The 71456-nt window shown below is 47.6% G+C and overlaps 2 long non-coding RNA genes across 9 annotated transcripts; one reads left to right on the top strand and one right to left on the bottom strand.

Annotated features, from left to right (window-relative positions):
• Window positions 1-38656: 38656 nt before the first annotated feature.
• Window positions 38657-59789, bottom strand: LOC102156604. Of its 7 annotated transcripts, XR_005377941.1 has the most exons (8): window positions 59597-59789; window positions 57880-57915; window positions 56651-56760; window positions 43909-44339; window positions 43422-43460; window positions 42591-42743; window positions 39443-39605; window positions 38660-38809 (listed from the first exon to the last, which is right to left on the bottom strand). It is a non-coding gene; the product is annotated as an uncharacterized LOC102156604 (long non-coding RNA). The 7 variants fall into 7 exon arrangements; XR_005377940.1 differs by having other exon boundaries at window positions 38657-38809; window positions 39443-42743; XR_005377944.1 differs by having other exon boundaries at window positions 38657-38809; window positions 39443-42743; window positions 44212-44339.
• A 4368-nt stretch (window positions 59790-64157) lies between these two features.
• On the top strand, window positions 64158-68495 carry LOC119865558. 2 transcript variants are annotated; one of them, XR_005377399.1, is made up of 3 exons: window positions 64158-64226; window positions 66703-66951; window positions 67944-68495. It is a non-coding gene; the product is annotated as an uncharacterized LOC119865558 (long non-coding RNA). The 2 variants fall into 2 exon arrangements; XR_005377398.1 differs by having other exon boundaries at window positions 67701-68495.
• Window positions 68496-71456: the final 2961 nt, after the last annotated feature.

Here is a 71456-nt window from a genome sequence, read left to right as displayed (position 1 = left end):
TGCCCAGTAAACAGCACAGGTATCTTGCTTCCCAGCTTTGGGAGGCGTGGGTGTCATTGTAAAGGTTAGTGATGATTTATTAAGCTTCGGTTCAAATTTCCATTTCTGCCATCCTGAATGAAAGCCTTCCAAGCTCGCCCTGACTCTCCCCATGAAACCATTACCAGCTCGTGCAGAATCTGAGCTGCACAAAGGCTCAAAATTGCTGTATTCTAGGATAGACTCAGCCCAGAAACAATTTGAATGTTCATGGCTTTAAAGTGACTTGACAATCTGTCTGCAACATGTCCTGTGGCCTGAAAGGGGGTGAAGCTGTGCCTGCATGTGTTAGTGGTGATTAATTGATTTGCTGATGGAGCTAGGTAACCTTTGTGACAAATTTGAGAGAATGGCTCAGACCTGAGCAATCAAACCAGCCATTAAGAATCCTGCTGAGTTCCCAGGCCAGCTGTACCTCGGGGTTCCTGGGGAGAAAAATGAAAAGGAAAGAGGTTTAGCTGTAAATGCAGGAGCCATACAGACATGCTGGACAAAAGTTGGCGAGGTTGAGGACTGGGCATTGCACTGGTGATCTGTGACTTTCCCTAGCCTCCTCCTGGGTTAAATGACAGGGGAGCAAATTGCAAAGTGACATCGGGGCTCAGAGACTAGGAGACCAGTGCAAGGTGCCTGTCCCACCACTGCCCCTCCCTCCCCCGCCACAGATCTCAGTGCAAAGAGGTGCACGTGTGTGGTCGGGGCAGATATGGAGGAAGGACCCTCTGAGTTCATCTCTTCTCAGTAAGAGGTCCCATGTCTGTGAGTTCCTTCAGGCCAGGTCTGAGAAGTCCCCGTTCCCACGCTGACCACTAACTGTGACTGTCTAATTCAACAGCAATGTCACGGGGAGAGTGGATGGCAATTACTGGAGCTTTATATTAAACCAGGAGTGATGGATTAATAAGTGGTATTGTGTATTTAACCTCAGGCATTTCGGATGTTTTAGATGAATTTTATTTAGCAGAAAGTTCATTTCTACTCTTAAAAAATGAAAGCACAATTTTGTGGCATATGTCCTTTGTTTAAAAATCTGAATTTGAGAAACACCCACGTATATCAAAGAGATACAAAGATGTTCACTGAAGCGCTGTTTGTTTTACAAAAAATGTCAGGACACATACCAGTTTCTTATCACTGTATGTGTAACAGATTACCATGAACCTGGTGTCTTAAAAGAGGAATTTATTCTCCCACAGTTGTGGAGGTCAGAAGTCTAGAATGGGTTGGCAGGGCTGCTCTAGGGGAGAATCCATGTCCCTCCCTTTTCTGGCTTCCAGAAGCCACCTGCGTTCCTTGGCTTGTGGCCCATCACCCATATTCACGCCCAGTGAAGCAGCATCTTCCCATCTCTCTCCACTTCTGAGGTCACATCACTACTTCCTGACTCTGACTCCCGTGCCCTCTTATGAGGTTCCACTGGGCCCCCCTGAATAATCCAGGTTACTCTTCCTATTTCAGGACACGTGTAATCACGTGTACAAAGTCCCTTCTGCCATGTAAGGTGGTGTATTCATAGGTTCTGGGGATTAGGGTGTGGACAGCTGAGGGGGCCTGTTACTCAGCTGACCACAGAAGAATCTACATCAACCAAGACAGACAAATGCTGACCCAACAAACATCACCCAAACCACAGGGGCTTAAATAGGCAGAAAGGTTTCCATTGATGTTGTTCCACTTCTTCAGCCTGGGGAGAGGGCAGATGGGGCCCCTGCCAAGGGCCACACAGCTGGGGTGTAGGCAGCTGGACTTCAGCCCGAGGCCTGGACCCAGTTCCACAGCCGTGACTTTCCCCCAACACGCATCCCTCCTGCTCCCCTGCCCCCATGCTATTCCGTCACTCTAAAAAAATAAATAACAGAGTCAGGCTGAGCTAGCTGGACGCCCTCCGCTCTATTTATTTTCCAGCATCTGCTTCATAAACTGTTGGACGTCCGTGTTAATTTTCCTTATTGCTGTTAACCTCGCCTTCCAATTATGCAAAATGTTCAGGCACAGCAGCCCCTTATTACAGGGGCCCTGTCTCTGGCTGACATTTGCTGCTGTGTATCTTGGCCTTGACTGACAAAGACAGTGACTTCTCACGTCGGCCTCATTTTCTTCAAAGTGCAAACGACTCCATGACCAGATGGGTGTCTGGGCGACCCCGGAGCTTCATTGGCTGTGGAGCAGGCAAAGAAACATTATTTTTAAAAAATGTCAAGGCTGATGAAACCGTGTTTATTTGGCTTCTTCAAAAAACATGAAGATTTGGAGGTACTAAAAAAAAAAAGTTGGAACTCTGTGGTTTGGCTTTTTTTTTTTTTTCCCTATGGACAATTTAAAGTTCATGTGGCCCATTTCATTTGGCATTTGAGGTTCCCGTGATGGCTCTGTTATGCCTGGTTTCCCAATGAACCTCTGAATCATTCATTCATTCAAGATCTAGTTATGATTGTTATGTTTCGGGCACTATTCTAGGATTGATGTATATAACAGAGGATTGATGAAAGTCTTACACTATGGAGCTCACCTTCTGGTCAAGGACAATCAATAAAAAGATGACATGGTTCTAGAATGAATCAGAAGGTGGCTGGTGCTGGAAGGATAGTGTGGCAGGGAATGGTGGGCTTGGGGTGCAAGGAAGGCTCCTCAGAGGAAGCTGACATGGAACAGGGACCTGAGAACCAAGACGGAGGGAGACAGGCTAATATCCGGGAAGGGAGTGTATTCCAGGCAGTGGAAAAAGCAAGTGTAAAGGCCCTGGAGCAAGAGCATGTCTGGCATGTTTGAGCAGCAACATGACCAATGTAGCCACAGCAGAGTGAAGGAAGGAGATAGGTGTACAGAAACAGTCAGAGAGGTGGGAAGACTAGACCACACTGGGCCTTGTAGGTAGGTCATTGTGAGGATCTGGATTTTATCTGAGTGAGGAGGGGAGAAATTTGAGGTTTGGAGTAAAGGAGTGATGTGATCTGACTTAAAAGTTCCACTCTGATCATTTTGTTAAGAACAGATTGCAGGAAGAGGCACATGCAGACCCCACGAGACCAGTGCAGAGAGGGTCTTTATAGCAGCTTGAACCAAGGTGGCAGCAATGAAGGTGAGAGAAGTGGAAAATGGATTGGATGTGCTATGTGCAAAAAACAAAACGTAAATCTCAGGATGGCACCAAAGTCGTTGGTCTGACCAACTTGACTTTCGAGCTGGTATGAGTTTAATCTAGAAACATGGATTTCAAAAAAAAAAAAAAAAAAAAAAAAAAAAGAAACATGGATTTCCAAAGAATCAGTTTTGTGTTGAGGAAGTTAAGGTCGACTCCTTCTCCTGCTTTGGGTTTTCTTTTTTTAAAAAATGTGGTACATGACTTACGACAGATGGACACTTGTCTCCTGGGGATTCCAAATTGTCATCTTTCATTTAAAACAACATGAAAAGGGACTATAAGATCTCCTTTAACATCATCTGAATGTTGGATCTGAAACAAAACAAAACAAAACTGTAGTGCAAGAGAATCAGCAACAATAATTTGTGAAAAAGCACACAAATAGGCCAGGAATTGGCTTTCCTAATAGACTTCGACTTGAATTAGATGTGAGACAGATGACTGGAATCAGGCTGTTACCCAGCAGAAAGAATTGCAGTGTCAGATAGAGCAATAAAGGTGCAGAAATTGAGCAGAAACACATGTTCTGCAGATACGAGCTGTTAGGTATGCACTTTCTCTTGTTGATGTTCTCGGTATGAAATCCAATATTATCCCAGGGAAAGGCAACAAGGCCACTAGCTGTCGAATGGCGAGGTATATTACACTTCATCAAGTCCCCTCAGTAACTTGACACACAGCTTCTACCACTCAGGAAGCTGAGAGACATTTTACCTCTATTGCCCTTTACATGGCGAGTTTTGGGAGAGATGCCAAAGCGTTGGGATGCTGGCCATAGGGTGTGTGGCCATTCAATGCAGGCAGGTCCTTAGCATGATGTTTGGTGTCAACAAAATAAAACAAAAAAAACAGAAACAGAAACAAAACCTCAACGACTAGCAAAACCAACAAGGCATGTAGGATCGGGTCACACATGTAGCCCTCCTACCTTGCTGCGTTGGGAATGTTGTGCGGCACCCCCAGCAGGACCAGCACCATTCTGTGCTCCCCAAGTGCAACCAGCAACACCACGTGGGGCTCCTTGGTGTATGACCTCCTAGATGTCTTTTTAGTATAGATGGTTTTGATCATAATAAATTAGACTGCTATGCCACTTCTCATGGACCTGATGGGCAAAAATTTGAGAAGTTGACAATATTCTATGCTAACGATGCTGTGTGGAAGCAGGCATACCCACACATGGTGAGTGGGGGTGAAATCGTGCTCCCTCCTTTGGGGGATGTTTTGGCAATACCTAAAAAAAATTGAGAAATGCATTTGCTTTTTGAGCCAGCAAATCCCACTCCCGGGAATTCATGTACAAATACTTAGAAGCAAGATCACACTATGCATCACAGTATTGTTTGTGAGAACCAAAAATATGCAATGATTCCACTGTGTCTCTATAGGATACTGGTTAGACACAAAAACGCAAAGAAACAAAGACTATGAAATCTCTGCATACAGAAACATTAGGGAATTGTTAAAATAAAGATATGGGATTACGGTCTAACTATTGTTGAGTACGTGGGAGATCTTGTAAGTGGTAAAAAGCAAGATGCACAGCAGTATAGATGGAATGGTGCTTTTATGGAGGAGAGGAGCCAATGTGAGGTTATGTAGGTTTATATTTCTGTGTTTGGGGGCACCTGGGTGGCTCAGTGGTTGAGCATCTGCCTTGATCTGTCATGATCCTGGGGTCCTGGGATCGAGTCCCACATCAGGCTCCCTGCAGGGAGCCTGCTTCCCCCTCTGCCTGTGTCTCTACTTCTCTCTGTGTGTCTCTCATGAATAAATAAAATCTTTAATAAAAAAAATATTTCTGTGTTTGCATGAAGCTTTGAAAGATATTAAAAATCAAGAATGTGGGTGTCTATGTGGGGAGTAGAGTTCTTGGAATGGAAGTGAACCCATTAAATGCATATCCCTTTCCGTTACTTTGATGTTTAAGTCATCTGCATGTACAGCCTAAAGACAATTTAGGAAGATGGTTTATAAATGGGCCCTTTCTGTTTTGCAGTCAACAGTAGTGTTAGTAGCAGGGGTCAGTAGAGGGCAGGACAGAGTGAGCCCTTGCGTGTCTGTCAGTCAGGAAGCAAAGGATGACCTGACTGCCTGGACCCTCACAGTAGAACCTACTGCTGACCTGCAGCCCTGCATCTCCATCCCGACAGCCCTGGGAGTGACTTGCAGTAGGCACCAGGTTTGACTCTGCTCAGGTCGTAGTTCCCATCATGCTCCATTGAAGGCTCTGAGGAGGCAAGACAGGCCGCAGTTTGAATTTCAGAAGGGAAGTTGCCCAGCACAGGCAGGTGGGTCACCCTGCATCAAGACCAGATTCAGATCTGATCTGGGGTGGATGTGATGGTTGGGGGAGGATGAGGCTGAGCTTCTCTTTGTTCCATCCCCACCATCTCCTTGACCCTGAAGATGAAGGGTTTCCATCTCTAAAGCTCCTGGGCTGAAATTCTGATTATAGAGGGGCAGAAAGTAGCTCAAATATTAGACCACAGCTGGCCTGCCATCTTTCCTTGAAGTGCTGCAAGTTTTCTGTAAATGCTGGAGGAAGGGAAGAGGTCAAGCAGCCGGCTCAGCCAATCATCACCTCTAGGTGTTGCTGAACAGAGGTGAAACCTGAATGTGAGCACAATTCAAAGGGGCCGCTGAGCCGGTGGGCTTCAGTGTCTTGTGCTGCAGTTGTGGTTTGAGCTACTTATGTCTCTTACTAAGACAGGGAGTGCCTGGAGGAAGGGACCCGTGCCTCAGTGCCTTATTCATCCAGGAATCTTCCATGTCCAGCATGATGCTGGGCACCTTGGACACTCAGTACTTGGGGCAAGTGGGTGTCCTGGTCTGAACGAGGGGGTCCCAGTGTGCATCTGCTTGCCTACTTTGTCATGAAGAGCAGAGTCTTTCACTTTCCAAAGTGACTCAGTTTAAGCAACAACTTATCTTGTCACAGAACTGCCCCCTGGATAACTCAGGAAGAAGAAATTATTGCTGGGATGTGGAGCGGCTTTATCAAAAAGGGGATTTCTTGTCCCATGCAAATGGGAAGTCAGTCAAGAGTTGTGCCCAGAACAGCCCTGATTTATGCCTGCTAGTTAACAATTATAACAATTATTAACAGTGCCCCCATTTAGTTCTGCAATTGCCTTGGGTTGACAGTAAGTTATATGTCGTCCTACATAGGTGTCAAGTAGCTAGATTCAGCTAAATAAATAAAGTAATTGGGGTATCTTGGTGTTGGTCTGCCCTCAGGGATCTGTTGGGGACAAGAGGGCCTCGGTGTCTGCATCCTTCATCCATTGAGATTCTCAAGCAAAGGGATAGGGGGCCCTTCAGTAACTTCCACAAAAGATGTGGGATTAATTCTGGTTGGGTCATCTTCAGTTATACTCATGGATGATCCCATCCAAACAATTAGAAGTAATGCAATTTCAGAGATGCTTGTATCAGAAAGATTTAGGGAGAGGGGCCAGAAGCTCAAGCCCCAGGGTATATCCTGAAATACCTATAGATTTTTCTAAGACTGAGCAAGGCTCCAGTGTGCCTTGACACTTGGCAACTTCTATAAACCCTTGCCCTACGACATAAGCAAATCTCAACTATTAATTTTTAAAATTATTCTTACAGTTCCTTCCCGATCTTGATTTCATGATTCTGTGATGCCCCTTAACAAATGCAAGCAGTTGAAAGTTATCTGAGGGATGACTTGGATCAGTCCTAGAAAAATAACAGTGAAATCTCCAGGGCTTAGCGCAGATGCCAATAGGCATCTCAACAGGGGTAGCAAATTAAAATATATATCTATTCAAAAATATGATGATTGGGAAGCTACTTCTTAAATGAGCTCTCTAGTTACTGACTTCATGAGAGGATTTGTTAGCATGGTGAATGAAAATGATACATTATAATTTGACATTTTCCATGCAAATGGAAAAATAAAAGCAATATCTGTCATTTTAATTCAAAAAAGAGCCCACCTGGAAAGAAGAGAACTATACACACTGCCACAGTGGGAGGTAGTTCATTATGGGTGGTTGAAAAATGGGGATAAAATTTCTTGAGGCTTGCTTTGGATACCAGTTACAGAGACCTCCCCCTCTTCCCCATCAAGCACAATAACTTTGGGGTTTATTTTTCTTCGTGCTAAGCAAATCTATAGACTTGTGCAGTCCTTGGATGATATGCTGGCTCCATGATAACTTCAGAAACCCAGGCTCTTTCTGGCTTTCTACTCCTCTATCTCCATTGTCAGCTCTGTCATTATGGTCTCAAGGTGGCTGCCAGAGCTCCAGCCCACAGACCAAATTTCAAAAGACAGACAATGGCAAAGAGCACTTGTCTTCTGAGGCAGCTCCTTTTAAAGACTTTTCCTGAAAGTACCACTGAGTAGCTTAGGTTTAGTAAACCATTGGCTAGATCTATGTACCATCTCAGGATGAAAGGGAGACTGTTGGGACGCCTGGGTGGCTAGGTGGTTGGTTGAGCGTCTGTCTTTGGCTCAGGGCATGATCCTGGGGTCCTAGGATAGAGTCCCACATCCGGCTCCCTGCAGGGGGCCTGCTTCTCCCTCTGCCTATGTCTCTCTCTGTGTCTCTCATGAATAAACAAAATCTTTAAAAAAGAAAACTCTGTATTATACATAAAATATTTTCCTTCCCCCCAATTTTTGAAATGTGACTACTTTTCATATATATTTAACTATATAAATAAGTATTTTTAATCACTTGAATTGAACTAAACACCCAAATGAACTGTGCTAGTTGACTGGAATGCCAATCACAGAATCAAAACTAATGTTAAACTTTATTTCCTTTATATATATATAAAAAAAACCCTTGGCATCCAGCTTACAAAAGAATTACACACACACACACACACACACACACACACACACACGTTTTCTTTAAAGAGTCGATTCAAGGGGCTCCTGGGTGGCTCAGTTGGTTAAGCATCTGCCTTCAGCTCAGGTCATGGTCCCAGGGTCCTGGGACCAAGCCCCATGTCGAGCTTCCTTCTCAGCAGGGAGTTTGCTTCTCCCCCTCCCTCTGCCTCTCCCCTCTGCTTGTGCTCTCTCTCACTCTCTTTCTCTCTATCAAATAAATAAATACAATCTTTTAAAAGGTGTCAACTTGAGCAAAACAAGATCCTTCAAATATTCTTGAAAGTGCTTTTGGGGAAAAAAAAAAAGGGAAAGAAAGTGCTTTTGGTCCAGGTATATTTCTGAGTCCAGTAGCCCAATTTTAAACCAAATAAATCTTAAAATTTTAAGCCTCTATTAATTCATGGTATTTCAAAAATAGAGACACATTTGCTGACATGTCTGAGGCTGAGCTGTAAGTGTCATGACCTCCAGCCATCCAGCCTGCACTTGCCACATCTTGCAACGTCTCAGTTTGGAAACCTGAGCCAAGTAAACCTGACAATGGACCAATGCCACCATCAGTCTCTGGGCAGCAGCAGGATGTGTCAAAACTCCAAGATGGTGGCCAATTGGGAATCTAGAGAGGAAGTTTGCATTTGGAGACTGGGGCATGAATCTTAGGATCTGGGGTAACAGATTAGCATAATGGACTAAGGAACAGGGTCAGGATAAAGTAGTTTTCAGTGGAAAAAATATGATAAAGGTTTTTATGAAGAACCATGGTTCATCCATGAATAATGGAGATTCTTCTAGTGATAGAGACATTGTATCCTAGAACCATTAGGTATTGTGTAGAGATGGGTGGGTGATGGAATGAAGGATGAAGAATAGATGGATGGATGGATGGTTGGATGGATGGACAGACAGACAGGTGCATGCACCATCTCAGTCTTCTTCTATGTTTGGTACATGGTGTTGGGGCAGTGACTCAGTAACTACTATTGAACAAAAGTACACATGGATGAAGGAGGATGTTTCTTGTCTTTCCTCCCCTACAAGAGCAGAATAGTGAGAAGGAGGAGACTCAGGCTCTTGGAATCAAACGGCCTGTGCTTAAATCCTGGATTTGTCATGAAATGCTGTGTGGCCCTAATCATTTAGGTCACTGGATATCTCTGAGCCTCCTCATTCTCATCTGTGTAATGGAAAATGCATCATCATCGCCATCGTCATCATCATTATCATCATCTTTAAGATGCCAGAATGAATATGGCAATGCGTACAAGTGCTTAGCAGAGTGCCAGGCACACACAAGTCATTCAATAAAAGTTACTATTAATTTGAACTGTATGAAATTGCCATCATACTTATGATAATACCATGATTATGTCCAAGTTAAGGGGAAGGAAATTACTACTACCACCACCATCATGCTGCTACTACTGATTTTAATAGTAAGAGCACCTAGTGAGTGTTCAATATGTGATAGAAACTCTTCTAGGCACTCTGCTTATTAATTGACTTAATCCTCAAGACAGTACTGTGATGTGGGTGTTATCATTCCCATTTTACAAATGGGGATACTGAAGAATAGAAAGAAGTCACTTGCACAGGTTACATGGCTGGGAAGAAGAAGAGCTTCTATTCTAATCTCAAAACTCTGGCTCAGTGACAGTTGCTAAGTCCTTCATACTTGTGGGCATAGCTCAATTGTCTGATCTGAACAAGTGTCAACAGGAGGACGAGGGGACTGTGTGTCTCAGCGGCCATGGGTGTCTGGAAGGAAGAGAAGTTTCTTTCATTTTGTAAGTCTGTGATTCAGTCACTCCCTCAATTCAGGATGGCCTCAGCCCGAGGCTGAATTTTCTGATGTTCGAGCTCATAGCTGGAAACCAGTGTCCAAAGACCACCTCGAAAATGAGCAAAGGTTACATTCTAAAATTTCATCCTCACCTTTATTGTCATCTGTCACTGATCTTTCACCAACTTTCTGCTCCCTTTAGGGAGTCTCTGAGGTTCTTCGGAAGGAGAAATTAACAAGCATGAGTGTGGTCAGGAACTAAGAGGCCTACCGGTTAGCACCCTCTGTGTTGCAAATAGCATGAAAACCCAACTCAATAAAGAGAATTTATTGTTCTTGTCACTGAACCATTCAGAGCCATGTGGGTGCAACAGATTGGATTATTTATCCCCAACCCTTCCCTCTGTCATGTGGCCTCTGGAGGCTTCCCTGGAGAGTGAGCAGAGCCATATTCTTACCCCACAGACTCTGCTCTTGGCCCTGCGATTTGCTTGCCTAATGGGAGATGCATGGATGTGATATGAGAAGAGCCTTTAAATATGCTCCTGTGGGATGCTTAGACAGTTGTCCTTTTGGTATGGACACGAGAAGGGCAAGCTCCTAGCATCTCAGGAGCCTAGGATAGAGACATGTGGACCTGAACCTGACCTGAAATCTGATGCAAAGATGTGCCACTTAACCTGCAGACCCACAAGTGAGGAAAATACAGATTAGCTTTTTATAACCTGCCAGGATTCCAAGACTATTTGTTATGCAGCTCTTTTGGGTTATATGTCCTTCCCTGAACCAATTACCAAGGCTGGACAGAATGAAACAGCTTTCTGGACTCCTTCCTGGACCTGAGGATAGAATCTATGCTTTCTAATGTGGGCTGGGAATTAGTCCCCAGGAAAATAAAAGAAAGAAGGCACTATCTTTTTAAAAGTCACGTGAATGAACGCTGGTGAGCAAAAGCAACACTTGCCCACTGCACCGAGCTTATACTCATAATTTTAATGCTTTTTACTTGCAATTGTATAACCTTCTCATATCTTTTCATGGCTCTTACTTGTTATGGAAACAAAAGCAATCTGTGCTCCTTTGATTTTTAAGGTTGTGGTTAATGAGCAATTGTCCTGCCTCTTTCATGGGACTTTTTTCTCTTACCTCTCCTTTGTATTTTTTTAAAAGATCAAAATAAAAAATATACATCACAGTGCATATGACAGCAATTATCTAGCGCAAATAATTCCCAAATAGCACCTTGCACCTAAATCCTACAGGTTTGCTCTTTATGTCACTTCATTTGAAATATAGATTTTGAAAGGCAAGCACTTGGCTGTTTTCAACTTTAGGTCTCCATTGACAGAGCCATTAAAGTGTCTGTTCCCAATGACAGAGCTTTTAAATGCTCCTTTCCTTTTCATTATGTGTGAGTTTGGAGGCAGCATTTCTGTTCACTGAAGTCAGCCTCCGTCTTGTCTATAACAAGCCTGTGGTTTTGTTTGGAGGAACTTGAGAACCAGTCTTAATTTGAGGGGAACTTTAGGGGAAGTTATAAGCTCTTCATGTCCCTACAAACAATATATTAGGGCTCAAGATGCTGGTTTACTAGTCAGGACAGGCAAAGTTATGTGGCAATAACAAATTACACCAAAATCTCTTTGGCTAAACACAACAAAACTCACTCTCTACATCTAACAGAGTGATTAGAGGGCTGTGTTCATCATAATCTCTCAGGGATCTGGGCTGACAGAGGCTCCACCATGTGAGGATGCCATGGTATGAATATATGTTCCCAACGATCACCAAGGCATGACAAGAACCCATAGGGAATCGCATTCCAGCTCTTTAATGAGTCTACCTGCAAACAACACGTGTCACTTCCTCTCAAATTTCATTGACCACACAAGATCATATGTCTGCACATAACTCTAAGGACTGAAAAGTATGACCCTCCTGTGGGACTGAGAGAGGAGGGGAACCTTGAATGCTGCCAAGCACTGGGGGTGTCTACTCTGCAGTATTAGCTACAGAAAGGAAAGGACTGACTTAAAAACAACTTCACTAATGTGATGGTTTTCTCTTTGACACTTTGCATCTCAGCAAATTATTGGGTTTCTGAGTGGAAGGATTAAAGGCAAATATCATTTGAGGTTGTTTTTTTTTTTTCACTCAATCTCTTATAATCTTATTTTTGTCTGCATGATGGCATTAGCATACATATTCTGGGCTCAGAGCCAAGATGAGTCATTTTGTCTGTTTCCTCGTCTCCATGGTGCCCTGGTCCCTGCCAGAACCAAGCAGCCGTCCCAGTCAGGAACTGCGCCAGGGATCCTGAATCCCCTCAAGCCTGGTGCCTGGTCACCCCTCCTACTCACTTGATGGAGCCCACCCTCAACAGACGCCACTGGCAGGGCCAGGCGCCAGGGACAATGCCATTTGGAATCTGATAAGTGACACATGGGTGTCCTGCCCAGACCAACTTTTTATCACCTTAGAAAAGGGATGGGTTTGGGACCTTTCAATCTCCACTGAAACCCCCAGGCATGCCTTGGTTATTACTGGGTGGGATTACTGTAACACTCTGCTGGGCGGACCCCACCCCCACCTCAGGCTATGTGAAGATCAGAGAGGCTGAAAAAGCAAAATGAAAATGTCAGATTTCTATTGGGGAGTAGGAGGCACTCAACTCTAGCCAAATATTTTCTCCGTAAAGAAAGGAAAAAAAGAAAACCCAATCCAAACTCCCTTCCTCTTCAACATTCCATTAAAAACAAGTGTTGGGGGTGGGAAAGACACAATTCAGTTAACAAGTGAGAAACACTTTGCCTGAAATGTCACATTTAGAAAAGTGAGTTTGAGGCCAATAAAGCACAAGGATTTCTGTTCGCAACCCTGGTGCGAACAAGGGCTACTTCTGGGAGAGAGATGCATCCTAACATTTGGAAATAGACAAAAAGGCAGTCTGTCAATTATTCACAGTTTAATCTAACTATCCCAGACTTAGTCAGACATTGGTGTGGTGGGCAGCTTCTAATATTGGCTCCTGATATCCCCAACTTCTGGTGTTGTCTTTATTTAATTTCCTCCTGGAGCATGGGCTGGACCAATTACTTGCTTCTAACAAGTAGAATACAGCAAAAGTGATGGATGTCACTTCTGAAACTGGGGTAGAACAAAAGGCTGTCACTTCCACCTTGCTCACCCTCTCTTCTCCCTGGCTTACTTCTTCTCTCCTGCTTACTCTAAGGAAGCTAGCTGCAAAGTGGTGAGCTCCCTTTCAGGAGGCCCATGGACCAAGGAACCATGGGAGACCTCTGGCCAACAGCCCAAAGAGAACCAGGGCCCTCAGATCAATAGCAGCCGGTGAGGGAAGAAATCCCTTGAGTCAGCTTGGAAGCAGATTGTCCAGTCCCAGGCGAGCCTTCAGACCATAGCCCCAGTTGACATGCTGATTGAAGGATGACAGAAGCCCAGAATCAGAGGACCCAGATTCCTGACTCACAAAACTATGGAGAATAGATGTGTGTTACTTCACACTGCTAAGATATGCTGTATCTTGTTATATAACAACAGACAACTAACATACAGGGCTCAATGGAATGGGCATGTGACACTGACCAGAACAATAGTTCCTGCTGAATGTGGCAGTTTTGAAATTCAGTAATCCTAGCTTCCACGGAAACAGCCATTCTCAAAATTTTTAGCCATTTGTAAAGACTTTCTCCAAATGAAGCCTTAGAGAAAAAATGTAGTTTGTTAAACAGACAGAAAGGAGAGCTGCTCTGGTTAACTGGGGATAGGGGCTCTATTTGACACCCCTGCCCCACCTTATGTCCTCCGAAGGCCCTCCTGTCAACTTTAAAGCCTCCATAGGAACTGTGGGTCGGCCGGTTGAAAGCCCCTCCCCAGAACACTCAATGATAGTAGGGAACACTAGCTATGGAGTGAGATAGAGCAATTTTGCCCTTGCACCCCTCCCTGCCCAGCGTAGACTTATGTAAGTCCCCAGGAAAAGCAGGGGCGGGGAATGGAAAGCTCACGCAGCATCTGGAATGTATAGCTCCTCCACTCTGCGCGCCGTCATCCCCCCCAGAGACAGATCCGTGTGGCTGTCCACAAGCCCCTGCTACAGTGCAGGTGGGTATGGCTCAACCGTCCCACCTGGGAGAAAACCCAAAGGGAAGGAATCTCTGATGATGGACCCATCAGCCTCCGGGAGGTGAGGAGGCCTCTGGGTTCTGCCCAGAGATGGAGCCAGGGCAGGGACACCAGGTCTCAGCTGCGCCTCTCTCTGGGAGCATCAGAGCCCCCGTGTCCTCCCGCACAGACCTGGGGGCTCCTCGCAGATCCCAGCAGGGATGGGACCAGACCATTGATCTCTCGTTCCGTGTGGCTGGACGATGCCCAGGCCCCCGTAGGGACACAGCCGTGCCTACAGCTCCTTCCTGAATCCTGACTGATGATCAATAGGCAAATTACGGTGCAACCCAGCGCGGCAGGGAGGAAGGTGTCCTCACTCCCCAACACAGCACAGACACCCACAGGGGTCCTGAGAGGTGGAGCAGGGCTGGGCGACTGCTGGGGGCAAAGAGCGAGGGCGCTCACAGTCTGAGGTATCTAAGGAAGGCTCAGGGGACAAATCATTTTAGGGCAAATCAGACCATGTCCTGGCCATGGGCTGGGCACCTTTTTTCCCTCCCTCCCTCCTCCCTCATTCCCTTCTTCTTTCCTCCTTCCTCCCACTCTCTCTCTCTGTCTCTCTCTGTCTCTCTCACTCTGACTCTCTCACTCTGAATTTGGTCTCTACTATACTAATGCTTATATTTTCCACTTTTATTGTATTTGCACCCACCCTCGTGTTTCCAGTGTACTTCAACCTCTGTGAATATGCCATACCTTGGTCTCCAGCAGATGCACATCCAGGTTGGCTCCCAGGCTCTCGCTATCACAGACAAAGCTTTAGTGATGTTCTGGAACCTGGTTTCTTGTGCACTTGCCTGGTGAGAGAAGGGGAGTTGCTTTCTCAGGCTTTGCCTGTGCAAATCAAGAAGAGTTGGCAAATAAACATGAGGATCTGGAGCAAAAGTGGTCAACAATTGTGGTTTACAATCACTCTTCTTCTTCTTTTTTTTTTTTTTTTTTTTCAGGCTAGAATCTATGCCTGACTCCCTCACCAGTTTTTGATAAGAGTACTTTCATTTTGTTTTGGGGAACTATTTTTTGCACCCATTGGGAGCCACCTTGGTGGATCTGTGGAACAGGATGGCCTTTGTCTCTCCCACCCTGGCCACAGGGGCCAGCATTCCATCTTAGCTAAGAAAACCAAGCATGCTCACACATGTGAATTTGGATCTGTGGGGAGAGACATACATTCTGGCAGGAGCTGGAACCCACTGGAGTGCCCTGAAGCAATGGCCCATCCGTTACTTCTTTCTAGAACCCCAGAGCTGACTTGGTGTTTATCCTCAAAAATGTTTCTTTAGATTTTCCTTCCAATCTGTGAACCTTCCACAACTTTGTTTGGTTTTAGAGCTGGCTTCTGTTGCTTGTACCCAAAGATCCCCACACTATTCAGTCTTTTATGGAGGATGTACTGAGGGGCAGGTGGAGAAAAGAGGATCTCTTCCACAGGAGGCTGGGGGTAGCGGACGTTGCTTTCCCCTCATTTTGGAAACATCATCCCTCTACTCGATCATTTGGAAGCCCATGCTCCAATTTGCAATCTTGGTCAGTACATCACCTTCAAATCTTTTTTATTTCTTTCCACAGCCTAAATCCCCTGCCCTGTGTCCCAGCGCTAGGGAATTTCTCATTCCAAGGTTACAGGTACTGTAATCCGAGAAGTTAATTCTGACAAATGGGTTCATGGGATTTGCCTTCAGACAGAAAGATGGGGAAACTTGGTTTCTGTACATCCTACCTCAGTTTATAAATCTCTTTAATAAATAGATTTTAAAACTGTACATGTTTTTTGGCTACCCAGAATCCATTGTACCACCTTTTAGTAACCAAACCCGTTTTCTTGGGAAATCATCCTCTCTTACTCTCACCTAAATGGCCTGACCAGCCCTGAGTGTCAAGTGGAGTGAGATCCTCAGGGCTCTCTTTTCCTGGCAACTATGATTGATCCAGGGCCAAGCAGGGGATGCGTTCTGGACCAATGAGATGCCGCAAGGCTGTTGTGAGGGTTTCCGGGAGTGGGAAGGCCTCCTGTTTGTCCTGCAGTCATGACAGGAGATGCTAGGAATGGATCTGAGAGGGGGAAGGAACCGCCCAGAGACCAGGAGACACTAGTCAGGACCTGGTGACATCATCTGAACCTCTGGATCCAGTTGTGCCTGAGACTAAGTACTCCTTGCACTTTGTAGTTATCTGATGGTACAAAGTCCTTTAATTCAAAGTTTTTTAAATACTTTTTTTTTTTTTTTGTATGCAACCAAGACTCCTGACTGATAAAAATCTTTGAGTCACATGACATTTGCATTTAAAAAGGAGTATTTAGTGCCTCAGCCGGGAAGGTGCAGTCAGATAAGATAGCAGGCACCTGGCAGTCCAGGGAGGAAGGAGATGATGTGTGGAGGGTCTCAGACATTATGCAGGGTAGCTGGTCACTGTCAGCCTCCAGATTCAGCTGGTTCTGTGAGAAGAGACATCAAGTTATCAATTGTCTCCCTTCATTCCTCCAGAAGGTGTCCTTCTGCCCCTTTAAGACAGAGAACTCAAGTAGCTTTGTGTGGTTTCAATTAAGCTTACAGTTAAGAAATTGAGAGGGAAAATTAAAGCCAGAGTCACTGGAATGTGATGATGCATTCTCTTAAGAATTTTCCTGGAGAAGCTGACTTCATTTAGGACTTTGATGCTGGGTTGGGTGCTCTGGTACCACTCAAGAGTGTGAGAATGCTGGATCCCTGATCTGCCAAGGCCTCAGACAAACGAGGAGACAATTTCACGTATGGGGAGAAAAAAAATATCTTTTTTGGTCACATAAAAATTTTTAATTGTTCCATAACTGATGATGGTCTAAATTGGGTTTTTGGTATTTTTGTTGTTGTTGACTTAAAGATGTGAAGGTTCTTGCTAGCCACCAGGGCTCACTATTCACCTAGTGACTTGATGTAGGAAGGCATCTGAGTCTGTCTCTGCTTAGATGACAGGTCATGCCCTTTGGTATCACTCATCTGATTTCCTGAGTTTCCAGGGCTAATGAATCACTTTCTCTAGTCTCCACTAGTGGCACATGGCATCTCTCTTGTAAAGACTTTCCTGTTTACATTCTTATTTAAATCAATTTTTGATGGACACCAGGCTTGCTTATTGACCAGTGTTAAAGCAGAAAATGGAATTAGGAGAAATGTTACGGAGGTTGTGGCCACTGGGATGAGTATGGTGTGCACAGGCCCAATGCTCAAAGGTCTTTAGTGGGCAGAACACATCATGGTGGTAAACTCCTGGGTCCTTTCTGAAGTCATATGCCAAGCAGAGAATACAAGCTCGGCAGATCACAAAATTTGCTCCAAAAGGCACTTTTAGACTCAAAAATTTAGACTCCGTAAAGAACTGAGTTTCTGTAGGTAACTGAGTGAGATGCATAGAGTAGAAGTTTTCAATTCACAGATTTAACAAGTTGCAAATGAAGCTTTAACCAGTTAGAAGTGACTGTGTATTAGTTAGCGTGGCCTAGCTTATGCCACAGTAACAAAAGATCCCCAAATCGCAGTGGTTTAGAATAAGAAATAGTTACTTCTCACAAATGCTGCATTTCCATCTCTATTGTAGCAGGGATCTCTGCACATTGGATTCATCTGGAGACTCAGGCTTCATCATGGTACATGTTTCTAGAAAACCACCATGGCAGGCAGATGATTATGTAGCTTAATGGAAACTGGTTCAGAAAACACACACGTTGCTTCTACTCACATCACAGGCAAAGCCACTCACATGGCTGCACCGAACTTCAAATATAGCAAGGCAGTGCAATGCAATCCAGAAGGAAGTTCTTATGGATTTAGCAAAGAGCACTGAGGACTACCACACCCCATCACATGTAGCAATATGTGGCTTTGCTGGGACATGAATTTGACTCTTCTCCAGCAAAGCTGGTGGGTGAGACAAGACATCTTAGCTGGTGAGTAAGGCCCGCCTACCACTTAGCATTTGGGAACCAGAAAGGACTGAACCTGTCTCCCATCCATGTGTGCTCAAATAAATAATAGTTGATTACAATTCAGATTCTTGGTGAACAATGATCTCTGTACAGAAATCCAACTTCCAGTCTGCGGTGATTTTCTTAAATGAACAATTGTTAAGTAGCACTTTGTTTAACAAAAGATTGCAAAGAAAAGTGAGGTTGAGAAGTTCATTACTCACAGGGGAGGTCAAGGCAGGGTGCAGGCAGAGAGAGCAAAGCAGGAGCTGGGGCATGTGCCTTTATCAGGGTCTGTTGGTGGAGTGCTTTGGGGTTTCTGGACTAAAGCTGAATTGATCAGTTCAGCCCAAAAAGAACAGAGGTGTTAGTAAGCTTCATGCTAGAGCAGAGAGTAGGAGGCTGTGATTTGAGGGGTGCACAAGAGGAAGGCTCTGGGCTGTAGGGGAGGGTGCTTCTCAAAGGACCGGTTGGGGGACCCATATCAGGAACTTATATTTGCTTTTGACTCATTTGTTTGTGACTCTGAGGGTTGTTGCTATCACCTCAAGTCTCCTGTAGGCTATTTGGCCCCACAAAATGGATGCCCAGGCAGCAGTATTAAGGAGCAGTTTATTATTTATTTATTTTTTTCACCTACACAGTCTATAACTATAGTTGAAACTTGGATCCTGGATATCGTTTGAAAGATGAACTATTTTACAGAGGTTCTGGGGCTCATGCAAAACACTATATAAATTATATATAGACTACACAATATACTATATATGATATATATACTATACTGATATACTCTATATATTATATATACTCTACGAAGTAAAATATATACACACTATACCAATATACTATATATAATATATGCATACTATATGTATATACACCACACTATATGTATGTGTATGAAATGAGTAGGTCTCATTAGTAGAAGAGTTGGATTCTACATGACATCAAGAACTCCAGATACATGACCTTGAGCGTGAGGGCTGGGCAGGGCCTCTGTGAAATTTGCGTTCGATAGCACAGTCTTCCTGGGGATTCTCAGCACCATGGGAGAAGTTCAGCAAAACCCTCAACCCAGTCTTAGAAGAAGACAAGTCTAAAAGATTAATGGGCTCAGCCAGGAAATGGCTCTTTTGGAAAAAATGAAACAGTGAAATGCAAATGCAACCAAGATTAATGAAGAGGATGAGACCACATTATGTGCTGAATGGAAACTTAAAAAGCAGTTCATGGAGTGGTTTCGGTGGGCAGGCAGCCTGAGAGGTAGCTGGGCAGTATGGGGCCCGAGTCTGGGTCACAGCACACCCTGCTAATGAGGGAGCCCCCAGAGGCCCCAGGACATCAGGAGCCACCTGCCTCTTGAAAGATGAGTCTGGACAATCAGGTGGCTGGGTGCTGCTAAAGGAAACACAGTGGTTTGTGTTCTGTTCCTGTGGTCTTGGAATACATATTATTATCTATTATATATAGTAAGTTGTATATATAATACATATTATAGATGTTATATATATAACACCTGTATTATAGTTTATGATACATAATTTATAGATAATATAAATATATAATACATTGTATTGTATATATTATATATATAATTATGTATATAATTTTAAAATTTACTGTGCACCTAGGTCTCCAAGGGTTTAAAAATGTATTTTGGATTGAATTGTCATCAGAATGATTAGTAGTGGGGCTCCTGGGTGGCTCAGTTGGCTAAGTGTCTGCCTTCAGCTCAGGTCGTGATCCCGGGGTCCTGCGGTGGAGCCCCTAATCAGGCTCCCTGCTTGGCGGGGAGTCTGCTTCTCCCTCTCCCTCTGCCTCTCCCCTGCTCATACCCTTGCTTGCTCTCTCTCTCTCTCTCAGATGAATTTTAAAAAAGGATGATTAGTAGTGCTCAACTGATGAAAACAATATAAATAAAGAGCAAAATGTGATGCTTCTAAACATTAAGAGAATATTTATATTGGGAATGCATCTCCTCAGAAGAAGCATAGAGAACATCATTAGTCTTGATGAGAGGGGCCCCGGTCCAGATGCCAATCTGCCTTTAATACCAGGGAGGTGTGTGTACCTCGAGGCAATCATGGGAAGGTTTGGGATGGGTGGAGACCAGGCCTTTCCTTTGTGAAACAGGAGAATTGTGCAAGGAAGGTGGGCGAAGAGAACAGACACGCTGAGCACACAGCAAGAGTGTTCTTGGGCCGATCTGTTTCGGCGACAAGAACACTTGGAAACTTTGAGCTGTCCATGCCCTCGGGAAGCGTGGTGGGTCCCCAGGTACGCCTTCCTTTGTCAGGTGATCTGGGCTCCACTCACAGAATTGTCATTCCGACTTCTCACTTTCAGCTCATGCAATACGAGTCCAAATTGTGCGAGCTGTGTTTGACCCTTTCGAAAGCATCGTGTTACCTGTTGGCCCACGGCAGTGCTGAGAGGGGCACGGGGCAGGAGCTAATTTCCACCTGCCAGGGTCCCTGTGGCAGAGGCCTTTAACAGCTCCTGACACTCAGAGCTGCTCCTCCTTTCCCAGCTCCCCTCTCTCCGTGACTCCACCTCTCCTCCTCTTCCCTCTTCCTTCCCCCACCTTCCTGTTTATCTTCACCCTTGATCTGTCTTCTCTTCCGGATCTTCTTTCTCCCTAAACATTTCCAGGGAATTATGTCTTGAAAGCGATTTGCATAAAACCATTACAAAGGGGGTGAGAATGACATTTCTTTATGGGCCTGGGTCAATAGCTTTGACAAATGAGGCTGATCTCAGGGAAAACAAATTGTTAGTGTTATATTGAAATTTCGCCGTGGGTATTAAATATTTGCATGAGGTAACCAAACACTCTAGGGTTTAGGCAGATGAATTCCATTCCAAAACCACTAAAATGAAAAGCCAACTGCAAATTAGGTTTGAAATGGACCTGCCTGTCCTCAGAGATTTCGCAGTGACTAATGGATTAGTCTCTAAGTGGAACACAAACCTACTTTGCTTTCATAGAAGCGAGGAAGACTGATACAGGCCGTGTCTCTATGCAGCTCGAGTCACCCAGGCTCCGTCAACCTCTGTTAAATAGCCCGACGCTTCTCAGCCGAGCTTCTTAATTAAGTCGCAATAAGAGTTGGCCCTTGAGAAATCCCCAAATGCCTGAGTTCTTGGCTTAATATTCTTTACTAGTGGTAGTGCCAGGAAAGGATTGGAAAGAGCAAGTTAGCCACCCTGTGCAATCTCCATTAGTACCCCGCCAAGAACTTATGTGTGTAAAGTAAGGATAAAAGAATCTTAAAACAGTTTTGTTTTTATTTTAGTTGTCTGAGACACTCCAAATAGAAACTGAATGCTCTTCCCAGGTAGTATCAAGACAAGTACGCTGTGCCCATTGTCACAGCCCCTAATTGAACATAGAGGGCTGGGATATGCTATCATAGTCACCTCCAGATTTCAGTGGTAATCACATTGGGAATTTGTTTGCATTTTAACTTACGTGCTTATTTACATGTTTGCTTGTCCTCATGTGAGTTCCGCTGAAAGTGCAGATGACCCTGGAGGGTGGTGTTCCCATGTGGACTCAGCCATCCTGGGAGCTTCCATCCTGCCTGGTGTGACCTCAGTGCACCCGCTGCCACCATCATAGTGCAGGGCAGAGAGCCCCGGGGCTCCCACACCTGTCATTGAATGCACGATGCCTCTTCCATCCACACCCACTGTGTCCCATGTAGCTTCAAGGGGATGGGAAGTGTCATGTCTCTGTTTTTGGAAGGAGGCCAGAATGCTCATGAGCAATAAAAACTTCTCTCAAATTCTGTTCAAATGAAATTGCCTTCTGCTACATGAAAATTCCAGAGCCACTAACAGAGAACTCAAACTTCTTTTTTCAAAAAAAAAAAAAAAAAAAAAAATCAAGAATCATTTGGTTTCTTCCTTGTATTCTAAGCAGGACACCGCCAGGAGAAGAATGAACCCTTGGGTCAGTCTGTGACCACAGAGGCAGGTCTGGGGTGCCCCAGCAGGAGGCTGCCCCATGGCACTTCTGCCACCATCTGGTGTGAGGGGACCAGAGCTGCCCTGGGAATCCAAGCCCGAGTGCCCCCAGCTGAGAGATGCAGGCAGCTAGGCCTTCCATGCACCTCGGGGCTTCTCGGGCTCTCCCACCAGGGCTGGTCTTCATCTGCTCTCTTCCTTGCTGTGCCCTCAGGATCTGGAACAAGAACCAAAGTGGGGACTTCATAATCATTTGTTGATGAGTGAATTCCCTGAGTCTCAGTTTCCCCACCTGCCCAGGGTATGTGCCATTCATAAGAATTGCCTTGAGAATGAATTTTTAAAATATTTAAAAATGCTTCACAAACTGCAAAGTCCCACGCAGGGGTAAGTTGGTATCACTCTTTCTGTGTGCACGAGAGCTTGTGCACGACTGGGGCTGGAAACCAGCTCCTGCCTACGTCTCTCATGGTCCGCCACGGATGCTTGGGAAACTCAGATCTTCCAAATGCCGCAGCTTTTCAGGGCAACATCCCATTCAGTGCTGAACCCAGCCCTTCCTCTTTTCGAATGAATTAGCAGAAGGTTCTATTCTTCACTGGGTTTCAAGACCTGGAGATGTTGCAGCTCCCGTCTGTTCTTCTCTCCGCTCTGTCCAGCACCTCATCCTCCACACCCGCCATCCATACGCCAAGGGGCCCTGGTCCTCATCGTGGTAGCACCTGCGGCTTCGGCCGGCCCAGCCCTCAGAGGCATATGGTGCAAAGGGAGCTCCTTTGCCAACATTGCCACCGATAATAATGTCCCCAAAGCCTTGTCCGGGGCAGATCACATGCCTGCTCCAAACCAGGCAGCCTGGCCTAGGAGGAAATGCCTGGATTCATAGCAGCACATCACCTACCCACTCATTGAACAAATCACGTACCCAGCAGGTACTAAGCTCCAGGCTGTGCTCCGGGCATTGACGGTGATGAAAATGACAGACGGAAAACCCTGGCCTAGTGGAGTGGGTGTTACAGTTGGTTGTATTCGTTTCCTATTGTTGCTGCAACAAAAGGTCACAGACTCAGTGGCTAAACATCTCCTATTTATCTCTCACAGGTCTCACAGGTCTCTGGGTCAGAAGTCCAGAGTGAGTCTTACGGTGCTAAACTCGAGGTGTCAGTGGGGCTGTGTTCTCTGTGGAGGCTCTGGGGAGAATCTGTCTGCTGCCTTTTCTGCTCCCGGAGGCTGCCTGCCCTTCTGGGCTCAGGGTCCCCACTTCTGGGCTCAGGGTCCCTCCTCTGTCTTCAAAGCCAGCAGAGGCAGGCTGAGTCCCCTCGCCTTATCCCTCCCATGTTGCTTCCTGCTGGCTCGCACTCCCCTGCCTCCTTCCTGCACTTCAAGGATGCTGTGAGTACGTGGGTCCCCTTGGAAAATCCAGGACCATCTCCCCATTCCCAAGATCAGTTACTGGCAACCTAAATTCTCCCCCCGCGGGTTCCAGGGATTAGAACATGACGTCTTGGGGGGGCCGTTGTTCTGCCCACCACACCCTTGCATGCTCACTCTGTGAGTCCCCAACACCGTCTGTGTATTTTCTTCAATCCTGGCACCAAGACCAGTTCCGCTTGACAAATTAGGCAGGAGGATGTGTCCGTTTCCCAATCGTTAGTGGGCGGTGGAGCCTGCCCCAGAAGCCCACGCTCAACCCTGCACACTGCTGCCTTTGGCTAAAAGGGAACTTGCTTCTCGCCATGGCAGTGGTTGTCCAGAACTAAAGGGATAGGTTGGATGAGGGGAAATGATCTCCCCTGGGGGGTTGTTGAGGAGGAAAGAAGCAATCTTGTCCTGCTCTGGTCTGATGGGCAGTAAGGACCTGGAAGGGTACTTTGAAGTCATCGTTTGTTTTCTCACATGGCAAGTATTTATGGAGCACCTATTATGCGCCAAGAACTATTTTAAGCACAGCATGTCCTAACTTACGTGGTTTCCCCAGCAACGCTAGCAGGTGGGTATCCTGAGAACGGTCTATCCCATTCTACAGGTGATGCAGAGAAAACTGAGGCACAGAGAGGTGAACTCAGCGGTGATGCCTCTGGGTCCCCTTTTGGACAGAGGTGACCTCACTCCAAAGCTCCTGTGTGTGTTCATGTGCACTGCTGAGAGTCCCAGAGAGAGGCGGACAGATGGAGATTGGGGAAGAGAGTCATAGATGCAGGAAGAGATGGGGGGACCACAGAGATGGGAGGGCACAAAGAGACCCTAAAAGAGGGAGGGAAGGGAAAGAGGAAAGGTGGAGAAGGAGCCTGCCAGAGTAGTTGGAGCCCCCAGGGGTCCCCACCTGGCACCCCCCACCCCTGCCTCTGTCCCCGCCCCCACTCTGAGCAGGCCACAGGACGCCTTGTCAGCGACTGCACATGCAGTCACTCCTACCTCAGGGCCTTTGCACAGCACTTCTGCTTGTCTGGAATGGCCCTCCCCTGGCTCTCAGCCTGGCTCTCTCTTTCTCATCACCTGTGCGTTTGTGTGTGAGTGTGAGTGTGTGTGTGTGTGTGTGTGTGTGTGTTGAGGGGGCTGCTCAGAGAATCTTTTCCCAATGATTTTCTTAAATAACTCACCTTACTCCTACCACCATCACTGTTACTATTTTTCTTTCAAAATATTTAATATAAGCTGGCTGTATGCTGTGTTTTTGCTTGTTTATGTTCTGTGCCCCCCATGGAGTATGAGCTCCAGGAATGAGTGCTAGTCACATTCTATCTATGTTCTGCTTTATCCTCATGTCTGGCCTATAGTAGTTACTTGGTGAGTATCCATAGTTGACAAAGGAAGGATGGAGAGAGAGAAAGAGGGAAGGAACGAGGGAAGGAGGGAGGGAGGGAGGGGGAGGGTAGGAGGGTAGCCCTAATCTCCAGTGTGATCCTATTTGGAGATAGGACCTCTAGGGAGATAATTAAGCTTCAATGAGGTCTTAAGGGTGAGGCCCTAATCCAATAGGACCGATGCCCTCATGAGGAGAGGAGGGGATACCAGGAGTGTGTGTGCACAGAGGAGAGGGTAGGTGAGGACACAGTGAGAAGGTGGCCGTCTAGGAGCCAGGAAGGGAGGTCTCACAAGAAACTGACCCTGCTGACACTCTGATCTTGGAATTCAGCCTCCAGAACTGGAAGAAAATAATTATCCTTGGTTTAAGCCCCCAAGTCTGGGATCCTCAGTTACGGCAGCCTGAGCTAAGACAAGGATGCTGTTCTGGAAGGAACATTCCATTTCTGAAGCAGCCAGGGTCCCTGGAAGGGGCGATTCAGGGCCTCTCTACCATCTACCACGTGGCCGGGAGAGCACAGACCTCCCCTTGACAACCGGAGAGAGGGGCACACTTGCTCAAAATGCAAACCTCCGAGTTGATGCTTCCCATAGATGATGGAGGCGGAATCACCTGTCCCTTGGAAGGAGAGAAAAGGAACCTTTTGTTTTCTTTGTTTTGAGGCCTGGAACAGCAGTTCTTTCTCCCTGAGGCCAGGCGCAGGGGTGGGGGTGGGGGGGTGTCCTGTCAGAGACCATCTCAGGGATCTCTGTTAAAAAGGATTTCTCACTCTGAGGCCCAATTCACACCTTCTCCTGTCCACACTCTGGCCCCAGGCAGGGGCAGCCTCCTCACAGGTGTCATCTAAGGGGTGGCCCCAGAGCCACACCCACCAGAGTGACACCCTGGCCTCCAGCCTACAACCTTGGGCCTCCCAAGCCTTGGTTTCCTCATCAGAAAAGACAGAGTGCCAATTCTCTCCTCCCTGAGAGGGTCAGTGGGAATGTGCAACCACAGGGGATGGGGTGGGGGTGGCAGGGCTGGTGGCCAGACAGCCCCGGGGATAGGCAGTTGTCTACATGAGGCCCCACACAACCGAAGCTCCTTCTTCTTTCTTTAAAGACAACTCAGAAATCTGGAGGCTCTCAACTAATTGAAAATAATTTAAATAGCTTGCGGTTTGGATTGAGCCTGGGGCCTCCGTTTTCTGAACCCAGTGGAAGTGGAAAGAACAGTGGACGAGGCCCAGCTTTGTCACCTCCTAGCAGGATAACTGCCTTTCACCCTGCCATGACTCCGCTGCTTCATTTGTAACTTGGGGAGACTGATGGCACACCCCTCCGTGGTCAATGGATTACTGTGACATTCAAATGCAATAATGTAGAAGAAAGAACTCTATGAAGCACCACTCATTCGTTCATTTGCTCATTCACTCAACAAATTATGCTTGATGGACTGTCAGAGAGCAAGCACTGTTCCAAGTCTCTGTATGTGGAAACATGGAATAATATAACGATTGAAGGTGAAGACCCTGGACCACACTGCCTTGCACCAAATCCTGGCCTTCTGCACTCATCAACTATAGGATAGTTTATTAATAATAATACCTGACTCTAAGGGTTATCCTCAAGTTTTTTTTTTTAGGTTTTTTATTTATTCATTCACGAGAGAGACAGAGAGAGAGAGAGAGAGAGAGAGAGGCAGAGACACAGGCAGAGGGAGAAGCAGGCTCCACGCAGAGAGCCCGATGTGGGACTTGATCCCAGGTCTCCAGGGTCCCACCCTGGGCCAAAGGCAGACTCTCAAACCGCTGAGCCACCCAGGGATCCCTATCCTCAAGTATAAGTGAGTTAATACTTGCAAAACATTCACAACATGCCTGGCATGGAGGAATTGCTATAGAGGCTTTGGATAATTTATTTTCTCTGACACGAACAAGAAGTTACGTTGTGCTTTAAAAAAAAAAAAAAAATAGCTGAATATCATACTTTAAAATATACAAGAATTAAAAGTGTAATGAACACCAGTATAACTGAACCGTTTAAATAAAAAATAAAGTTTAAATTATTAATTGCTAGCCATTGAGAACACAGAGATATCCAGAATGCTTTAATTTATAAGGTTACAGGGTAAGGGTTACTCCTGCTGCCAGTAGAGCACCTTAGGTTTCTTTTTATGAAGTGCCGTTTTAATGACACCAGCGATCCGTGAATGCATTCCATTTATGAAAAATATGAAAACATTCGGACAGAGGCTACAGTTCCCTTTGATACCTGATGTTATTCTGCAGTAACATGAAAAGAAAAAGCCCAAATCTCAGTAGCCTCATTAGCTTCGCAAATCCAACCTCACAGTTCAAGGAAGGTCAATCCCAGCAGCTACGGGACTCCACCACTTATCGCAGACAAAGCTGCTTAACTTCCCCGTGCCTTGGTTTCCTCACTTGTGAAACAAATATACAAGTTGAACACAAGTGTAGGGCTTATCTCAAAGCCTGGATAAAAGGAGCAAACGAGGGGTTCCTGGGTGGCTCTGCGGGTTGAGTGTCTGCCTTCAGCTCAAGTCATGATGTCCAGGTCCTGGGATCAAGGCCCCCAAGGCCTTCCTGCTCAGCAGGGAGTCTGCTTCTCTCTCTCTCTCTCCCTCTGCCCCTCCCCACCGCTCGTTCTCTCTCTCACTCTCTCAAATAAAGACATAAAATCTTACAAAGAGAGAGTAAATGAGATCATACGCGTGAAGTGCTGGGAGCTGTGCTCAGCCGAGCGAGCTCTGGTGCTGCCCACGGTGCTGGAGGTGATGATGATTTCCGCCTGTGAGTATAATATTGTGTGCTTCAGAGTGAAATCCTCAGGTTCTGTAATTTACCTGTGGCTCAATTTTCAGCGCTAGCATAAAGAATAATCTTCCATCATATTCCACAATTTCAGCACATGCGTGTGCATATAAAGTAATGCAATATGATAAATATAATATGATAAAATATACATGCAAACCACCTGTTTCCTTGTATTTGTGTGAGAAGCCTGATTGTGTCCGAGCCTTCCCGCCCCCGGGCCGAGGCCGCAGCCTGGTACCAGCCCGCCAGCGGGGCCCCAGGGCTGCTCTGCAGGTGGCGGGCCCGCGCCAGCGATTGGCCCAGGAGCAGCACGTGACTGTAGCCTCAGCCAATCAGAGCTCACCCTGGGCCCGGGCGGGAAGAACAGGTGAGAGATGGGGATGCCGAGGGCCCCCCGGGCGGGAGGAGGTGGAGGTGGCTGCAGAGGTCCCCATGGGGACGGTGCGCCTCGGTGTGATGTCAGACCAAGCCGACAGATGGAGTCAGAATTGGACACGCCCAAGCCCATCTATCCCTGACCTCTCCTTGGCATGAGCCAACAAACTCTGTCCAAAACCCTAAATCGGTTGGACCTGCGTTTTCTGTCACTTGCAACTAAATGTCCCCTGATAGATGGAATGTCTCCTTGATGACTGATGGTCACTGTCTTATTAGAGAGGACAAGCCGACTGCCCACTCCACGGGATTTCTTGGCTCACTTGAGTAGGTTATCTCGGTGCCTCAAAAAATTGCATTTTACTTCAGCCAGCTCTGAGAAACCCACTGTTAATCCATCCTTGACGAGCACGTGTCTTTGGAAGAGCCTCCCCAGCCACTAATATCAATTTTCCTTTTGAAAATTTCTCTCTACATTATTAATGTCGCATGCAGCTCGGTGCCTATCCAGCCCGTGCAGAAATCCCCATGGTGGTCAGTCATTGTTTGGTTGACTTGATTTTTTAAAACAAATTAGAAGCCCTAATTGAACCCCTAAAATGTGTTTACTCTGAATGCATTAATGTTGTACTTATCAAATCAGAACTGTACAACCCCCTTAAATTACCTTGAAAATAAAATCAATAGTTTATTTAACTGGAGTCAAGAAAAGAAAAAAAAGGGGAAAAAAATGCCCTGAGGAATCTGGGTAATAAATTTTACTTGGAATGAAACAATATGGATAAACATGGGGAAAGAATTTCAGTGTAAAGCCAGGAATATGGGTAGCTTGGAGGAATAAATGGGCACCTAATTTAATAGTGTTCATTTCTGTGCACCTTCTAACAAATAGCTCATCCAGGCTTGTCAAGCACAGGTTGCTTTCGGAGCAAGCCATGGGAATAAACAACCTTATGGCATTTTTAATAGTGGCAGTGGTTGGATTTAACGCAGGTATTTATACCATTTCTTTAACCAAATATTTGAGATCATTAAAACACAAGGCTGCTTACGCATGCTTTCAAATTGGACTCCAGTGGCAAAATTTGTTCTAATTCAGATACCTCTACCTAAGTTCCCTGTGTGTGTGTTTCAAATTCACAATTTCTCAGGATTTTCTGCTCCTCTGTACAGAAGAGAAATGACCATTCCCTGTGGAGTGAAGGATACAGCCCAATATCCTCAAAGATCTGAGACTTCCCATCGAATAATCTCCTGCTGGCACTTTGAAAATATGTCCTGGGGAGCAGGAGGCACACATCTTCGAGAAAAGCTGATGGATGTCTTCTGGGAAAGGGATGGTGGACTGAGTCTGAACCTAGAAGTCAGAGGGGTTGGTGATTTTGCCAGCTTCCAAATCTCTCCCACTTGCTTCCCTGTTGGGTCTCCACATATTGCTCTTAGAAGCCATAGAATTCTAGAGTTGGGAGAGAATTAGAAATTCTGGAAATCAAGTCATTATTCATTCAATCACTTGTGTGCGTTTTTATCACACATTTCCTGAGTGTTTTCCCTGCACCTGGCCTGGATCCTGGCCCTGTGGTCTCTGTCCGGTCAATTTGAGGAGACAGAAGGGTGGGGGTGGGGGGAAGGACCAGCAAACATGTTAACAAGATCATGTCAGGTGATGACAAGTGCCACAAAGCATATAGGTCTGAACATTGTGCTGCACGGTAAGAGGGGAGAGTGCATCTCCCCGCCCCCCCCCCACCACCCCGCCCCGTCCTGAAGCTTCCATGGCTCTTCTCATTCCTAAAACCCAACTCACAAGATTTGCTTCACTTGATGGCTTTCCTCATACCTTTCCAATAAAGCTCATTTTTTTGGCTTAACTAGAGGCAGCTTCTCCCATTTATAACCAAAGAGCCCAACAGACACAGTTGAGAGTGTGTTTGAGAAATCATAAAGAATTCACCCTAATAAGACTGTCCTCAGAAGAACTGGAAACAAAATTGTGATCAGAATATTGGGGAGAGGAGGGTAAAGCCTTTCCCATTGGTAGGAGACTCTTGGCTTGGTTTTGACCGCCCTATCTAAACACACTTCCTGCGTTTGAGAGAATTTCCCCTCTTAGCAAACACCCCATCTTCACTACAGATGTGGGAGACTTGCTTCCTCCTCTTCCCTTGAAGGCAGAACACAGACAGATGCCCTGGACTTGGCCAGTGGGCACCCACGTGCGGACTTCTGCTAAAAGGCTTGGCATGTAAAGAAACAGGGTTCTGGGGTGCTCATGGTCCTCACTGGAGAGTTCCACAGTATAATTCAGACATTATTCCAGCTGCGCAGACTCTGAGATGCCTGACTTCTTGTCTCCCCCAGAGTCTGGGGGCTCCCCAGCACTACTTACTAAATCCCTTTCCTGCTCCAACAGCTGGAATGGACACTAGCGAGTGAGCACCCCACCCTGACTGACGTGCCACTAAAACTTCCCACTTTATGTGCTTATCCTCTCCGTGTTTGAACAGCTGGTGGCCCTGCATGGCCACCCCAAGTGTCTGATGTGAAAGAGCTTCTCCTTGTCACCTCCCCGCAGCAGCTGACAGACTAACAGAGCAGAAAACATTTCTTTTTGCTTCAAAATATGAAAATTGGATTGTAAATCAATGGAGAGCCCATCTGCGAACATGTTCTCACAAATTCTAAATGTTACAAGCTGGAGGACACCACGTCCCTGGAGATGACTCAGTGTCGATATTGGAAACTAGTAAGGTAGGATTTTCTTGAGTGGGAGGGGGGTTGGGGAGGAGGGCTGGTCACAGACAGGGAAACTGAGTGCTCTCTGGTCCCTGAAGTCCACGAGAAGTGAGACAGAGGGTTGGGGGCCAGGAGGAGGAGAAAGGTCATGGCCAAGTTGAAAGACCATAGGCCACTCTGGCAGACCTACTGGTCCATCAGTGTCCAAGATCTCCTTCTTCTCCAGTCAGAGAATCCCAGATCTGTATCTGGTCACTCAGAACACACTTTTGCTACCCTTAAAGGTACTCTTGGCTGCTCCTAAACTCCAGTTAGTGGAATGATAAGCCTCAGTGCTGTGTTCTAATTCTGAGAAGTATCTTAAGGAGAGAGAGCATTCCCTGCCTCCATCACTCTGTCCTGCTTCCTGCTGGCAGAAGCACAGACTAGGGTGTCCGATCCGGAGCAGGATCCGGGCTCATTAGTGAGATACCACAGGCTGAGCATGGCAGCGTAGTGGGACAGAGGGCGCCTGGGTCCTTGATGTCTCGGGAGCCGCTGTCCTGGCCCTGGACCATCCACACATAGATGAGACAGAAATACATTTTTAAAAAATCCTGTTTAAGGCGCTGCCATTTGGGTTTTTAGAAATTCACAGCAGACTGGTCTCAATCAACACATAGACCACTCTGCTCATCACTAACTAGAAACTTTGAGCAGAGGAAGGAGGCATTGAAGACCAGGTTGATAGGGAATTTTAGTTTAAAAAAAAAAAAAAGTCTGATTCTAAAGGCAGTACAATACTCCAGGGCCTGGGGATCGGGCTGCATGGAGCCCCAACTCAGGGACTGGGCAGGCAGGTGGAGCACGGGAGCCAGGCCCTAAGATTGGAGAATGAGAGACGGGAGAGCAGAGAGCGGGCTTCCCTTCCGAGGCTCAGAAGGGCAGTCGTCCCTCCTTGCCAAGTCAGAAGGGGAGACTTAACCCACACCAGAGCAGATTTCTGCAGGAAATCGTGTCGATGAAGACCCACCAGCCAACTGACATGTATTGATAAATGTATCTAATACGCATAGTGCCCAGCACACCGCTGGTGCTCAGTAACCTTTTGTCATATGAAGGTAGGATCGAGTAACTGTGAATGATCGATCAACCAGACAGCAGAGAGGCAAACAAAGGATGGGTTCTAGAACCTGAGGACAGGGATTTAAATGTTTAAATTCTGGCTTTACCATTTGGCTGTTGCTGGGTGATGTGGGCAAGGTACTTAGCCAGGTCCCTCATGTGGAAGTTGGTGCTGCTGCTGCTAAAGCCTCTCCTTTGGGGGACTGGGTTGAGTGGGATATACACATACAGGCACAGAAATAGATATGCTTTGCTCAGCTCAGTGCCTGGAAAACATCAGCGGTCGATAAATGCAGAATTGTAACGTCATTATTGTTAATGGTTGTGAACAAGAGGATCTCAGGGTCTTTAAGCTCATTTCCTTCCTAAGATGTCCTGGCAGCCTTCCCCCCATGTATTCAAATCTCATCCGTCCTTCTAGGCGAGTCTCCATTCCTCTCTAGGAAATCTGCAGCCTTTTCTCTTCCTGACATCATTACTGCCCCTGTCGTCGGGTACCCGAGGAAGGCTGTCCTCGACATCTTGTAGATTCTTCTCTTGTTCCCTCCCCTGGTTTCTCAGCCACGTGAGGGGCCAAATATCGGACCACCGAATTATTCTCAATTCTCCAGACTAATCCCTTCCGTTTCCTCCCACATGTAAAAATCCATGTACCCCTTCTCACATTGTTAACAATTTTTTAAAAAGATTTATTTATTTATTCATGAAGAAAGGAAGAGAGAGGCAGAGACCTAGGCAGAGAGGGAAACAGGCTGCACTCAGGGAGCCCCATGTGGGACTCGATCCCCGGACCTGGGATCATGCCCTGAGCCAAAGGCAGAGACACTCAACCGCTGAGCCACCCAGGCGCCCCGACACCTAAATTTTTATCACAAGTTCGAATCATTGCACCCGAAGTATTTAATATTTATATAATGAAAGAAAACTGTTCTTTCGTTTTTAAAAACTGTGTGGTCAAGTGGAAACTCAAATACCACAGTCATTCGATATCTGCCATCGTCAGTCTTAAAAATACATGAGCAGCTCTTCTCTGATTGTTGGAAATTTTGCATTATTTCTTTGTCTCCTGGAGCTACTCCCCTGGCAAGATTTGATGCAAAGGTATCATATTTTTACGCTGGCAAGTCTTTTATTCCAACAAAAGCAACAAAGCATGTATGTTCCAAGGAAAACATGTATACATCATAATTGAAAATTTACAGATGTCTGTGACCGTAACACTTTAAATGTTAAACACATGACTCTGCGTTCGGTTATCACAATTGTGAATAGTACACAATTGATCAAAGCCATATCACTGTTGTGAGACTGTTTTTCGATTAATTCACGTATTCATGAATGAATACGGCTTACTGTTATAATGAGAAGTTACGGCATCAATGCATCCCGCTCATTTTTCTTTCTTTTTTTTTTTTTTTGGTTGGGCTGATGTAAGCCTGCTGAACCTTGTTCACATAAATAAACAGACGACAATTGAAGAGTATCTGTCCAATGTCACTCAGCCCTTTGAATGACCTTCCGCCAACATGGGCTGCCTTGTTTTCTGCCTCCTGATTGTGTTGGCCACTGGGTGAGGAGAAGCGGTGGGAGATGAGAGAAGTGGGTCCTCATGCCCCTGGCTCCCACCTCATGCCCCTGGCTCCCACCTCATGCCCCTGGCTCCCACAGGTAGCTGCTGCGGCCTGTCCTCTCCAGGTCACTGCCTGTCTCGAGGCTCACTGTGTACCACCCCTCTGTCTCCGGGTTCCAGAAACATCCCTCCCCTCTCCTCACCACCCCCTCGCACCCCGTACTAGCTGAGGTCTACACTATCCTTTGTACTTTCCCTTCGTCCTCCGCCCACTCGTTTGAAATAGTACCTTTGTGAAATGATCCTCAAGTTAGCCCACAGGAGTGTGCCATCTGTTCCCTGTTGGAATCCTGACGGATCAATCTTTCTTTTATCAACTGCGAGAAGGGCATTTGTAAAGGAGGATGTGGAAAAGAAGAACCCACCGAGCGCACATGTCAGTCAAGGATCTAGAAATTGATTCTCTTAAAGCTGTCTGCGACCGGGAGCCTTTAGGAAGTCCCCACGTACCTCCAGGGGTCTGAGTGCTTCGATTTGACGATCGCTGATCTAATACCTGACCATCTGCCCTTCTCTCTCTCTCTCTCTCTCTCTCTCTGCCCCATAATTGCAGAAGCAGTGCTGGGAACCAGAATGTCATTAAGAAAGCTAGTGAGGTGTTTAGCATCCAGGCTAAAGGATGCAGAGAGATCCCAGGTAGTCAGGATGAGTGACACCCCCATTGCTCTCATAGCAGGGAAGCCAAGTCCCTCCTTGAGCTGATGTTTGAGAGGGATTGACCCCAGGAGGCCAGGCCTCCAGGGTCACCTGCTTGAGCTGAGCACTTATCAGTCTTGTAGGGCAGCCTGTCTTGTTTCTTTACCCGTCAGGCTCTCTGCAGTGCTGATTTAGAAATTCCAGACAACCCATTGAGAGTTCTTTATTGCAGTGGCGGGCAGCCGATCTGCAGTAACGCGTAAAGAGATAGGGGTCCCCAGGCCAGGACGGCAGCTGCTGTTTAAGTTGGAATTAGAAGTAAAATGTGTCCTGAATCCACCTGCTAACAGAGCCAGGGGTGGGGGCTGGCGGGGGGTGGGGTGGGGGGAGTGCGGTGCAGCAGGCAACGGGGCTGGGGTGCTGATCTCCTGCTTCCCATCCCTGAATCCTGCTGCAAACCCCAGGGTCAGCAGCCCAATATTCGAGGTGTCGTCATCCCCACTGAGACTGGAGGTGCCAGGCAGTGGCTGTGGGTGTGCTTGCATTAGCTGCCAGCAGGTGTTTGCCTTTGGGGTCACTCAGATGTGAGCATTTCTTCCTGCCTTTTCACACAAGGGGAGAGGCTCACATATCTTTGTCCATCCGGTTGTCACTGGGTCTTCATGAGGGAAATGGAGTTATAGATGTGCACATTCTTAGAACACTTTGCTGGGAAGGCAGGTATAAATCCAGCCTACTTCCCGGCCCTGCTGTTTGGCAGCATGACATTCTCCGAGGTCGGGCTGAGGTGGGGTGAGTGGAGAGGAATCCTGCTCCTGCCTGGACAGGCTCGGAGGGTCCCCCGCCTCCCTCCCCAGCATCACATCAGCGGCTGTGGAGGAGACAGGATGGAGGAAGGTGATGCTTATCATCTCCCCTGAGGAGAGCAGGTGTTCTCACCTCTTGCCTGGTTAATTGGCTCAGCCTCTTGGGGGTTGGTCTTGTTTCTGTTTTCAGAAGAAGAAATGGAAGCTCAGAGAGGGGCAGTAACTCACTCAAGGTCACACAGCTGGCATAGGGCAAGAGCAGAATTTGCACACAAGAACCCTCTTATCCATCTAGTCATTCGATGATGTTGAGCTTCATTTAGGGGATAGTAACTGGAGAAAGAGCAATGAACACAATCAGCAAAATCCATAGTGGGCTGAGTTGAGGAAGACAGACAAGGAGCAACACACAGTCCACCAGGCAGCAATTGTGGCTGTGGGGAAAAGTAAAAGAGAATAGAGGGTATCCTTGGGAGTGGTATCCCTTTTTATAAGGTAGGAAAGTGACAGCCAAGTGCAGATCTGAAGGACATGAAGGCATGAACCAAGCTTCTAAATGAGGAAAGAGAGCTGTAGGAAGAGGACACAGCAGGGGCAAGGGCCCTGGGGCAGGACTGTGTCTCACATGTTGGAGCAATGGCAGGTCACTGTATATGTACTGCGTGGAGTTCCACTCAAGGAGATACAGTCAGCGAGGAGCGGCAGGAGCAGTCTACCCCAGGTACAGGCAGGAAGGGGGTGCATTATCTCTAGAGAGTTTCAAACCAATAATAAAATGGAAATTTTTATGTTGCAGGGCCAAGCCTGTGTGTCCTGCTTCTTGTCACCTCCCTAGGATTCAACATCTTTGTCTAGAATCCAGTTTTTGTTGAAGGAAAAAACAAATGGGGGAAAAAAAAACCAAAACCCAGGTGTCCTGGGAGGGCTGTGAGCATGTGGCCAAATGTGAATGACATGCTGGGTGGGGAAGGACAGCTTAAAAATGATATGCTGGACCCACTGGCAGGGCCTGGACAGGGCCACTGGCGGGGTCTCCACATGGATGGATGGGTGTGATGTGGATAGCGGGACCAGGGCCCCTGGGTGGGCTGTGGCAGGTACATGGCAGTCCGTCCTGTCTGCTCCACTGCTCTGTGCTAACGTCACAGGAGGCCCCGAGTACAGAAGCCCCAAGCCCGGTCTCTGTCCTGGGAAGAGTGATGCCTCCAGCCCACCGTCCACCTCACGCTGCTCTGGTGGGATCTGAGCAGCCAGTGAGGACGGTGAGGGAGCAGAGCCCTTGGAGTGCCAAGGCCAAGTTCAAGTCCTGGCTCCATCAGCAACTGGCTGTCTGACATCGGCCAGGAAGTTTCTCCACCTTCTGAGCCTTGTTTGTGGTCCGGGGCTCTGGATCGGGTGACCTAGAAGATATTTTTAACACCAACTTCACAGGAATCCAGATATCTTCCCCCAAGGACTATTTTATGCAAAGCGCTGTCGGAAATTCAGAGCCTTGAAAGACTCGGTCCTTCCTGAGGTGATGGGAGTCACACGCGTGTGGAGATAGGTGCCTGTGTGTATTAGGCTCTTGGATTGTTTATTGAACAGCTTCTGTGCTCTCCTCGGCGGGAGAAGAGTGGGTGGAAACAGCAAAAGCAGTGACATCTATTTGCCTTATAAACCACCAGGCTCTGTGGTTCATTTGCCAGCTCATTAGCACCTCGCAGCAGTCCCGGACGTAGGTGCTATTATCATGCACATGGCACAGGTGGGGAAACTGAGGCACGCTGCCCAGCTTCTTCACAGACTTCTCAGGAGCAGATTTCCCACCATTCCCTCCTCCCCGGGTCTTTTCCCCAGGCCTCAGTGATGGTCCCTTACATCCCTCCAGACCCCAGGGAACTGCAACCATAGAGATGAATGGAAAATGGACTAGGATGTATCACATACCCCATCAACCTCGGTCCTCACCGAGTGGTCCCCAGGAGGAATCATGCTTATTCCAACAATGGAGTCGTTGTCAAGGCGATCATGGCCTCCACCAGGAGGAGGAGCTGGGGTGGGAACCACAGAGAAATCTGGCCCGTTAGTGCACAGTCACACCTCGCCTGGCCCTCCGACAGTACTCTGAGCAGCAGCACATTTTCTTACCATTAACATCAAACCTGAGTCACCTCCAGACATGTCTAAATGTCAACCTCACTCTCCAGGGCCAGCGAGGTGGGCATGTGACCTGCACAGTTACACAGAACCCTAGGTGGCTCAGAAGGGACTGTACCTGATTTAATCCTTTGCCATGGCTGACTTGGAATTCTTTCTTTTTCCTTTTTAAAGATTTTATTTATTTACTTATTTGAGAGAGAGCAATATTGGAGGCAGGAGCGGAGGGAGAGGGACAAGCAGATTCTGTGCTGAGCACAGAGACCGATGTGGGGCTCAATCCTACCCACGACCCTGAGATCCTGACCTAAGCCAAAATCAAGAATCGGATGTTCAACTGACTGAGCCACCCAGGTGCCCCAGCTGACCTGAAATTCTTAAGAATTTTTGGACATAGGACTCTGCATTATTTTGCATTGGGCCCCAAACATTATATATTTGGACCTACTACCAGTTTGCCCTTCTTGGGCGTTGAGAAGCAGGGATTCCAGAATAAAGGCAACTCCCTTCCTGAGAGAAATCCCCAAGTGTCTGATCAATGGGTGTGTCATCAGAGGTCCCCTTCAGAAAAGATTGTGCTCATTGAGATTCATCAATGTCACTGAGTTGGCTAAACAACATAGGTCTTACCATTGCTCAGCTCATACCCCGAGAGCCAAGTCATGATTTTAATATCTGAGCCTGGCCAGAGATGGAGCGTCACTGGAGTGTGGCCAGGAGGCCCCTGGTTAGTTTCTTCCCTTCTCATTTCTTGGCTCTGTCCTCCCTGCCTCAGGAGAGGTTTGATTAGGATGTCACTGAGCTCCAGCTGCTCTGTTGATACGTTTGGGGCTGGGGTAGTTTGTGTTCTGTGCCCTGGATTGTCTATGCTTGGGTAGGACGATGCCCCCCTCCTTTGGTTGGCTTGTCCTGCAGGCTCACTCAGCTGAGGTCCCTCTCATGTCCCCAAGGCCCCTGTCCTCGACCACCCAGGAGGTGTTGCAAGAACCCATACCACTCCCTAATCACAGTCCCAGGAATGCCCCCCATCCCAGGTCATCCTTCCCTCTGAAAGATTTGACAGAAGGGTTTCAGTAATTGGAATGGAAATGAGGCAGACAGTTTCCCAGCACAAAATGAAAACATGGGGCCTCTTGTTAAAAAATTATGAAGGATTTCAATCCAGCAGAGCATTGAATCAAGCGGGAACCCTCCTAAACAGGTCCTGCGACCCTGCCTAGGTTGTATATGTAGCCGGAGTGGCTTCCAGGGGCCTGAAACTCATCCTGGGATGAAGCCAGGCTGTGTGTCTTTGGAAAATAATTAAGAGCCTCATTTTCCATTCATCTCTATTGCATGAGTCCCAGCCAGCCGAGCCACACATAGCTAATCAAAGCCAGAGCCGAAGGCTGCCTGGTTTGATCTCAGGATGAGCAGAAGGAGGATGCAGAGGCTTGCCCGTGAACTTCTTACAGTCTGCGTGCACGGCCCAGGATGCCAGCGAAGTGACTTTGCCCCCCAAACCCTCCCAATCTCCGGCTTCTGAGCGTGTTCACTCTTCCTACTCGGAAGACAGCCTCTCTGTGTTGTTATTTCAAATTCCAGCTTCATGGTTCTAAGTGTCCTTACTTTTACCTTATCTTTTGATTATTGGTAAATCGAGTTTTTATCCATTACTATGTGTGTGTCTATGTCTCGGTGCAGTGAGCTGAGGGGCTGGTCGGGACGGTGAGGCTGCTAAGGCACACAGATTTTGCTTAGCTTTTACTTGTATTCGGGGGTGGTTTATTCAGAGGCTATGAGGAGTCTGGGAGGGCAGATCAAAGTCCTCCAAGGCCACATCTTCTATTGTCTGTGGGAGGGGAATTGAGAAAAATCTTTTACTTCATCAGAAAATTCTGTTTATGTTTTTTAAAGAAATCATTTAAAGATGTCCAGGTTCTACCTCTGCGTATGACCTCCAGCCCTACCATCCCAGTCCAAGCCACTGTCTATGCCCATGGCCTCCTAACTGCTCTTCCTGCTTCCACTCTTGCATCTTTGCCTTACAGAGGCCAGTCTTTTTAAAAACCATTACTTAAATATTTTTACATCTCTGCTTAAAACATTCCAGTGAGTTTTACTGGTGCTGAGGTTGGGATTTGGGGATTTTGTATCTCCTCTCTGAAGATGAGACACTTGAACAGAGACAGGGATGAAATGTGGTGATAAGACTTGGGAGGGAAAAGAACATCCTGGGCAGAGGAAGCAAGTGCAAAGGCCCTGGGGTGGGAATGTTCTTGCAGTGAGACCAGTAAGGCTGGATTGGAGAGCGAGGGGGAGCCAACTCCAGGGTTTGTGTAGACACATGAAGCCTGGAGATGAGCACCATTGGAGGGTTTCAAGTAGAGCAATGGTATGATCGGGTTATCATTCACTTCTGGCTGCTGTATGGAGAAGAGGCTGTAGAAGCCCAGGGGACCAGTTAGGGCCCTAATACTGTTACCTGGCCGAGAGGCAATGGTGGTTCATTTCAACTTTTCTCGACCTTGACACTAGTGGCAATCCAAGCTGGCTCACCGTCTGCTGTGGGAGCTGTCTAGTGCATCGTGGGATGTTTAGCAGCCTCCCTGGCCTCCACCCCCTACGTGACAGTAGCTCTTCCAGTCCTGTTGTGACAATAATGTTCTCAGACAAGGCCAGATGCCCCCTGGGGGACAAAATCACCCCCTGGTTAGAACCACTGCCCCAGCTGAACGCTTCCTGCTAGTTCTGGCTACATCCAGCCCAGGTAAGACAGTCCTCTCTCCCTGCAGGCGCCTCTCTCTCCTTAGGCTTTGAGACTGTTAACTGCCCTGTTGGGATCTAGAAAAGTCATGCACTTGCTGCTACTCTGGCTTCTGTCCTTTGCAAGCTTCGGGGTTATGTTCTTTCCAGCTGTGGCTCTGAATAGAAACCAGAAGGGGGCCCTCTAGTTTTCTGGGAGAAAAACATTTCCCAGAAGCCCCCAGCCGAGGGGCCCTCCCAGCTCATTGGCCAGAAGTGGTTAAATGCCCACTCGTGGGATTGTCATGATTGGCAGGGTTGATCTGTCCCCTTGAGTTGGACGCTTTGCTTCCCAAACAGATCCCATTTCTATCAGCAAAGGAGAGGTAAGCAGCCAGCAGTCCGACACCAACTCGGCCGTGCTCACTTGTTATACCTGCTTCAGCACTAGCCTCGAGGCAGAGGCCATGTCCTATTTACAGTCCCTGTGTTTGTTTATGACTTGGTGCTTAACTTAGTAATATCTGTCAGACGAATGAATCCATGAGCGGGAGTCTCATCAGAGATCTCCAAGGCAGCTTTGAGTTCTGAGAACCCCAAATCAAAGCATCCTCTGAAAGATCTTACACGTGGCTTCCCTTTCAATGTGTCCCCACGGGGGAGATCCGTCTTCCTGCTCTGAAGCGACATCGGAGAATCAGAACTGGCCTCTGCGGTACATCTGCACTCACGTCAACTTCACTTAATGCACATGACAGCCGCGCAATAGCCTTGATACCATTCCCGTTCTTGAGATGAGGACGCTGAGGCCCGGGGAGGTCGGCAAAGGAGTCGCCGGCCAGGGACACAGAGCCGGGTTGGTTAGAGCCCCAGCTTCGGGGCTGCTCTGTTCTTTAATTAAATCAGCAGCCACGTTAATGAGCTCGCAAGTGAGTTTTCTGAAAGGTGATCGTCAAACAAGCTCCGCGGTCACAGAGAGACCTAAGTTGAATCGCACTTATTGTCAAGTGGACCCGCTTCTCAAACCTTTAGAACACGGTCCCCCAGCGAGGGCCCACAGAGATTTGCAGCGGGGCTGCCCAGGGCAGTGCATAGGGTGACGCACGACCCCGTGCGCACAAATGCTCCTTGGGGGCACCTGTTCCATCACAAGCTGAGAGCTGCGTGTTCAATCTGCCTCCATCGCTCCCCCAAAAGAGAATTACTGATGGACCATAAAGCAGACAGACAAATTGCCACCTTTATCTGTGTTCTCAGAGCAGTGTCCTAACTGGTCATGGCCCTGAGATCCTAAGAGTGAGAATTTAGTGTCGCCACCGCCGCCGTGGGAGGTCACACATAAAACAGCTCGCGGTTTGCAATCTCCTGCTTCCCAGCGTCACCCTCCCTCCGCGGGGATGCTCTGTTGGGCTCCGGGCGCCCGGATAAATTAGACTTCCGCAGTTACGTGTAATTAAGAGGGGAAATGGGTACCGAGCTACAGAGATGAGCCCCTGCTTCGCCGGGGTGAATCTATCTCCGTGTCAGCGAGCCAGCCCAGGGAGGCTGCAGGAAACGCAATTATCTTTCTTCTGACTTAATGGGGGTTTATGGTGCTATGTTTCAGTATCATAACTTCTCAAGACGTACAAACCTTTTTATTCCCCCTAATGCAATTACAATCCTACATACAAGATGGCTTGTGTCTAAGAAAGTTCAGGCGGAGCTAGCCGCGAGAGTGCAGGGTTCTGGATGCTGCTGGAATTTCTATTCGAGAACACGTGCATCGCTTTTCCTGCTCCAGAGGTGAGGTGTTTGGCCCCTAACCCCTGAGAGTGACTGTGCTGTCTTTTTTTTTTTTTTTTTTTATTTTATTTTATTTTTATTTTTATTTTTTTTTACTGTGCTGTCTTTTGCAAGTTTTGGCCCGACGCTGTGACTCTTAAAGTCCCCTTGCTCCGGCTCTGTGCCTTCTTTTCTGGATCTTCCAAGCCCAGGCCAAGCCGCAGTCATTTTCCCCACTTTCAATGGTTTCTCCTTCACACACTGATTTGTTCGACTTGCTGAAAGCATGACTTTTACAATCTCATAAATCCCCTCAGCTTCAACCCAAACTCAGCCAGAAAGTGCTCAGATAAAAATGGTTCAGGTTATATTTCAGCTCTTGATGGAGATAAACACAGCAGGAATGATTCTTCTTTTTTTAATTGTTGTATAGGAGTTCCGGAAATAAAGCAGCATTCTGGCTTTGCGAGGGGGGTAGAGCCGGCCAGGCCTTGTGCGCAGAGGGCCGCCAAGGAACTCCCGGAAGGATGAAATGAGGCGTGTGGGTGTCAACAGAAAGGTCCCCGCGAGGTTAGACCAGCGAGGGGGGGGTAGTCAGGACTGGCAGGAGGAGCCTGAAAAGCCCGATTATCCAGCCAGGACGCTCACAGAGAGGGGTGCCATCAGGGTGGCGAGGGACAGGAGAGGAGAGGCTGTCCCGGGCCATGGGGTTAGAGACGGGCCGGGGCTGGACTGTGAGGAGGCCGGAGGGTCCCGAGAATCACACTGGGGACCCCACCCGGGCCCTGCACAGTGGCTGAGCGACTTCCCAGGCTGGGAGACATCTGAGCCCCTGAGTCCCCCCTCATCTCCCAGGCACACACTGAGCCCCCTCCTGCCTGGAAGGGAGCTGGAAAAGTCAGGCTGAGGCCTCAGACCCAGAGGACCAGGGAGTTTGTTGTGAATTAGGGGAGTGAGATGTGGCCAGAGGGCGCTTTGCAGAGCTTTGACTCTGGGAGCCTCTGAGCTGGTGAATGAAGTCCTCACCTGAAACCGGATCCATAGCGTCTGCCTATAGTGAGGACACGCACATGTGCTTGCACACACACGTGCACAAAGGCACCTACGTACAAATCCATGCTCACGTGTCAATGCTTGAACAAGAGCTCATGTGTTCCTTCTGTAAGCATTTCTGGAGCGCCTCCCCTTGCCGGATGTTGCATTGTGATTCGGGAAAACTCATATGAACAGTGTCCAGTTCCTATATACCAGAAACTCTTGGTCCACTTGGAGGACAGCTGGGAAAAGCAATGGGATCTTAGGGTGGAAGAATGTAAGGAGATCCCTCCCTGAATATCCTAGTTTTGGACAGTGGCCTCTGTCCAACCCGCCTGGAGACTGAAGCCCCCCCCGCCTGCCCCGCACACAGTAGGCACCTGTGCAGAGTAGGACAAGTGCAGTCTTTCCTGCTGACAATCCCCTTCTACCTCTTTCCCTTCCTGAAAGTTCTGATTCTTTCCCTGCCCCCTCTATGCTCTGGACAGTCTTTTCTGCAGCTTGTTTTAATGACTTTTTGAGTTAAAAGTCAATATTTAATTAACCAAGTAATTACATTCAGCTTACGCTTGAATCTGGGTATTTGCACATCTGTGCATGCCCGGGTGTCCACCCCGGCCCCCTCCACCCACCCCAGCCTCTGCCCCTCAGTGCCACCCTCCCTTCCTTTGGGGCAGTAAAGGAGATGCTGCTCTTAAGCGGGTGCTCTGGGGACAGAGAAGCTGGTAGGATGGGCTTTCCCTGGAGGACACCAGCGTCTCTCCCCAGAGCACCAAGAGTCACTCTCATCTCGTGGTTAATAGTGAAGGGGGTTTCTTACTGCATCTCCGCTACCCATCACGGAACCACTGGAGGGCTTTAATTAAATGAAAGCCATTCCTACCTGTGTAAAGGGGGTGGGGAGGACAGAGACCACTCACCTTGTCAGACAGGTTCTCCCAGCTTTGCTTGTCCTAATCCTGGAGGAAAGAACACTCCTCAAAACAGCCTGTCTGGGGGTGTGACTTAGGGTTCTACTAAGCATCTCGAAGGGCACCCCTGGCAGGCTTGGCTGGGCACCCCTGGCAGGCTTGGCTGATACCAGGCTCATTGCACATTTATTTGCACATGAAGGATCTGGCTTCTTGGGGCCAAGCTCACATACAAAAATACACAGTGTTGGCATAACTGCCAATGCCGAGGAGTGAGTGGGTAAGGGTGTGTATATACACCCACGGGCATATACATATATACATACACACATGGACATGTTTTATTTGAATTCAGGACTTTTCCTTAAACATAATAGCAGATCCACGAGTTAACTGTAAAATGCCTAGTCTGGAGGACAGTGTCTCTGTGTCCTGTGTGTGCACATAAACGTGTGTTTGTGCATCTACCCGGGTGTGAGGCACATGGAACGCTTACCCAGCGATCTGGGTGGTGCGGAGGTGCGAAGCCACCACAGAGGATTCCCGGTGGCTGGTTTGGTTGCCAATTGTAGAGCATTTGGGAAAATTACCTCCATAGCATCTCATCATTCGACAAAATGAAAATGGCTTATGTTTGAAGGCATCAGGAATCCCCACTTTGCGGTGGTTCCTTTGTATCTGTTTGAAGTGCCAAGCACCCCACAATGATTCCCAGAGGGTGGGGCAGGGATACTGATAAACGAAGCCCCTAGAGGATCCTCTCCATTAGTTGGGGTAGTTGAGCGACCACATTAAATACCGGTGAATGAGGCAGCTGAGAAGTTATGTTTTTCCACCCTCTGCTAGCTCTTGTAGAACCTCAGACGGTTAGATGGTTTCAGGCTGGTGCTAATAGGCCTTTACAGTGACCTGGAGAGAGAGAGAGGACTTTCAAGGAAATATTATTAGTTAGAAATTCATAATTTTGTTTGTTTTTAGCAACTTTTTACTTTGAAATACTTTAGATTCACGGGCAGCGGGCAGAGAATTGCTTAAGGGGCTTCTGTGAGCCTCCCCTGAGGGTAACATCTTGAATCAGGAAATTGATATTGATACAATCCACAGGGTTTATTCAGACTTCACCGGTTATGTACACACTCATTTGTGTGTGTACGTGCGTGTCTGTGGTTCCATGCAATTTTATCACGCGTGTGGCTTTGTGCAACCACTACCACACTCAAGGTATGGAAGTGCTCGGTTGCCAGAAGGACCCTTGTGCTACCCAGTGTAGCTACACCCACCCACCCCTAACCCCTGGCAACCCCTAACGGATTGCCATCTCTATAATTCTTTTATTTCAACAATGCTGTGTAAATACAACCTGCAGCATTTCGAGACTGACTTTTTTTTTTTTCACTGTAAAATTCCCTTGAGGTTCATCCAAGTTGTGTTTCTCAATAGCTTCTCCTTCATATTGTTGGCATATTCTGTGGTGTGGATATCCTACGTCTAAACCACTCACCCGCTGAAGGACTTTTGGGTAGTTTGAGGCTGTTATAAATCAAGTTGCTGTGAAATTTCAGGTACAAATTGTTCATGTGAATACCATCTGGATAAATGCTCAAGGATGTGATGGTTGGGGCTGTGGCAACTCCACTTTTAGTTTTAAAAGAAACTGTCCTGCAGTTCTGGGACAAGATGGTGTAGAGTCATTTTCCCCTCCTCTCCCCCTCTAAATCCAACAGAATACCCTGGAAATAATTTGTATCTTAAATTCGACAATCCTGTGCAAACAACGCTATAATCCTACAATCCTAAAAGACTCAGAAAGAAGAGGAACCAGCTAGCAACCTCAGGACTGGAATAACAGAACCTCGTGTGAGTTACCAGAGTTTTCCTTTACTTCACGTGTGTCCTTCGTGGGGCTCTGCAGAGGCCTGCGACCCAAAGCCACCAAAGGCATAGACAGAAACAAAACAATCCAATCAATGGAATAGGAAATGGAAGGCCGGGTGGAGACCCACCGAGTGGCAGGGGTGGGTTAATTCTGTCAGCGGCAGCACCCCCAGTGGGGTGGGGGTTGACCCACTCCAAACCCCATACTCACCTGCAGCCTGCAGGCCCTTCAGCTCACCCTGGGAGCACCAGCCAGCCTGGCATCTCGTGACCCTCCACCCAAGAGCAGAGGGTAACTTAGACCAGGTATCCCCCCCAAGTCTGCATCCAGCAGTAGAAGGTGAACGAGGCCCACGGTCTTCCGACACTTCCCCCATGGCAGAGAGCTACTCTGGCCCCTACCAGGAGGAAGCCAGGTGGGAGCTTCCCTCCCCTGGCGGCATCGGCAGTGGCTTGTCTGTGCCTACGGAGACCTTGGGATTTTAACTCAAGATGTGTTTAACGTGAAGATCAGGGGATCCCTGGGTGACTCAGTGGTTTAGCGCCTGCCTTTGGCCCACGGCGCGGTCCTGGAGTCCTGGGATCGAGTCCCACGTCGGGCCGGCATGGAGCCTGCTTCTCCCTCCTCCTGTGTCTCTGCCTCTCTCTCTCTCTCTCTCTCTCATAAATAAATAAAATAAATAAATCTTTAAAAAAAAATTTTAACATGAAGATCAGTTGGGAGAGAACTGACATTTTGCTCTGTTGAGTTTTCCAATCCACCAACAAGGTCTTTCTATTTAGCTCTTGAATTTCTTTCATTAGCATTTTGTCGTTTTCAGCATATAGATCTTGTACATGTTTTGTTAATTTTTGCATCTAAGTACTTCATTGTATTTGGAGCAATTATAAGTGGCATTGCAATTTAAATTTCAGTTCCCATTTGTTCATTGTTAGGTATAAGGAAATGCGATCGATTGGCTTTTGTGTTTTGATCTTGCATCCTGCAACCTTGCTGAACTCACTAGTTCTAGGAGCTTCTGGGGGTAGGTTCTTTGGGATTTTCTCTGTAAGCAATCGTGTTATTTTCAAATACAGACATTTTCATTTCTTCTGTTTTCTTTTCTTTCTTTCTTTCTTCTTCTTTCTTCTTTCTTTCTTTCTTTCTTTCTTTCTTTCTTTCTTCTTTCTTTCTTTCTTTCTTTCTTTCTTTCTTTCTCTTTCTTTCTCTTTATTTTATGGCACTGTCTAGAAGTTCCAGTATTAAGGTATATAAAAGTGGTGAAAATGGACATTCTTGCCTTCTTCCTGGTCTTAGAGACAAAACATTCAGTCTTTCACCATTAAGTACATTGTTAGCTGTAGCTTTTTTGTAGATGTTCTCTGTGAGACAAAGAAAGTTACCCTCTGTTCCTAGTTTGCTGAGCATTTTTTCATGAATGGATACTTTTTTCTGCATCCGTTAAAATGATTTTCTTTTTCTTTCTTAGCCTGTTGATATGGTGGATTATATTGATGGATTTTTTAATATTGAACCAGTCTTGCATATCTGGAGTTAAATCCCACTGGGTCACGTTATATAATTCCCTTATACGTTATTGGATTCAGTTTGCTAATAAATTGGAAAATTCTTGTGTCTAAATTCACAAAAGAGGTCTGCAGTTTCCTATTTTTGTACTGTTTTTGTCGGACTTTGGTATCAGTATCATTTCATGAAGCTGATCATTTTTTTTAGGTTTTTAAAATTAAATTTATTTTTTTAAAAGTTAACAAGTGTGTAATAGAAAAATGAAAAACCCAAGAAGCAAAGAACAAAGCCTCTGCTTGGAAGAGTTCCTTTATCTGTTTTCTAGAAGAGATTGTATAAAGTTGCTGTTAATTTTTTTTAAATGTTGGATGTTTTAAATATTTTAAGTGTTGGATAAAATTCTCCAGTGGAAAATTCTGCGTCTGGCGACTTCTTCGGGAGCTTCTTCAGGAGCTTTCAAATGACAAATGTAATTTCTTACATAGTTCAGGACTGTTCATGTTGTCTACTTCATCTTGATTGAGTTTGGTAGTTTTTGGTTTTTGAAGAATTGGTCTGTTTTTTTCTAATATATGGAATCTACGAGTGTAAAGTCATTCACAGCAGTCCTTTATTATGCTTTTACTGGCTATATGATCTGTAGTGTTTTATTCAGGGCATGGTGATTTGATTTTTTTTCTCTCTTTTTATCTTTGTCAGTCTTGCTAGAATCTTGTCGATTTTATTGATCTTTTTCAAAGAAACTGTTCTTTGTTTCATTGATTTTTTTCTATTCTGTCTGTTTTCAATTTCACTGATTCCTGCTTTTATCTTCATTTGGTCCCTCCTTCTGCTCACTTTGGATTTACTTTGCTCTTCTTTATCTAGTTTCATAGGTAGAAGCTGAGATTACTGATTTGATATCTCACCTTTTTTCCCCCAGCGTGAGCATTTTAGCACTCTAAATTCCTCTCCGGCATGACTTCAGCTGCATCTCACATGTGTTGATATGTTTTATTTTCATTTTCATTCAATTCTATGTATTTTTAAAATGTCCTTTGAGATTTCCTCTTTGACTCGTGGGTTACATAGAGGTGTGCTGTGTAATATTCATGTGTTTGAAGAGTTTCCTGCTGTCTTTCTGTTACTGATTTTTAGTTTGATTTCATTATGGTGAAAGAACATCCTCTTCGTGATCTGAATTATTTTCCACTTGTTAGCGTTTGCTTTATGAACCAGGATATGGTCTCTCTTGGCAAATGTTCCATTATGAGCTGGGGAAGGATGTGTATTCTGTTGTTGATGATGAAGTAGTCCATAAATGTCAGTTAGATCCGGTTGATTTATGGTGATGTTCAGTTTAACTGTATCCTTAACTGATTCCTGGCTGCAAGATCAGGCTTCCAGGTGTGTCAATTACTGATAGAAGGTGTCAAATCCTGATAAGTTAGGCGCTGAAGTCTCCACCTATAATTGTGGATTTATCTGTTTCTTCTTTCAGCTCCATCAGTTTCTGCCTCCTGTGATTTGAGGCTCTGTTGTTTGGTGCGCACATGTTTAGGTTCGCTATATCTTCTTGGGAGAATGGTCCTTCTATGATTACACAATGGCCCTCGTTGTCCCTAGTCATTTTCTTTGCAATCAAGTATACTTAATCTGATATCAATACATCCCCTCCTGCTTTTATTAAGTTAATGTTTGCACGACACAATTTCATCCATTCTTTTCTTTTATTTTTTTTTAAAGATTTTATTTATTTATTCATGAGAGACACACACACACAGAGGCAGAGACACAGGCAGAGGGAGAAGCAGGCTCCATGCAGGGAGCCTGACGTGGGACTCGATCCCCGGTCTCTAGAATCAGGTCCTGGACCGAAGGCAGCGCTAAACCTGCTGAACCACCCGGGCTGCCCTCATCCATTCTTTTACCTGCGGCTCACCTGTGTCATTATGTTTGAAGTGAGTGAGTGAGTGAAGTGAGTTTCTTACAGACAACATATAATTGGGTTGTTTTTTTCAATCCAACCTGCCAGTCTCTCTCTTTTAATTAGTCTATTTAGACCATTGGCATTTTAAAATAATTATTGATCAGTTAGGGCTAAAGACTGCAATTTTATTATTATTCTCAATTTACTCCCTCTGTTTCTCTTCCCCTCCTGTGGTTTCTGAGTCCTTTTTGTAATTCTGTTGTGATTACTTATAACATTTTAGAGCACATTGTTTTATATCTTTTTCTCAGTGGTAATTTAGTGTTCGGTATGCATATAACTGATCAACACGACTGCTACCATGTTTTAACACTTAGAGGAAAGTATTGAAGTCTTCCTGATATTTAAGGTCCTTGATCCTTCCCACTTGTCAAGGGCAATTGGCCAGGGGGGCCTGGGTGGGTCAGTTGGTTAAGTGTGCAACTCCTGAGTTCAACTGAGTTCGTGATCTTAGGGTCATGAGATCGAGCCCCGAGTCCGGCTCTGTGCTCAGCAGGGAGTCTGCTTGAGATTTTCTCCCCCTGAACACCCCCCTTCAAATAAATAAATCTTTTAAAAAATGCAACTGATTCCCTGAAGTGTTACCCTTCACACCTCAAGCATCCCATCACACGATGCAATTATGTTTGCTTCCGCCATCCTATACAGTTTAAGAAGCTCATGAAGTGAAGAACAGTCTTTTAAACACACACCTAATTTTGCCCAATCCAGTATTTGTTTTTCCTTTCTCAAATTCCGAGAGCTTTCTTCTGATACTGGTTTCTATCTGCCTGTGCAGAAATGAGTTTCTTGTAGACAGCATGTAATTGGACATGTTCTTAAATTCAGTCTGCCAAATTCTGTGTTTCCCTTGGTGTATTTAGACCATCTGCATTTAATGTAATTAATGGTATGTTAGGGTTTAAGTCTGTCATTTTATTTTTGTTTGTTCTTTCTGGTGTTTTGTTTTGTCTTGGCTTTCTGTAGGTTATTTGAACAATTTTTAACATTCCATTTTGATTTATCTATGGTGTTGGAGGTTTTTTTTTTTTGTTTGTTTGATTTTTGTTTGTTTGTTTTTTAAAGATTTTATTTATTCTCCCACGAGAGACACACAGAGAGAGGCAGAGACACAGGCAGAGGGAGAAGCAGGTCCATGCAGGGAACCTGATGTGGGGCTCAACATCAGGACCCCAGGATCACATCCTGAGACAAAGGCAGATGCTCAACCACTGAGTCACCCAGGTGCCCCTATCTGTGGTGTTTTTAAGTATATCTCCTTGTATAGGTTTTTTTTTAGTGATTGTTTTTGGTATACACATAATTTACCACAATATATGAGTGTCATCACTTTACCAGTTTGAGTAAAGAGTATACTTCATAGGCTCTAGTAAGATACCACATAGAGCACTTAACACAGGAATGGCAGTAGTAAAAGAATAAGAGCAATAGCCAACCCTTATTGAAGGTTTATTACATACCAGACATTGTTCTAGGCACCTCCTATGCATTCACTCATTTAATCATTACAATAACCCAACAAGGAAGGTGCCATTATTGTGCCCAGTATATAGATCAGGACTGTGAGGCATAGTGGGGAGTGGGGACTTTTCTAGGATCATGGGGACTAGAAACTGAGAGGGGCCCTTACCAGCTCCAGGCCTGGGGCGGGGGAGCCCAGGGAGAGCTATACCTCTAAGGCAGGGCTGCTGGTGAGGAGCTGAGGACACTGGGAGAGAATCATGGCCACTGTCACATCATGAACCCTCAAGGGAGGGGGACCTGCTGACCCCGTTCTCCTCTTATATAATTTGTTCTGCCTCCTACTATGGAACAAACACAGAAAGCCACAGGGAAGGGAGCCCAGATGACCTGGCTGTAGATGTGGGACTCTCCTAATGCACAGAGCAGACAGAGAAAAGGACGAGCAAAAATATCCACCCACCACCCACCCACCCCCAGTTTGGGCTTTTAGCTTTTCTTTCTCTGGGGCTGATTTGTCTGTTGAATTGGTTGGATGGTTCAGAGACAGGCTGGTTTTCTGACTTGGGTCTTAGGCTGCCACTAGCACATCCTTCTGGGCCCAGGGGAGAAATTCTACCTGCAGAAGTGATCTCAAAAGGCTTTTCTGCCAGTCTATTGACCAAGCAAATTGCAAATATTTTTCTTTTGACTTTAGCAAAGTTAAATTTTTGCTCTGCTATAGCTTCAACTGTTCAAAGAAACTCATTGTTCATGCCAGGAGACATTATACAAATCGTTATCTGAGTGCTGGTGTTGGGCCTGCCTTTGTGTAAATATCCACATGATTCTTTTCCTTTAGACCCATGAATGTAAAGGCAAGGAGAAAAAGAAATAAAACAACAAAATGCTACTCCTGCATCCTGAAAGAAACAAGAGATCAGCCCCCTAGCTCCTACTTTGCCAACTTTCCACAACTGCTTTCTCTCTGCTAAAGGGTGGCTCAGGCTTGATTAAGCATCCGACTTTAGATCTCAGCTCAGGTCTTGATCTCGGGGTCATGAATTCGAGCCCCACGCTGGGCTCCACACCCAGCATGAAGCCTACTTAAAAAAAAAAAAAAAAAAAAACAAACCCTAAAAAACCTAAAAAGAAGTTCTATGTTTTTTGTCACATCACCACCTGAAAGGCAGGTTTCAGAGGGACTCTCTTTGCATGTGCAAATATCCTGAAGGAGAACTAGGAGGGCAGGTATGGCTGGAACTGACTGAGGCTGGGGAAGGCAGGTAGATCATGAGACTGGAGGGAAAGGTAGGAGACAGATCCTGGAGGCTCTCTGGGCATGGCAAGAAGTGCTAGCCATCGATAAGCTGAGGGTTGGGTCTTTAGCCTGTCCACTGTCAAGGACAACAGAGTTTGGAATATTGTTGCTAGCAGAAATTTTTAAGATTTTCTAGGTGAGATTTTGCAATCAACTCTTAAATTGTGGTGATAATACAACTGCAAATCTGTAGCCTTTTTGAATTCATTATTTAAAAGCATGAATCAGTCTTTTAGCTGCCAAGAATAGATGATTAGTATGAAACCAAGGTACTCCTCATGTGACAATATGTATTAATGATCACGCATATAGATTTTTTAAGGCAGTTTTCAAAAAGAATATGCAGTCAGGAAGCAATCAGAGCCCCAGACTTGCACTGACAATTTGATACATAAGAACACGGTTGTGTTTAGAATAAGCCACCTGGAGCCACCTGCCAGACCATGGATACTGTGGTGGACTTTTGTGTCCAGGCAGAACTTTGCTAAGTGGATTTGTGCTTAGAGAGGGTGGCAATGCCATAATGTGGGGGCCCATGGGCTGTGCTGAGGTGCCAGGCTTTATTCCAAGAGAGAGACACGAGTTAGGGGGTTTTAAACAGAGGAGGATACAGCTTGCCTCAAATCCCAGCAAGATCCCTTCGTGTTCAGGTGGAGAAAGAATGGTGGAGGGTGAGGGGGGAAGCAGGAAGATGGTGGAGGATGGCAGTGTGATAATCAGGTGAGAGGTGATGGGGGCTGGCCAGAGCCCGGTGGCATTGAGAAATTGCAGGACCCAGCGTGGGCTTGGGAGGTTGAGGCCCAGAAAAGGAGCAGGGACATCTCTTAGAATTTTTACCTGAATCACTTAGGTTGGTGACTGAACACCAGAACTTTTCTCTTGGGATCAACAAATGTCTGCTGTACAATCGGTGCTTCAAATAAGCTAAATATCAGGCTTGGATTATGATCTTATGTCCGTGACTCAATGGAAACCAGCAGAATATACTGGAGTAAAAAAGGGAGCATTGGGTGTGATGGGGTCGCAGAGCAAGGAAAATCATGGAAGGTTGAAAAGGTATCTGTGTGTGTGTGTGTGTGTGTATGTGTGTGTGTGTATTTATACATAGCAGGTATATATACATATTAATTTATAAGTGCATATTTTATGGATATATTGGAGTAGCAGAGCCAAGATTTGAACACATGTTCTTAACCACTGCACTGTTCAACCAGTCTGGTAGAGGATATTGAGTGGTTCCAATTTGAAAGGTTATTTTTCAACTGTTATAAATAGCGTTGCTGGCAATGTCTGCACACACAGATCTCTGCACTCCGAGGGTTTCTGAAGATGAATTCAGGGAGAGGATGTGTCTGAAAGTCCCTCCCATCTGTGGCATCTGTCAGCCCCCACCCTACAGCCCACCCTCTTAGATCAGTGCCTCAAAGCCTTTCCTATTACAAAGAGCCAGGACTTCCTTTCTAGCTGCTGAACCAGGCTCTGAAGGTGGCCAAGCTCCTTCTGAGACAGGGGCAATGGGCAAGAGGATGGGACGTCTGAGCCTGGAAACAGATCCAGGTCAATGATGCTCTTCCCCCCAAAGTTCAACAACACATTTTCTCACAGCTGGGTACAGCCTGCATGCAGAGGTGGGGGTCGGGGGAAAATGTGCCATCTGCTGTTTTCTGTTCAGCTGTGTGGCAGTTTTGATGGTTCTCAGGGCCAGAGGCTTCTTGACTGAGATCATCCCAGGCTTCCTTCCAGTCCCAGGGTGGGTGAACAGCTGTGCCCCTTTCCTTGGGGCTGGTTGGGATAGCTGGCATGGGACACAGCAAGGAAAGGGAATCATCCTGCTTCCTAATGATGAGGGAGGCATAGGGGTGGTGCCTTCAATAGGTAGAGTCTTCCTTTCTCTGCAGAGAGAGAGACACACACAGGAAGGTCCAGCCCTTGTTTGCATCGTGTCCTTTGGAAGAGCGGCTGTGGCAATAGTGGCCTTTTCCAGAGATATCTGTGGACAGGTGGTACTGACTTTATTCAATCTGGACAAATCCCCAGGGCTAGTAGTTGGCCAGGCCTGGGGACACTCAGGTAATAATTCATAGCCCTTGCCTTGCAGAGCATCCGATGTAGCTCAGAGTTCTCCACGAACAGCCAGCCGCCTGCAATTGCACCGGTTTTGCAATAACCCAGTGCCATCTCTGCTATTGAGACTTGTCTGAATTGGACTTTTTATTTTTAGGCTTAATTTTGTTTTAAAATAAAATTTATGTCCTGTGAGCAGGAAACCAATATTCACAAAAATAAGTAGAAGTTTGTTGTAAAACCAAGTACAGTGAAAACATATTAATCTTTAGCAAGTTATTGCTTCCTATGATGGCTGATACGTCTTAATTCAATGAGAGTGAGAAGAGAGGTGTTTAAGATAAAGTCGTACCTCCTGGAGACTTTCTACTTGATGGCTTAGCAGGAAGGAGACTAGGAAAGGGAAAACATTTCTCCAGGGTGAGTCATGGGCTTCTAATGCTGGGGCCACACGTCCATGGGTCAGCAAAGTAGTGGCTCTTTTGTCTGGAGCTAAGTAGACAGTCCCCAAACCCTAGGATTTCGGGCATTGCTTCTCCATGACTTACTTTCCTGAGTGTCCACACCAGGCAGAAATAAGGTGCCTCTCAGAGATCCCCTTAGATTGCTGATCTTAAGGATGACCCCAAAACTAATGTAAAGGCAAAAAACATTTTTTTTTTTTTTTGCCTTTGAGGATTTTCTTAAATGTCACACTGAAGGACCGCATACTAAGTTTGTGACCCAGGCCAGGCCAATTGCTGCTCCCTCATTCATGCCGCGGGGCAGGGGAGGACAGGTGAGAGACCAGGGTGGACTGGCATGGAGACAGGTCAAGCAGGGCCCAGGAGGCCATGAAAGAGCATTTGGATTTGATTGTAAGAAGAGAAAGCTACTGACTCGTTCCAAGATGAGTTAACATCTGCTTGGTGTTTTCAAAGGCTCACTCTGGCTGCGGTTATAAAGGGACCTGAGGGCCAGATAAGAATGAGGGAGACTCCTGGTCCACGGGGGAGATGGTGGTGGCAAGGGCAGGACAGGGGTGCCGCGGAGTCTGGGCGTGGGTGGATCAGGTCTGGTTTGAAGGTCTGCAGGGCTTGTTGATGGATTACGAGTGGTGGCAGGGGAGTGGGGGAGAAGCCTAGGTTTTGGCTGAGCAGCTGGGCAGATGGTGGTGCCTGTTAGAGATGGGGAGACCAGGGGAGGAGGAACAGATGGGGGGGCAGGAGGGAGGGTGGACATTAAGCTGCTCTGCAGACACGGTCCAGCAGCAGTTTCTGGTCCACTGGCTCTTGTGGGGCTGACACCCCGAACTTGGAAACACGCCTTGTAGGCTACACCTCATTAGATAAAAATCCTGCTGCTGAAGACAGAGCCTTATTAAGTCACAAGTGACACAATCAGGAAAGGACAACTTGTGGGCAGAGCTTCTCAGAGAGAAAACAGAAATGCCCAACGGTTGCCCAGGGCCGTTGTGATGCCCGCGACCTGCCCTTTCCCAGGCCCTCTGCCATCTACCCTCCACTCAGAACGATCGCATCCCAGTGTTCTCTCTGAAGCTTCTGCAGCCAGAACCAGCAGAAGGCAGAGGGAAAACATTACTGCATAATTTTTCTGATTTTTCCATTCAAGGTTCATTAATGAAATTCCAACACTGCCTCTTCGACATCTGCTTAATTGATACCGGGTTTAGGAACCAATTTTGAGCCTTGGCTTCTTGTAGCTAAAACCAGCAATAGCATTTGATTTTATTTTGTAACATCCGAGAGCCAGGAGTGGCTCCCCCTCTGCTCCATCGGGAGGAAAAGTGGTCTGAGCAGCAGGTCCCGGGCACCCAGGGTGACTAGTCATTGCCAGCTGACTGCAGCGAGCACATTCCAGCACCAGGAGAGGAATCAAATGTCATTGTTCGGGAAACAATGGAGTCCTTCTGCCCAGATGTGGCCTCCACTTCTGCGGCTCATCCCCAGATCTTCCTCTCGCCTCCCCTGCTGGGGACGGGGCAGTCGGATTGATGGGGCAGGTGGACTCACAATCTGATCTGGTGACACTGTGGACATTCCAGGGACATTCCAGGATCAGATGAAGGCCAGACAAGGGTTGCCATAGGAATTCCAGCCTGGTGGGCCCACGCTGGTGTTTGGAGGGCGGAGCAGGACGCAGGTGCTTTCCCATCCCTGGGCTGCACTGATGGCCCTGCCCCAGTTCTGAAACCACCCCAGACCTGCAGCTTCTCTCCCCCGACAAACACCCATGGGTCTCATCTGGAATGTCCCTTGGGTCACAGCAGAGTGCTCTATTCACAGGATCATTGAGCTGGGGCTGAAGTTGTGAACTCAGCATCTTTAGGGGCCAAGCTGGGGTCACGTGGACTAGAGAACTGGCAGAGAAGGGCCTGAGGGGCACTAGTGACAACGTCCCATCCAGGGCAGCCCTCGCTGCATACTCCCCCTGTCTCCATGCAGAAAGAGGGACAGAAGAGACAGGTCTTCCAACCTTTTCAGCACAGCTGGAGGTTTGCTCTGATGCACAATCCTTCAATTAAAAAACAAGTGATAGTTAATTTAAATGTGTGTGTGTGTGTGTGTGTGTGTATTCTAATACTTTGGGGGAAGGATGAACCCCAAACAAACTGGTTTGTAGAAAACATTTAGCCTGTGATTGCTGGATTATGCTCTACTTGCGAGCTGCAACATTAAAAATGCTAAAACAAGACCATGGATTAAGTGCTTAACATACGCCTGGCACTGTTGACATGTAGGCTTTACATATATTTTCTGAATCAATAGAACAACTTCCAAAGTGGTAACCATGTGATTCTTCCTGTATCGCAGATGGGGAAACTGAGCCATTGGATCCTTTGCCCAAGGTCACACAGAGAGTAGCAAGGTCAGGACCCAAGGCCAGGACCTCCACCCTGAGAGCCCGTGCTCTAACCTCCTCACCATCCTGGGTTTGGTGGCTTAGAATATGCTGGAATTGTCCCAGAATTTTACAGTTAGAAGAAATCCTGTAACTATAAAGACATGCCATATATACCTGCAGATGAGAAAAAGTAAGGAATTTGCTGGAGAGGAAATTACCTGGTAGCAGAGCAGTCAGTCCAAAGCTGAGGGTGGGCCTGGCGGTTCAGTCTCGAGCATGTGTCTCTCCCTCCCTCTGATAAAGGCTCCGGGACACAGAGATGATTAACCTATCATCAGAAACAGAACAAAGCAAACACATCAAGACATCACCTCCTTAGTCATCCTTCTGAGGTCTGGCTCTTGTGTCTTCTCAGAGGGGAGGCGCTGGAGGAATGTGGCCGGAGGGGGGCACTGTGTGTCATCTGCTCCCACCTGACACTCCTCTCCTGGACCTGAGTGTCTGTGCTTGGAAAACTGAGCCTTCGTCTTTGAATTTTCAAAGTAACAGACACCCTCCACGTCCTAGTCCACATGGTGTGCTCTGAACCTTGGTATATGGAGTCAACTCAGCATACGCCAGGTGCACTGCCCATCACACCAGGAGAGCATGGTATGCTGGCAAGCATTATTTTTTTTTAAAGGATTTATTTATTTATTTATTTATTTATTTATTTATTTATTTATAGCACAGGTATCAGGGTGCCAGGGGCAGGGAGAGAAGGAGAGAGAATTGCAAGCAGACTCCTGGATGAGTGTGGGGCGGGGGGACTGGAGGGGATGGGAGTGGTGGTGATTGATCTATCCTCCACCCTGAGATCATGACCTGAGTGGAAATCAAGGGTCAGAGGCTCAACCGACTGAGCCATCCAGGTGCTCCATGCTGGCAAGCATAATTTATTTCATTATTTGTTTTTTAAAGTTTTAAAGAAGAGCATTTATAACTAGCACATCAAATCTATGATTTCATAGACAATATTGCTTGGTTTGAGGCTAAAATTTGAATGAGTGAGTCCATTTAGATAAACCCATTAAATAGTAGCACAGGTGGTGCAGGGAGGTGGTCCCAGCGACAAACATGAGGGGGCCGTGTGATGGGTGCCACTCGGGACACGCCGAGCATCTGGCAGGCGGGGCGGTTTGGGCACTGAATTTTAAATCCCATCACGGGGGTGGGAGGGGATCCTCTTCTGCCCATGAGAACGACAGAGAAAGGTGCCAGGGTGACCCCACCCCGAGCCCAGCACGGTGGGAACGTTTGGTCATGGAAAGAAATTGTGTCTGTTTTCCTCCACATGTTCCCAGGCTAACATCGGAGAAAACAAATTTTGGTTGGCTGGCCGGGCTTCACTTAAAATATTTAAAACTGGCTTCTTTTGCCCTTCATGGCGTGTCTTTCAGGTTCTTACCTTTCATCCGAGCTGTCTGTCTGCATCAGGGCCGGGCTGCGGGAGGAGATTAGATCATATATTTTTGTGTTAATGATGTTGATATATAAAGCTTGGTAGTTACAGAATTTTTAATAAATCAGGTTAGTGTCCCAAGGGGAGTCTTACCATGTGCTATTTATGCACAAATGCCTCTATCATTTAAGAGTCTTGTTAAAAATTGTAGTTCAAGAGCAGATTAACAGAGCTCTTCACAGCTGGCCTATTTGGGCAGAAATGAACACACTGAAGCAGCAGACACGCAGAGCGGGCGCTGGCGGGCAAGAACACCCAACAGCTAATTGCCTCCCAAATTAGTAGGATGGAAAAGTAAGCGCTTTAAGGCCCTGGTTTTGAGTAGATTAAAAATAAGAAACAGTTCTGCAGGCTGTTTGCTTTTTGCCAGCGCAGCATTTGGGGCTGCTGACTGCAGGTGAATTATGCACCAGGTGGCGGCCTCCTGCTTTCCAGGAGAAGGGTCCAGCTTTGTCCTGTTTACCATGAAGGTGCAGGAGAGCAGATCCAGCCTCCATGATGAACCAGCAAAGCTGCCAGCAAGCAGAGACGGCTCCTGGGATCTGCGGACCCCATCAGCTGGCTCATCGGGGCCCTGCAAAGCTCTCCCTCTGAAAGCAGCCTCCGATCATCCCGTAACAAGGGCCCTAAGCCTCGGCTTCTTTCCTTCTCGAGTTGCCTTGTCTGGACTTTGCCCTCCAAGCCCCAAATGTCCCCTTACTGGCAATAAAAACACAAACAGGGACTAAGAACATTTTCGATAATGAGAGGAGACACAGAGACTCGAGTGACAGGCTGACGAGCCCAGAAAGGGAATGAGGGAGGTGGTCCACCTTGGATCGGATGCTCAGAAGAGGCCCTTCCGAGGGGGTGGCTATGGGAAGGGGCCTATATGAACCTAGGAGCCAGTTATGATGGTATCTGAGGGAGACTCTTCAGGCAGAGGGAGCAGCAAGGAGGAAGGGCCCTGAGGTTGGATGAGCTCTGCGTGGCATGTTTGGAAATATAAAAGGCCCAATGTTGCCCAAGTGAGATGGGCAGGGCTGGATTCTGGAGGAACTTGTAGACCAGTGTGGGAGCCTGACCTGGACTCTGGATGCCACGAAGGAGGCATTAAGGAGCTTTTTGTGAGTAGGTGACAGGCGCCTGAAAACCACAGTAGAAATCTGCTCCTTCTTGTTACCTGGAAGATGGAAGGGGTGATGGGGGTGGGGGAGGGAAATGGGGAAGCAAGGGGTGATGAGGGGAGATGAGGGAGGAGTAGAGAGTGATGGGGGAGGAGAGATGGAGGGGGGTAGAGGAGGTCACAGGGGAGGGGGAGGAGAATAGAGGGGATCACAGGGTGGGAGGGATGGAGGGGTGGAGGGGGGCCACAGGAGAGAGGGAGAAGGAGGGGATTGAGGGGTACACAGGCTAAATGGAAGGGTGGACAGGGTCCCTAGGAGAGAGGGAAGGGGAGGGAATGAAGGGGAAAGTGGGGAGGCGGTCCTGACTAGATGTAGTAAGGGGCACCTCCTCCTCACACCAGTTAATAATAACTCTTTACCGAGCTCCAACTATGAGGGAGTTATTCTTCTAAGTCCCCATGACAAATTACCTGATTCGATCCTCACACAACCCTCTGAGACAAGTGCTATTATTATTTCCATTTTACCCAAGGGGGGACAGACACGGAGTCATTTACCTAAGGTCTCTTAGTGAGCAAGTGTCACTGGCAGGATTTAAATCAAGGATATCTTGCCGTCCTCTGCTCCAAGGAGCCACAGCCAGCTGAGATGCAAGTACTGAGGATCCCTGTAATGCAACATTCAGGACCCTGGTGTGGCTTTCCCAGGCCTGGGTGCAGGAAAAGAGCCCGCACCCGGTTGCTAGGCAACCTACTGTTCAAAGGCTCAGGGGGGCAGAGGGGGGCAGGGTCCTTGGCAGCCCCAGTTATCACATGATCAAGGTCCGACCAATCAGAGCAGCCCCTTCCCCTGACTACAGGATGGGTTCAGAGTTGCACACGTGACCCAGGTTGGTCCAGATGAAGTCAGTCCCAGGACTTTGGCATCAGGGTCTGGCTGGAGGGGCCGAGATGGGGAGGCCATCCCTGACGCTCTAGAAAATGTCAGGCTTGATAGAGAAACTGATGCAGAGGCAAGGCGAGCTGAGAGTTGGGGCAAGAATTCTGACAAAGTTCTCAGAGTACGGGGATTGAGCTGAGCTCTATTAAACTAATATAAATTCTTTTTTTTTGTGGATTTGTTTGTCACTTTTAACCCAACACATCTTAGCCGGTAGTCCTTTTACCTGGGCTGGCTTCCCATTCGAACTCCCTATATGCTCCAGACTTGCATCACTCTCAGGAAACCCCAGAGGAAGGAGGGCCTCTCTTCCGCTCTCCATCCAGCTGACATCCCCAGTGTGTTTCCATTGGACCAACTTGAGCAGATGTCGGTGTCGGACCTGTCACTGTGGCTGGAAGTGGAACACACAGGGTGGACAGTCTGGAAAACTGTCAACCGCAGACACCAGGAGTGTGTGCGCTGGATCACACAGAGAGAGTGCTGGTCAAGGAGATGGGGCGGTGGGAAAGCATGAGGTAGTCTGGAAGCTACCAACCATGGGCCTCTGGGCGAGGCCTGGCAGCATGTGGACCTCCTGCAGGAGGAGGGTAGGTCGGTGGGCAGGATTGGGTGGACAGAGGGGAGAGCCACGGCCCTCCTTTTCTAAGCACACTGTGGTCGCACACAGAGTCTGGTCCCTGTATGACCCTCCACACTGGGGAGGAAGGTCACTCTACTGGCAGGGAAGAGGTGAGATGGGCCTAGAGAGAGCTGTCCTGTGGAGACAGGAAGCCTGGTCCCTGGTCTCCAGCCCTGAGCTGATGGATGCATCATCTTTTCTCATCTGCATAATGAGAGACGTCAGCCCCTCTCTGGACCCCAGATCCCCTTCTGGCAAACGGGGAGATGGGGAACCTGGCTGGTCCAGAAAGTGTCTCTCGGCATCCAGGCCAGCCTGGTGGGTTCTACCCTCTGGAATCTATCAGCAGTTTCAAGTCCGTGGAAGCCTCAGGAAGCCGCTTGCCTTCCTGTTGGAAGCATATCATTAGCTGTGCTAGCCTGACTATGGGGCCTGTGTTTGGGTGCCTGCCGCCCCCCGAAGAAGGGAGGTCTCAGCAAGGAACTGCTAATGTGATGACCTGGTGGCTTTATTAGCATATCTCACAAACAAGCTGTGCACTTAGCACAACAGACAGTGGAAGAGTAAATATCAGCAGTAGGTGCGGGAGGGGAGGGGAGGAAGCACTCCAGCTGAGCTCCAGGGAAGCTTCTGGAAAGAGTGAGGAGTAAACAGTAACAAGCCTCCGCCCCTCCCACGATGTGACTGCCTGGGACACGGAGCCTTATGGGAGATGTGACTGCCTGGGACACAGAGCCCCTACCCCACGGTCTGCTTGTTCCCTCTCTGAATTTCCAGATGTGAGTCTCCAGGTGCTCCCGGAAGAGCCCACTAGGACGTCTGTGGGCACCTCAGACATAGCAGGTCCCCAACTGAGCCCCCATATTCCCCACCTGGAACCTGCTCCTCCTGCAGGTGTCCCGGTCAGCAAGCGCTCAAGATGATGGGTGAGAAGGCCGCTAGCCAGGACGTGCAGGACGAGGAGAGAGCTGAGATGGTGCCCAGAGGAAAACATGATCGACAACACTTAACTAAAGCCACCTGCCTGCAGGGGAGGGAGGAGTGAAAGCACTGAGGATTTTTAGGGCAGTGAAACTACTCTGTATGACACTATAATGATGGGTACATGTCATTACGCATCTGTCCAAACCCATAGAACGTACCCCACAGCCACGAGTGAGCTCCTACTGTAAACTATAGTCCCTGGGCGATTGTGATGTGTCAACGCGGGCTCGTCAGTTGTAATAAATGTGCCACTTATGGGGAACTCTCTGCACCTTCCACTCAACTTCCCTATGAAGCTAAAACTTCTCCAAAGTTTATCAAATTCAGTGATAGTCCATAAGGTGAGGAAATGGGCCACTGCAAGAGATAAAAGAAACTTTAATTCTATCTTCAATTTCATTGCCTTTATTAGCAAGAAGAACCAAAGACATGAGTACGATGAAGTGTTAGCGATTGTCCATTCTGGGTATTTTGATACATGTGCATTTATTCATATTCTTTGTACTTGTCTATTTATTAGACGCTTCTCGAATACAAGCATGACAAAACAAATGGACGACCCACCTGTTGCGGGGGGCCCAGGGAACAAAGACCATGGGTGCGAGGCTAGGGCCCAGGCTAAGGGTCTGGTTGTGGGGTGCAGTAGGGGCCGGAAGCAGGAATGCTTTCATCAGGAAGGTCTGGGAGGTGTCCTGAGCTGCCCTCGAGGGGAAGAACCGGTGGGTGGCCAGCGGGGGACACAGGGCTGCTCACTGACAGTCCTGTCATTCAGTTCATCTTCCTGAGGGGCAGACTTTGCACAGGTGACAGACTCTTGGGAAAGGCTTGGAGCCCATTAGGTCTCTAACCCCATGAATTACTGCCCATGGGTCCATCCGGGTGAGGGATGGCTGTCGAAGCTGCTGGAATAACTGGCCCTATCCCCAAGACGATGCCCACTGCTTCTCCAGAAAAGCAAGGAAGAGGGGTGCAATTTTGGGCTCTCTGGGAGCCTTGTGTGCCATGACACTGCTCTCCCGGATGCCCCCCGCAGGAGGCCGTGCAGTGAGGCTTCTCCTTACTTTGCTCCTCGTCACCCAGCTGCTGGTGCCCTGCACTGGGGTCATCCCTTGCAGCCTTCATCTCTGCCTCTGTCTCGCTGGGTCGCCCTAGGATACCCACGCCCCAGGCCCCTCATCTCCATTCTCCAGTCTGCAAAATGGGTTAAAGTCTGCAAAGCAGGAAAATCCCCACAATGCCTTGAGAGGTGGCTCCCGCCCCACACTCTCCAAGAGTACAGGGTAAGAAGTAACTACCCTGATTTCCACTGGGGTAGTTAGACACTCACCACTCGTTTATAATAGCAACAACAACAATAATAATATTGACAATTTTTGGTATTTTCTTACTATTATGTACCAGGTGCAACCAAATTATTATTTAATCTTCTCTATTATAGCCATAGGGGGCAGATGCTGCTTATTAGCATTTTCAACTTAAAAATGAAGTAACAGACACAGACGTAGAATCACTTTTCCCAAGTCCCAGAGTTAGGGACGAGCCCGGGACTGACACGGTTCTACTTTGGCTTCTGCACCAGGCTGTTCCACCTCAGATGTGTCCTCAATGCCCTGGGGGCGGGGGTCAGGCCTGTGGATAGATTTCATGGATACGGTGACAGTCCTCACTCTCCAGGAGGTCACAGTCTTTACCATCTGGGCTTTTAGCGCTCCACGGATTGGCACATACCACCCATCCTGAGATGACCTGTTGACACAGTTGTCTCCCCAGGACCGGGGCCCCTCAAGGAAGAGAAGCCAGTGTAATACCCCAGTGCCTAGTCCAGCACCTGGCAAGATCGCTACTGTCTCATCTCTCCTGGGATTTGTTCTGGAGTCACCGTTCCGTCGTGCTTGGTTCAGTATGATTACTCCGCATTCGAGACCCACTGCCTTGCTCACAGGGCTCTGCAACCTGGCTCTTCCTGAGCATGTCTTCTTCTCCTTCTTGTCTTTGCGCCACCAGGAAAAGAAAACTAGGGATTTTCTTCTAGGGTTTTTTTTTTTGTGTGTGTGTGTGGGGGGGTTCCCCGTGATTTGCTGAAGAGCCACTCCTCTTTCCTTGGTCGCACTTTTCAAGTGGGTAAGTTCTGGGGCCCGTGGGTCTCTGGGCAGAGTGCACGGTTGACTTAGAAGGGAGGCTCTCTCTTCAAGGACCATCCTTCTGGATGCAGAGTCTTTTCTTCGGACTCTCTGTGTGGAGCTGTGCTTCCTGCTGGGCTGCGGATGCTGACCTGAACTTTGCTGTTGGCCCCGCAGCCAGCAGCACTCACGCTCTCAAAGGGAAACGGTAGCATTATGTCTTCTGGGTATTGGAGGAAACAGCTGGAAAAGAACTGGCTTCCCCTGGAGTTGAACCCTACTGTCCTTGACCATGAACAGCACATGGTACGGAAGCTTGTTTGCTGTGATTTATATAATGGTTAGCAGAGATTTAGGATAGGTAGTGGGGGGTGGTGTCTGGATTCTTGTTTGTGACGTTGAGGGTATGTGCTCACTTATGTTGTGACGTCAGTGATTCTTTGAATTCATGAAGGGAGTGATTACCTGGCTCACGTCTATGTATGCACATTATACACTTTATCTAATTTTTCTGTCTACCAGGTAAGGCTCATGTCTCCGCTAAGCTGATAAATGTATGATACGTACCTGGCTTTCCCCCTCTATGTCTAAATCTTTGAATTTGATAAGATCTTAAAAATATAATTTTATACACTTTAGAACTCTTGTACCCTTTTATGTTCTTAGGACCATACAACATGTACATCCTGTCTTTTAGGTAACAATAATGAAGTTATATGCTGTTGGATTTTGAGTCGTTTACATGGCTTTGTCTGACTTGACACCAGAGTTCATTAGGTCATTCTATTATTATTCCTCCTGGGGCTAAAAACTGCTTTTTAAGTGATGTACTTATATTTACCGTTTCTATTCTTTGTTGATACATTTAATGAGTCAATATCTACATGTGATTAAATAATAAGGTAACAGAAATACACAGAGTTTTTCACTTTCTTTTAGAATGTTCTATGTTAACTCCTTTTCGCTTTGCATATAAATATTTTTCTAAGCACATTGTTTCTCAGACTCCTTTGAGAATGTGATAAATTACTGACCCTCTCTCCAAAAACATATACATATCACGCCTAACTATTTTGTCCTGGTTCTTCATCACTGATCGATCACTACTGGGTTATGCTAACTTTCTTGCTCTGTACTTCACATTTGTTGTATTGCTGTCTTCTGATATTTAGAGTTTCTCATCAATCTGCTCATCCTGTCGACCAACTTTTCTCTCTTTCACTGTAGTTAGATACTCTGACACAGCTTTGAGCACAGTGTGATGGGCACACGGAGTATTGAACAACTAACTCCACTCTGGGATCAGAGAAAATTGTAAAGAGAGATGGTGATGACCTTGGCGCTACAGCCTGAGAGACAACCCAAAGCCTCCCAGGCAGAGTGGGGGGAGGAAAAGACTCCCAGTTAGATGGAACAGCATGTGGAACAGTATGGAAACTTCAACAACACTTCGGCGAGAAGGGGCAGGGAGGAAGGGTCCAGAGTGTGGCTGAAGCAGTAGATAAGAAAGCAGGTGTCAGCAAGATCGCACATCAGGAAGCCTCTGCTTCAGCATGTAATCTTGCACACAAATTTCCAGACAATTTTGCCCTGGAATTGGTCTACCGGAGTCAGGTCCTGCTTCTACCACTTACAACCTGGGTCACTCATTGCCCACCCTGTGCCTCAGTTTCCTTATCTATAAGTCGTAAGGATGACTACTAGATTGGGCTCTGTGGAGGGTGGGTTGAGTGAGATCCTGGGCTCTTAATTGAGGTAGTGGCAGAAGTGGCCAGCATGTGGTCATTGCTCAATAAATGGTAGCTCTTTTACTGTCATCGTTATTATTAAAATTAATGAGAGATGGGAGGACTCCAGTCTTGTTTGCCTTGGGGTTGCTGGGCTTCATCCTCCAAGAAGGATGTCCGTTCTTGAGTCAAGGAGGCGATGGAAGCAGGCAGGATGTATGAGAGATTCCGGGCCCTGCTGGGGTAGATGCAGCCAGTGAACAGTGGAGGAGAATTCATTGTCTCTCCCCAGGAGGCCAGGGCCAGGCAGGTCTTGGCAGCATCTAGCTGGTGGCATTTTACCAGCCTTGGAGATTGTGCATGTCTGGGAAAGAAAATGCCACAGGGAATGCTGTGCAGGGAGGCGATAAAACCTCTCAACGTGAGGCGCCTCCTATAATCCCTGTGCACATGCTGTGATCATGCAAGATCCATACTCCACTCCCACATACACAGATGGCACACACAGCCCAGGCCCACACCAGCCCTTGGGTGTCCTGCTACAGCACACACCTGCACACCCAGTGCACACGTACTTTGCTAGAGGATCCCAGCCCTTGGGACTGTCCCCAGACTCTGGGATTTAGAGCCAAGCAGCCTGGCTTCAGAATCAGTGATTCCACCCGCTATGTGTGAGGTTGCGTGTATACTGTGGGGCATTGTGCACACAACTGTTTCAGGAAGTACGTGCATGTGTGTGTGTGAGACGGTACGAAATGCTGTGTTTTGGGGGTTGTGCATGGCCCCATGCATGTGTGCATTTTGGATGATGTATGTGTGGGCAGGCACATGTGTGCTGTAGATAGGTTTTGCACACACATGTAAACGTGCTCACACATGTGTACCCATGTGTGTCCCTGTGGGTGTGTGCTTATGTAGACATGCACACCCTTTTGGGGACAAGGTGTGGATTTGCACCCAGACGTGATGGAAAGGGATTGCAGGGCTCCCTACAGTTCTAAGGGAAGCAGATGTCCTCCTGGCAGCCTCCACCCTCTTCCTCCCACACTCCTCCCTCCTCCCCCCATACCTCCCTTCCCTGCAGGGAAGGAAGTCCCTGCAGGTCCCCACAGTCAGGAAGGAGGAAAGCCACCTGATGGATGAGTCTGCATTAGGTGTTGCTCATTTGTGTTTTCCAAGCTGGGGGATGAGGCACTGGTGGCGGCATCAGCCGCCCCTGGGAACATTCGGGATGGACAGAAGGGCTTCCTGGGGTTGCTCCTACTTCACAGGTTGCTTTTCGGGGTGCACAGATGAGGCTTGCCCTCTGGAGACAATGCTGCCATCCCGGAGAGAGGCCTCACCCATGAGCCAGGGCCTCCTGCAAACTTTGCGGGTGTTTCACATGGAAAACATCGGTGACCCCGCTCCCTCAGGAGCTGCGTGTGAGGCCCTGCACTGAAAACCCTTCTCTGGCCACTTCGAGCTCCACGGCCTCGGCTGACGCACGTCCCACCTCTGACTCGCTCTCCTGCTCTGGGGTGAGGAACCACGGAGCACCCACGATTTCTAAGTCGTGTCCACCCCTGTCCACCCCTGATTTCCCACTGGGGACACGGCCTCCTGGTGTGGACCGAGCAGTGTGACCCCAACTCCCAACACCAGGAGGGACTCGTGACCCAGGTGCGGACCAGCGGGCGGTCCATCCTCTCGGATGCTCTGATTGGCTACGGGAAGGACATGTGACCCGAAACGGGCCAATGAGAGGCTGCCCTGGGGCTTTTCCTGGATCAGGTGGGGAGAGACTCTGTCGTCTGGGGCTGCATCTTGGTCACCCCACGGAGACCACCTGCTTGAGAGTGAAGCCAACCCAGGGGAGAGCAGAGCCCAGAGAGGGAGAGGGACCCAATCATGACTAAGCTGTGGGAGGCCCTGGATGTGGCTGGGTGGGCACCCCAAACACCTGACTTTTAATTACCCCAGCTAATACATTTGCTGTTGCATTTGCTCTTTTGAATTTAATTTCTGTCACTTGCAATTGGGAGACTCCCAGCTATTAGAGCCGAGTTTGCCTCTGGGACCCCTCAGTGGTGGCACCAGCCGACCATGGCAGGGGGGCTGCTCCAGGAAGGCTGTGTCCTCGGTGTCTGGAGACCCGGCAGGCTTGGGGGCTTCTCCAGGTGGGGCGGGGCTGTGCTGTGTCCCCTCGTCCACCCCCAGGACGGCCCCCTCAGCAACCAGGGGAGCCTCAGGACCCGGCTCACGGTCCCTCTTTCCCTGGATGACACAGGTCCCGCCCGGCTGGCTCAGCCAAGCCCTGGCAGGTGCTCTAGAGGAGGAGAGCCAGCAGCGGCTTCCAGAATGTGGTGAGATCTGAGGGGCATAGGGGAGGAGACAGGTAGGCAGGGTCCGCATTACACTTAAACAAATAGATTGCCTCCTTCTGATTCAGTATCTAGTCAGCTCATCCCCCAGAGGCGGCATTCACCATCTCACTTACTCATGATGCACACTGTTTTCGCTCCGCTTCCAGATTACTTCCAGGATCCAGCCACTTCGCATGAGCGTCTTTGCCACCATCTGAATCCAAGGCACCGCCCTCTTTCTCCTAGTCTGCTGCTTCCATCGGCTCCTGTGACAGACTCCTCTCTGTACAGCAATCTGGGCAATCCTGTTAGAACCCAGGTCGGATCCTGTCCCTCATCTGTTCAGAACTCTCTGGCGGGTTTTTATCTCACATAGAGTGGCAACTAAATTCCTTACAATGGCCTACGAGGCCCTGCAGGATCTGTCCAGCTATATTGGGCTCAGGCCAACTTGTCTTTGGCCCCAGAGCTTGTCATCCTTTTTTTTTTCTTTTCTTTTCTTTTTTTTTTTCTTTTCTTTTCTTCTTTTCTTAATTCTCTTCCTTGAGATATCACCTGACTCCCCTCTTCCAATTTTTATTCAAACATCACCTTGTCATTGAGGCCCTCCCCAGCCACCCCATCTGATACAGCACACCCTGTCCTCCTATCCCACTGTATTTTTTTCCATAGCATGATTGTCATGATTATTATGTAATTAATCATTAATTCATTTGTTATCTGGCTCCCTCTCTGGGATGTGAGCTTCAGGAAGAATGTCCTCCTTTCTTCACTGCAGTGTCTTTAGTACCTACCATATTGCCTGGTACTAGTGGGCACTTTTTAAGAATATGTTGAGTGAATGAATGAATTCTCCCTCTGGGCACAGTGCCTTGATTGTCCTTTGGGAAACCTCCATCCTCCACTCTCAGTTCACATTTTTGGGGAAGGGGGTGGACCCCACACCCAACTCCATGCCAGGCACACCATCCAGGCCCGTAATCGACATACCCAGAACCGCTGGGTACACCAAACATGTTGTATCTGAACAAGGGGCTGAAATTTTGTTCACCAAGCCTGTGTCCTGGTGTGAGGCTGCTTTTCCCAAGAGGAAGGGGCACCTTTTGTAACTGGCACCAAGACACTCCAGAGGCAGCCCTGGCCATGAGCAAATAAATCCCCTATTCCGACCCTAGTGTTGGGTCAGAGATGGGCTTGTGACCAGGTTGGTCCAGTCAGGTGAATCCTGTGAAATGCACAGGTGCCACCAGGAAGAAAAGTCTTTCCTTCGGGGTTGCTGTGCAGGTAAGTGGCATCTCCTTACAGCGTAGGGAGAGGAAGAGAGAAATGCTACAAACTGGAAGAAAATGACTCGAGTGCCTGGATCCAGCCCTACATGAGGCCCACACCACTCTTGGGATCTTTCAGTTCTATGAGCCCATTCATACATAGCCTTTGTGCTTATATCTCTTGAAGTTAGGTTTCCCATCCTTGCAACTTTAGGCTCCTGTCACACCCAGGGGGCCGGATGAACCTGCCTTTGGAAAGCACTTGGTCATTTTAAAATTCTTTATGCATATGAAGGGCTGCTGGAGGTGCTAGGAGGTGTGACCTCATCTCCACACTTCCTCTCCCCTGGGCTGACCCCCGCAGGAGTCCAGACCCCTCCGCAGGGCAGTCTCTGTCCCCTCCCCAAAAGGGGTGTCAGCTACTCAGAGCTCCTCTTTCTAAACCAAATGACTTTCTCCTTTCCCATTTTTCATCTTGAAAAATGGCAAATTGAAGCACTTAATTTTCCTCCTCCAACCCAATTAATGTGGACGTGCTCAGTGCCTATGCTCAGCTGTGAAAGGCAAACCATTTATATCAATTAGCAAAACTAACATGAGCTTATGGCTGTACGCAGACTCCAGCAGAGGCTGTGCTCCAGGAAGGGAAGCTGAGTGGGGAAGCTCAAGGATGAAGGTCCCCCTGGGGGGGTGGAGTTTGGGGGGCCATTTGGATTGTATGTGACATTTTTGATGGGGCACTTGTCCAACCACCGCTCCTTCCCATGATGTCTACATGTGAATGTGTCCAGGGAACAAGAGAATTTCCAGACACAGCCTCATCTTATGATAAACAGAGGCTTTGTTCCCTAAGCTTTAGTGTAGACCCCACACGGCCCAGCTGGAATCACAAGCCTGTCACCAAAGAGCGTCTGAACCTCCCACATGCCTCCTAACCTGAGCCCATAATCCACCATGGCACTCCTGGATCAAGACAGCTGGCTCATTCTTGGGGTTGTGAGTTTGAGCACCCTGTTGGGGGTAGAGAATACTTAAAAATAAAATCTTGAAAAAAAAATCAAATAAATCAATTGTGTCACTACTCTGAATCCTTCAGTGGCTCCCTATTGCACTTAAAATAAAACCCAAATTCCCTGTCATGGCCTTCAATACCTTGCACGGCCTGGCCCCTGCTGACCTCTTAGACTCATCTCTCTCTACTCTCCCCCAGCCCTCTCCAGTGCAGCTGCCTCGAGTTCCTTACTGTTCCTCCAACTCACCAAGCTCGTTCTTGCCCCAGGGCCTTTGCATATGCTATCCCCCCACCTCTCTTCCTGGTAGCTCCTTCTCATCCTTCAGGTCTCAGCTCAAATGTGACTCCCCACACCGACTGAAATCCCTCTCCTCAGCTGCTGCCGATCCCTTTCACATCCATGCCAACTCAAACATTTAGGGAGCATCCACTGTATACCAGCCACTGCTCTGTGTGCTGGAAGTACAGAAGTGAGTGAGACAGACAAAAACTCTCTGCCTCCCTTGCACTGCCCTTGGCAGTCTAGGGACCAGACACGTTGGAGAAGAGATCTTTTGTCTGAAGAAACTTTCAGTTTCTAACTGGGGACTCAGTTTACTCAAATGACCTTCTTACAGAATAAGGTATGGGTAAGTCATGCAGGGAAATATCACTTACAGAAATTGGATGAAGCAAAGAGAAACAGTGACTGGGTCCATCAGCAAAGGCCTGTCCTGGGCTTCACTGACAGCCAGTCTCAGTAGGATAGAGGCGGCCACGGTGCCTGGCACCAAGAACACATCGAGCAAAGGCTTTCATGTTTGATGTTTGAGATGTGTTGTAATGGAGATGAAAACAATTCCAGCCAGGGAGAGCACGGGTCGGCCTGGGAAAGAATCCCTGCCCTCTTGAGCAGACACCCTCTAGGAGCGAGAGACGTACAGCAGCAGAGATACTGTAAGAAGGTTGTCAGCTGGTGACGTGCTGTGGAGAAGAAGGAAGGACAGCAGGGGTGAGGCCCAGTGAGAAAGTAGGTGGTCTGGGTGGGCTTCACAGAGGAGGCCTAGGTTGCCAACGGAGGGAGCCAGGGGACCCTGAGGAGGAATTTTCCAGGCAGAGGGAAGAGCAGGGACAACTGTTGCAGAGTGGGAGCGTATCTGGTGTGTTGGAGGAGGCATGGCAGGAGCAGAGGGAGCGAAGCCTGGGGAGGAGCTGGGCCCAGGGATGCAGAGGGACAGGGCAGGACACAGGGCCCGGGTCCCTCTCGAGGCCTGCGGCTTGTCTTCTGAATGAGGTGGGAGCCATGGAGGGCTCTGTGCAGGGCGGCATGGCCTGACGTGGGCTTTCGCAGGATTCCCCTGGCTGGAGTGGACAGCGGACTGGAGGGGGTGAGGGCAAAAGCAGGGAGAGCAAGCAGGTGA

Source organism: Canis lupus, chromosome 24 (genome assembly GCF_011100685.1).
Source record: "Canis lupus familiaris isolate Mischka breed German Shepherd chromosome 24, alternate assembly UU_Cfam_GSD_1.0, whole genome shotgun sequence".
NCBI classification, from domain to species: domain Eukaryota; kingdom Metazoa; phylum Chordata; class Mammalia; order Carnivora; family Canidae; genus Canis; species Canis lupus.
This window is presented reverse-complemented; position numbering and strand designations above follow the sequence as displayed.